Consider the following 72,089-nt stretch of genomic DNA (forward strand, 5'->3'; position numbering starts at 1 on the left):
GGGTAATAATAATGCTAAAGGATCTGACACGGATACGTGTTGAACCTTTGCTTAGGTTCAAGTGTCCTTCGAATGCATATCTATATGCATATATTCTTCGTATGTATCGTGTGATTGGTTCATTCTCTCGATTGTTCCTTAGTTGAGATGTTTTCAAGAATTTTGAAGGGTTTAGACGCAGGTTGTCATCGTCAATATCCGTATAATGAAATCGTCATGAATCTTAAATGATACGAATATCTTTATGAGTTCTGTGAATGAAAGTGATGTTCTAGTATAGTTTGAATTTAAAGTATGATTTTGAAGGATGTAGGAATTTAAGATTGATGGCACTTCTTAAATCTTGACTTGAATTTTGATCTCACAAAATCAGAATATGTAATTGAATTGGTATGGAAAATGGTTGTCTTGAATTTTGTGAAATGATGTATATTGCTATGAAAGGAGAGAGTATAATTAACGATTGTCAAAACATCATTGAAAATGTACAGTGTAACATATTAATGTGAACTTAAGTATTTCTCGGGTATTACCTACCCGTTAAAATAAAATTTCACAAGTAATATTTTGTACAAAAGAATTTTTATTACAGTCTTTATGAAAATATATGTATGTATATTTTCTTCAGATGTAATATGGATTTAATGAGTTAATATTATATTAATCTCATTTGGTTTACAGTTGGAACTAGAATTGAATAATCCCTAAAACTTTAGCGATTACATAATCTCCGCGGAATATTTCTTCAACGTAAATGAAATAATGAATTAATACTTCATCACTAATTATTGTTGGTATCCCTCAGTACATGTGGTGCGTATGATGTTGATGCTCATAATGCGGCTTGCGATGTTGAGGCTTGTGATGTTGTTGGTACAGCTGCTGCTGGTGCTGGTAGTGGTTTGATGTGAGTATAGATGATGAGAATTTGTTTTGTTTTGTATTGTGAAAGAAGATGTTTAAAGTTTCTTGAATAAAAAGAGAGGTCAAGAGCTTTATAAAGGGAATGAAATGATGTAGGATGCACTTGCTAATGAAGTTTTGCTTTTCATGACAGTAAATTTTTTTTTTTTTATAAATAATTCACCAAGCAAGATACGGAGTAAATGTTGGATAGCCTCAATAATATTAGTAATATTATACTCGTTGTGGCATATCCTGGAAAGGAGAGAGAAAATGGTGTTACGAACGGGTTCGCCGGTAAGTGCCTCATGTTCTTCACCAAGAGGGCAATGTGGTGGATGGAAGGGATCACCTTCTTCTTGTCTCCAATGATCAAGTAGTGTGATGCCCTGTACAAAATTAACATGTACGGATCATCAACAACAGGATCATTACAAGCTCAAACACTATATGCTGTTTTAAAATAAGTTTGGATTCATAAAACGGAGTGACGTCTTAAACAACATTAAAAGTTTTACAACCGATAGTGTGCTTCTACGAATAGAAGGCAATAATAATAGTACGTGACCCATAGGTCGTTACAAATTCATTGTTTCAAAAGTAACATAGTTTGAATGCAAGATAAATGTTTCATACGAAGACATCTCTAATAAACGCAGCGGGAGTCTACACAGCATGACAACTACAGCGGAAGCAACCAAACCTCTAAGCACCTGAGAAAACATGCTTAAAAACGTCAACACGAATGTTGGTGAGCTATAGTTTAAATATAACAGTAATGTAAGGTAGGCCACGAGATTTCAATGTTTCAAAATAGTATGAAAAGTATATGTTCAACCGTGGGCACTTGGTAACTAACTTAACGTAATATCACCCCCTGGAAGTACACTTGGTGAGTGCGTAAGTTTACGAAGTATTAAACACCCGTTAAATGCTAGTGCTACTAGCCCGAGTGGGGATGTCAAACCCTATGGATCCATATCTAAGATTCGCGTTCACCGGTTCAAAGACCAATGACTAAATGTTACCGAGCTAAGGGGAAAGTTTATGCCATTGTATAACCCACACATATATAAAGTTTAAGTACTCGTGCCTAGTATGTAGTGACCCGAACTTTTCCATGTTTATATATATTAATTGAGATTGATATTTACATGATTAAATGTTTCCAACATGTTAAGCAATCAAACTTGTTAAGACTTGATTAATTGAAATATGTTTCATATAGACAATTGACCACCCAAGTTGACCGGTGATTCACGAACGTTAAAACTTGTAAAAACTATATGATGACATATATATGGATATATATATATAGTTAACATGATACTATGATAAGTAAACATATCATTAAGTATATTAACAATGAACTACATATGTAAAAACAAGACTACTAACTTAATGATTTTTAAACGAGACATATATGTAACGATTATCGTTGTAAAGACATTTAATGTATATATATCATATTAAGAGATATTCATACATGATAATATCATGATAATATAATAATTTAAAATCTCATTTGATATTATAAACATTGGGTTAACAACATTTAACAAGATCGTTAACCTAAAGGTTTCATAACAACACTTACATGTAACGACTAACGATGACTTAACGACTCAGTTAAAATGTATATACATGTAGTGTTTTAATATGTATTTATACACTTTTGAAAGACTTCAATACACTTATCAAAATACTTCTACTTAACAAAAATGCTTACAATTACATCCTCGTTCAGTTTCATCAACAATTCTACTCGTATGCACCCGTATTCGTACTCGTACAATACACAGCTTTTAGATGTATGTACTATTGGTATATACACTCCAATGATCAGCTCTTAGCAGCCCATGTGAGTCACCTAACACATGTGGGAACCATCATTTGGCAACTAGCATGAAATATCTCATAAAATTACAAAAATATGAGTAATCATTCATGACTTATTTACATGAAAACAAAATTACATATCCTTTATATCTAATCCATACACCAACGACCAAAAACACCTAAAAACACTTTCATTCTTCAATTTTATTCATCTAATTGATCTCTCTCAAGTTCTATCTTCAAGTTCTAAGTGTTCTTCATAAATTCCAAAAGTTCTAGTTTCATAAAATCAAGAATACTTTCAAGTTTGCTAGCTCACTTCCAATCTTGTAAGGTGATCATCCAACCTCAAGAAATCTTTGTTTCTTACAGTAGGTTATCATTCTAATACAAGGTAATAATCATATTCAAACTTTGGTTCAATTTCTATAACTATAACAATCTTATTTCAAGTGATGATCTTACTTGAACTTGTTTTCGTGTCATGATTCTGCTTCAAGAACTTCGAGCCATCCAAGGATCCATTGAAGCTAGATCCATTTTTCTCTTTTCCAGTAGGTTTATCCAAGGAACTTAAGGTAGTAATGATGTTCATAACATCATTCGATTCATACATATAAAGCTATCTTATTCGAAGATTTAAACTTGTAATCACTAGAACATAGTTTAGTTAATTCTAAACTTGTTCGCAAACAAAAGTTAATCCTTCTAACTTGACTTTTAAAATCAACTAAACACATGTTCTATATCTATATGATATGCTAACTTAATGATTTAAAACCTGGAAACACGAAAAACACCGTAAAACCGGATTTACGCCGTCGTAGTAACACCGCGGGCTGTTTTGGGTTAGTTAATTAAAAACTATGATAAACTTTGATTTTAAAGTTGTTATTCTGAGAAAATGATTTTTATTATGAACATGAAACTATATCCAAAAATTATGGTTAAACTCAAAGTGGAAGTATGTTTTCTAAAATGGTCATCTAGACGTCGTTCTTTCGACTGAAATGACTACCTTTACAAAAACGACTTGTAACTTATTTTTCCGACTATAAACCTATACTTTTCTGTTTAGATTCATAAAATAGAGTTCAATATGAAACCATAGCAATTTGATTCACTCAAAATGGATTTAAAATGAAGAAGTTATGGGTAAAACAAGATTGGATAATTTTTCTCATTTTAGCTACGTGAAAATTGGTAACAAATCTATTCCAACCATAACTTAATCAACTTGTATTGTATATTATGTAATCTTGAGATACCATAGACACGTATACAATGTTTCGACCTATCATGTCGACACATCTATATATATTTCGGAACAACCATAGACACTCTATATGTGAATGTTGGAGTTAGCTATACAGGGTTGAGGTTGATTCCAAAATATATATAGTTTGAGTTGTGATCAATACTGAGATACGTATACACTGGGTCGTGGATTGATTAAAGATAATATTTATCGATTTATTTCTGTACATCTAACTGTGGACAACTAGTTGTAGGTTACTAACGAGGACAGCTGACTTAATAAACTTAAAACATCAAAATATATTAAAAGTGTTGTAAATATATTTTGAACATACTTTGATATATATGTATATATTGTTATAGGTTCGTGAATCAACCAGTGGCCAAGTCTTACTTCCCGACGAAGTAAAAATCTGTGAAAGTGAGTTATAGTCCCACTTTTAAAATCTAATATTTTTGGGATGAGAATACATGCAGGTTTTATAAATGATTTACAAAATAGACACAAGTACGTGAAACTACATTCTATGGTTGAATTATCGAAATCGAATATGCCCCTTTTTATTAAGTCTGGTAATCTAAGAATTAGGGAACAGACACCCTAATTGACGCGAATCCTAAAGATAGATCTATTGGGCTTAACAAACCCCATCCAAAGTACCGGATGCTTTAGTACTTCGAAATTTATATCATATCCGAAGGGTGTCCCGGAATGATGGGGATATTCTTATATATGCATCTTGTTAATGTCGGTTACCAGGTGTTCACCATATGAATGATTTTTATCTCTATGTATGGGATGTGTATTGAAATATGAAATCTTGTGGTCTATTATTATGATTTGATATATATAGGTTAAACCTATAACTCACCAACATTTTTGTTGACGTTTTAAGCATGTTTATTCTCAGGTGATTATTAAGAGCTTCCGCTATCGCATACTTAAATAAGGACGAGATTTAGAGTCCATGCTTGTATGATATTGTGTAAAAACTGCATTCAAGAAACTTATTTTGTTGTAACATATTTGTATTGTAAACCATTATGTAATGGTCGTGTGTAAACAGGATATTTTAGATTATCATTATTTGATAATCTACGTAAAGCTTTTTAAACCTTTATTGATGAAATAAAGGTTATGGTTTGTTTTAAAATGAATGCAGTCTTTGAAAAACGTCTCATATAGAGGTCAAAACCTCGCAACGAAATCAATTAATATGGAACGTTTTTAATCAATAAGAACGGGACATTTCAGTTGGTATCAGAGCGTTGGTCTTAGAGAACCAGAATTTTGCATTAGTGTATCTTATCGAGTTTGTTAGGATGCATTAGTAAGTCTGGACTTCGACCGTGTTTACTTGAAAAATGATTGCTTAACAAATTTTGTTGGAAACTATATATTTTTAACATGTGAATATTATGTGATATATTAATCTCTTAACGTGTTTAATATTATGTGATAGATGTCTACCACTAGAACAAGTGCCATTGACTCATCTAATAATAATGAAGAGTCAAATGTAAATTGGAATGATTCGTGGACTGATTCTCAAGTTCCCGAAGAGGAACCGGAAGAAGAATCGGAACCGGAAGAAGAATCGGAACCGGATGAAGAAATAGAACCGGTGGGGGAAATAATAAAACGGTTAAGTAAAAGAAAATCCTCAACCAACCGACCAAGGTTAATTATGGTCAATGGTGTTTCCGCCAAGGAAGCAAAATATTGGGAGGATTACCAATTCTCCGATGAATCGGATTCCGACGAGAATTCCGATGATGTTATAGAAATTACCCCAACTGAATTTAAAAAGGCAAAAGAAAATAATAAGGGAAAGGGCATAAAAATAGAGAAATCTAATTCCAACCCCGATGAACTTTATATGTATCGTCAACGCCCGAAGTCCTTAAGTTGTAACAATGACCCGGGAACCTCTAAACCACCAGGTTTTTCTAAACCAATGTGGACAACGACGGCTCGTATTAGGGGAACATCATATATCCCTAGAAACTTGGCAAAAAGAACCAAAACCGAAGAAGAAGAAACGAGCGAGTCGGAATAAGATAGTTGTATTCGGGTGGTGTAATATATATAATATAGTGTTCTTATGCTTTATGATATATGTAAAAATTGCTTGTATTAATAAGTATTTTTTTATGAATCTAACTCTTGTCTATTTTACAGTTTAAAAACACAAAATGGATAGACAACCCAATATTTTAAGAGACCTACCCGGAGACATGATTGATGAAATCTTGTCTAGAGTCGGCCAGAATTCCTCGGCACAACTATTTAAGGCGAGATCAGTTTGTAAGACATTCGAAGAACGTTCCAAGAATGTCTTGGTTTATAAGAGACTTTCGTTTGAAAGATGGGGGATATCACATTGGGAAACCCATAAGTTACGATGTGTTTACTTTGACGCATATATTGCGGGGAACCCAAATGCTATTTTACGCAACGGGTTAAGAAATTATTTTGACTCAATATATCCGAATATTGGACTTCGTGATTTAGAAAAAGCGGCTAACATGCAACATAAAGAAGCATGTTATGCTTACGGATTAGTAATGTTCGCTTCTCACCAAAGTGAGAACAAGAATATCGGGCTACAACTATTAAACAAAACGTTTCCACAAGTGACGGAGTCGGTAATTGGGGTAAGAAATGAGGTTTTTAGATTATTACGGGACTGTTGGACATTACGTAACCCTCATCCCTTTGACGACGTTACAACACGCTGTCTTATCAACGGCAATAACGGTTATGTTGCACAAGACCAAGGATGGGAAGTAGTCCTAGTAAAACCAGAATGCATGACTTGTTTCTGGACGTATGAATTACGTGTCTTTATTGCCTTTGCTGAACGACTTGTGTACTAGCTAGAATTATCTTCACAACTATCTTGTATTAAAGTTATTGTGTGCTATATTTCATGCTTTATGTAAAATAAGCGGTATTGTAAGTTTGTAAAATATTGTATAAAAGTTTGAACGCGAAATATTATTATAATCAGTTTTTCATATAGAATTGTAGTAGTTGAATTGTATATTAGCTACTAAGTATGAACTTAACGGGTAGGTACTACCCGAATTTAAACTTATAAAACGCTAATATGAAGAAAAAGCTTTTATAAATGAGTTCATATTATGCTACGAAATACTATTAACTACTCTTAATATTCTGTATGATTAACTTGTTCCATTTAACTATTTTGAAGGAAATGGCACCGACTACTCGACACACCGTGAATATGAATGAAGAGGAATTCCGTACTTTTCTAGCTTCAAACATAGCCGCAGTACAGGCTGCGCTACATACCAACAATAACCTTGGATCTAGCAGTACAGGAAATCGTGTAGGATGCACCTACAAAGAATTCACTGCCTGCAAACCTTTGGAATTTGATGGAACCGAAGGACCGATCGGATTGAAACGGTGGACCGAGAAGGTCGAATCGGTGTTTGCCATAAGTAAGTGTACTGAAGAGGACAAAGTGAAGTACGCTACGCATACCTTCACAGGTTCTGTGTTAACATGGTGGAATACCTATCTAGAGCAAGTGGGACAAGATGATGCGTACGCACTACCGTGGTCAGCATTCAAGCACTTGATGAACGAGAAGTACCGTCCCAGAACCGAGGTCAATAAGCTCAAGACAGAACTTAGAGGGTTACGAACCCAAGGATTTGATATTACCACGTACGAAAGACGATTCACAGAATTGTGCCTATTGTGTCCGGGAGCATTCGAAGATGAGGAAGAGAAGATCGACGCGTTTGTGAAAGGATTACCGGAAAGAATCCAAGAAGATATAAGTTCACACGAGCCCGCCTCCATACAACAGGCATGTAGAATGGCTCACAAACTAGTGAACCAGATTGAAGAAAGAATTAAAGAACAGACTGCTGAAGAGGCCAATGTGAAGCAAGTCAAAAGAAAGTGGGAGGATAACGGTGATAAGAATCACCAATACAACAACAACAGCAATTACAACAATAACCGCAACAATTATCCCAACAATCGCAACATCAATCGCAACTACAACAAACGGCCCAACAACAACAACAACAACAACAGCAACTACAAAAATCATCCCAACAACAATAATAACCACAACAACAACAACAATCAGAAGCAGCTATGCCAAAGGTGTGAAAAGAATCACTCGGGGTTCTGCACCAAATTTTGCAACAAGTGTAAAAGAAATGGTCATAGTGCGGCGAAGTGTGAGGTCAACGGACCAGGGGTTAATAGAACGAAAGGAACAAATGGTGTCGGAACGAGTAATGGCGGAGCAAGTAGTGTCGGAGCAAGTTATGCCAATGTAGTTTGTTATAAATGTGGAAAACCGGGCCACATTATTAGAAATTGCCCGAACCAGGAGAACACGAATGGATAAGGCCGTGGAAGAGTTTTAAATATTAATGCGGCAGAGGCACAGGAAGACCCGGAGCTTGTTACGGGTACGTTTCTTATTGACAATAAATCTGCTTACGTTTTATTTGATTCGGGTGCGGATAGAAGCTATATGAGTAGAGATTTTTGTGCTAAATTAAGTTGTCCATTGACGCCTTTGGATAGTAAATTTTTACTCGAATTAGCAAATGGTAAATTAATTTCAGCAGATAATATATGTCGGAATCGAGAAATTAAACTGGTTAGTGAAACATTTAAGATTGATTTGATACCAGTAGAGTTAGGGAGTTTTGATGTGATAATCGGTATGGACTGGTTGAAAGAAGTGAAAGCGGAGATCGTTTGTTACAAAAATGCAATTCGCATTATACGAGAAAAAGGAAAACCCTTAATGGTGTACGGAGAAAAGGGCAACACGAAGCTACATCTTATTAGTAATTTGAAGGCACAAAAACTAATAAGAAAAGGTTGCTATGCTGTTCTAGCACACGTCGAGAAAGTACAAACTGAAGAAAAGAGCATCAATGATGTTCCCATTGCAAAAGAATTTCCCGATGTATTTCCGAAAGAATTACCGGGATTACCCCCACATCGATCCGTTGAATTTCAAATAGATCTTGTACCAGGAGCTGCACCAATAGCCCGTGCTCCTTACAGACTCGCACCCAGCGAGATGAAAGAACTACAAAGCCAATTACAAGAACTTTTAGAGCGTGGTTTCATTCGACCAAGCACATCACCGTGGGGAGCTCCTGTTTTGTTTGTCAAGAAGAAAGATGGTACATTCAGGTTGTGTATCGACTACCGAGAGTTGAACAAACTTACCATCAAGAACCGCTACCCACTACCGAGAATCGATGACTTATTTGATCAACTACAAGGCTCGTCTATTTATTCAAAGATTAACTTACATTCCGGGTATCATTAAATGCGGGTGAAAGAAGATGATATTCCAAAGACTGCTTTCAGAACATGTTACGGTCATTACGAGTTTATGGTCATGCCGTTTGGTTTAACTAATGCACCAGCTGTGTTCATGGACCTTATGAACCGAGTGTGTGGACCATACCTTGACAAGTTTGTCATTGTTTTCATTGATGACATACTTATTTACTCAAAGAATGACCAAGAACACGGTGAACATTTGAGAAAGGTGTTAGAAGTATTGAGGAAGGAAGAATTGTACGCTAAGTTTTCAAAGTGTGCATTTTGGTTGGAAGAAGTTCAATTCCTCGATCACATAGTGAACAAAGAAGGTATTAAGGTGGATCCGGCAAAGATAGAAACTGTTGAAAAGTGGGAAACCCCGAAAACTCCGAAACACATACGCCAGTTTTTAGGACTAGCTGGTTACTACAGAAGGTTCATCCTAGACTTTTCCAGAATAGCAACACCCTTGACTGCATTAACGCATAAAGGGAAGAAATTTGAATGGAATGATGAACAAGAGAAAGCGTTTCAGTTATTGAAGAAAAAGCTAACTACGGCACCTATATTGTCATTGCCTGAAGGGAATGATGATTTTGTGATTTATTGTGATGCATCAAAGCAAGGTCTCGGTTGTGTATTAATGCAACGAACGAAGGTGATTGCTTATGCGTCTAGACAATTGAAGATTCACGAATAAAATTATACGACGCATGATTTGGAATTAGGCGCGGTTGTTTTTGCATTAAAGACTTGGAGGCACTACTTATATGGGGTCAAAAGTATTATATATACCGACCACAAAAGTCTTCAACACATATTTAATCAGAAACAACTGAATATGAGGCAGCGTAGGTTGATTGAATTATTGAATGATTACGACTTTAAGATTCGTTACCACCCGGGGAAGGCAAATGTGGTAGCCGATGCCTTGAGCAGGAAGGACAGAGAACCCATTCGAGTAAAATCTATGAATATAATGATTCATAATAACATTACTACTCAAATAAAGGAGGCGCAACAAGGAGTTTTAAAAGAGGGAAATTTAAAGGATGAAATACCCAAAGGATCGGAGAAGCATCTTAATATTCGGGAAGACGGAACCCGGTATAGGGCTGAAAGGATTTGGGTACCAAAATTTGGAGATATGAGAAAAATGGTACTTAGAGAAGCTCATAAAACCAGATACTCAATACATCCTGGAACGGGGAAGATGTACAAGGATCTCAAGAAACATTTTTGGTGGCCGGGTATGAAAGCCGATTTTGCTAAATACGTAGGAGAATGTTTGACGTGTTCTAAGGTCAAAGCTGAGCATCAGAAACCATCAGGTCTACTTCAACAACCCGAAATCCCGGAATGGAAATGGGAAAACATTACCATGGATTTCATCACTAAATTGCCAAGGACTACAAGTGGTTTTGATACTATTTGGGTAATAGTTGATCGTCTCACCAAATCAGCACACTTCCTGCCAATAAGAGAAGATGACAAGATGGAGAAGTTAGCACGACTGTATTTGAAGGAAGTCGTCTCCAGACATGGAATACCAATCTCTATTATCTCTGATAGGGATGGCAGATTTATTTCAAGATTCTGGCAGACATTACAGCAAGCATTAGGAACTCGTCTAGACATGAGTACTGCCTATCATCCACAAACTGATGGGCAGAGCGAAAGGACGATACAAACGCTTGAAGACATGCTACGAGCATGTGTTATTGATTTCGGAAACAGTTGGGATCGACATCTACCGTTAGCAGAATTTTCCTACAACAACAGCTACCATTCAAGCATTGAGATGGCGCCGTTTAAAGCACTTTATGGTAGAAAGTGCAGGTCTCCGATTTGTTGGAATGAAGTGGGGGATAGACAGATTACGGGTCCGGAGATTATACAAGAAACTACCGAGAAGATCATCCAAATTCAACAACGGTTGAAAACCGCCCAAAGTCGACAAAAGAGCTACGCTGACATTAAAAGAAAAGATATAGAATTTGAAATTGGAGAGATGGTCATGCTTAAAGTTGCACCTTGGAAAGGCGTTGTTCGATTTGGTAAACGAGGGAAATTAAATCCAAGGTATATTGGACCATTCAAGATTATTGATCGTATCGGACCAGTAGCTTACCGACTAGAGTTACCTCAACAACTCGCGGCTGTACATAACACTTTCCACGTCTCGAATTTAAAGAAATTTTTTGCTAAAGAAGATCTCACTATTCCGTTAGATGAAATCCAAATCAACGAAAAACTTCAATTCATCGAAGAACCCATCGAAATAATGGATCGTGAGGTTAAAAGACTTAAGCAAAAGAAGATACCAATTGTTAAGGTTCGATGGAATGCTCGTAGAGGACCCGAGTTCATCTGGGAGCGTGAAGATTAGATGAAGAAGAAATACCCGCATCTATTTCCAGAAGATTCGTCAACACCTTCAACAGCTTAAAATTTCGGGACGAAATTTATTTAACGGGTAGGTACTGTAGTGACCCGAACTTTTCCATGTTTATATATATTAATTGAGATTGATATTTACATGATTAAATGTTTCCAACATGTTAAGCAATCAAACTTGTTAAGACTTGATTAATTGAAATATGTTTCATATAGACAATTGACCACCCAAGTTGACCGGTGATTCACGAACGTTAAAACTTGTAAAAACTATATGATGACATATATATGGATATATATATATAGTTAACATGATACTATGATAAGTAAACATATCATTAAGTATATTAACAATGAACTACATATGTAAAAACAAGACTACTAACTTAATGATTTTTAAACGAGACATATATGTAACGATTATCGTTGTAAAGACATTTAATGTATATATATCATATTAAGAGATATTCATACATGATAATATCATGATAATATAATAATTTAAAATCTCATTTGATATTATAAACATTGGGTTAACAACATTTAACAAGATCGTTAACCTAAAGGTTTCATAACAACACTTACATGTAACGACTAACGATGACTTAACGACTCAGTTAAAATGTATATACATGTAGTGTTTTAATATGTATTTATACACTTTTGAAAGACTTCAATACACTTATCAAAATACTTCTACTTAACAAAAATGCTTACAATTACATCCTCGTTCAGTTTCATCAACAATTCTACTCGTATGCACCCGTATTCGTACTCGTACAATACACAGCTTTTAGATGTATGTACTATTGGTATATACACTCCAATGATCAGCTCTTAGCAGCCCATGTGAGTCACCTAACACATGTGGGAACCATCATTTGGCAACTAGCATGAAATATCTCATAAAATTACAAAAATATGAGTAATCATTCATGACTTATTTACATGAAAACAAAATTACATATCCTTTATATCTAATCCATACACCAACGACCAAAAACACCTACAAACACTTTCATTCTTCAATTTTCTTCATCTAATTGATCTCTCTCAAGTTCTATCTTCAAGTTCTAAGTGTTCTTCATAAATTCCAAAAGTTCTAGTTTCATAAAATCAAGAATACTTTCAAGTTTGCTAGCTCACTTCCAATCTTGTAAGGTGATCATCCAACCTCAAGAAATCTTTGTTTCTTACAGTAGGTTATCATTCTAATACAAGGTAATAATCATATTCAAACTTTGGTTCAATTTCTATAACTATAACAATCTTATTTCAAGTGATGATCTTACTTGAACTTGTTTTCGTGTCATGATTCTGCTTCAAGAACTTCGAGCCATCCAAGGATCCATTGAAGCTAGATCCATTTTTCTCTTTTCCAGTAGGTTTATCCAAGGAACTTAAGGTAGTAATGATGTTCATAACATCATTCGATTCATACATATAAAGCTATCTTATTCGAAGGTTTAAACTTGTAATCACTAGAACATAGTTTAGTTAATTCTAAACTTGTTCGCAAACAAAAGTTAATCCTTCTAACTTGACTTTTAAAATCAACTAAACACATGTTCTATATCTATATGATATGCTAACTTAATGATTTAAAACCTGGAAACACGAAAAACACCGTAAAACCGGATTTACGCCGTCGTAGTAACACCGCGGGCTGTTTTGGGTTAGTTAATTAAAAACTATGATAAACTTTGATTTTAAAGTTGTTATTCTGAGAAAATGATTTTTATTATGAACATGAAACTATATCCAAAAATTATGGTTAAACTCAAAGTGGAAGTATGTTTTCTAAAATGGTCATCTAGACGTCGTTCTTTCGACTGAAATGACTACCTTTACAAAAACAACTTGTAACTTATTTTTTCGACTATAAACCTATACTTTTCTGTTTAGATTCATAAAATAGAGTTCAATATGAAACCATAGCAATTTGATTCACTCAAAATGGATTTAAAATGAAGAAGTTATGGGTAAAACAAGATTGGATAATTTTTCTCATTTTAGCTACGTGAAAATTGGTAACAAATCTATTCCAACCATAACTTAATCAACTTGTATTGTATATTATGTAATCTTGAGATACCATAGACACGTATACAATGTTTCGACCTATCATGTCGACACATCTATATATATTTCGGAACAACCATAGACACTCTATATGTGAATGTTGGAGTTAGCTATACAGGGTTGAGGTTGATTCCAAAATATATATAGTTTGAGTTGTGATCAATACTGAGATACGTATACACTGGGTCATGGATTGATTCAAGATAATATTTATCGATTTATTTATGTACATCTAACTGTGGACAACTAGTTGTAGGTTAGTAACGAGGATAGCTGACTTAATAAACTTAAAACATCAAAATATATTAAAAGTGTTGTAAATATATTTTGAACATACTTTGATATATATGTATATATTGTTATAGGTTCGTGAATCAACCAGTGGCCAAGTCTTACTTCCCGACGAAGTAAAAATCTGTGAAAGTGAGTTATAGTCCCACTTTTAAAATCTAATATTTTTGGGATGAGAATACATGCAGGTTTTATAAATGATTTACAAAATAGACACAAGTACGTGAAACTACATTCTATGGTTGAATTATCGAAATCGAATATGCCCCTTTTTATTAAGTCTGGTAATCTAAGAATTAGGGAACAGACACCCTAATTGACGCGAATCCTAAAGATAGATCTATTGGGCTTAACAAACCCCATCCAAAGTACCGGATGCTTTAGTACTTCGAAATTTATATCATATCCGAAGGGTGTCCCGGAATGATGGGGATATTCTTATATATGCATCTTGTTAATGTCGGTTACCAGGTGTTCACCATATGAATGATTTTTATCTCTATGTATGGGATGTGTATTGAAATATGAAATCTTGTGGTCTATTATTATGATTTGATATATATAGGTTAAACCTATAACTCACCAACATTTTTGTTGACGTTTTAAGCATGTTTATTCTCAGGTGATTATTAAGAGCTTCCGCTGTCGCATACTTAAATAAGGACGAGATTTGGAGTCCATGCTTGTATGATATTGTGTAAAAACTGCATTCAAGAAACTTATTTTGTTGTAACATATTTGTATTGTAAACCATTATGTAATGGTCGTGTGTAAACAGGATATTTTAGATTATCATTATTTGATAATCTACGTAAAGCTTTTTAAACCTTTATTGATGAAATAAAGGTTATGGTTTGTTTTAAAATGAATGCAGTCTTTGAAAAACGTCTCATATAGAGGTCAAAACCTCGCAACGAAATCAATTAATATGGAACGTTTTTAATCAATAAGAACGGGACATTTCATAGTATGTAAAACGTAAAAAACGCAAGTATTCTCAGTCCCAAAATAGTTAAAGTAAAAAGGGATGTTATAACTCACAGTGAAAAGTAGTAAAGTCGGTACGAGAATAAGTAAGCAAGTAGTTGGTCCGGAAGGTCCTTAACCTAAGTCAAAAGTTACTAAGTCAGTAAATGTTCCCAAAGGTTTAAAAGTATGTAAATTAGGTCTTAAGTATCATCATCATTCATCATTAATCAAAAAGTGTAAAGTAAGTTTCAATCAAGAATAGAGTTTGAAATAAAGGCTGACTTCGTTCAGTCTCCAAGACCTCTATACAAACTGAAATGAGGTGAGACCAGTTGGCATGGCTCCGTATATGAGTCCCCTAGAGTCTGACCAATTTCCTGAACCAAACTCATCTTCGTTTGACCGTGGCAACGGTTTAAGTGCGAGTAGGTCAGAAATTTCAGCACAACGTTAAAAGGGTGTAGTGACTTTCGGAAGGCCATAAATCCTAAACCGTAACTCGGATTAAGACGAGGTCTAAACGGAAAATAATCTACTCGAACCGAAATAACTGAAAATAAACTTTTCTGTAGCCCAGTTGTTATGATAAGACCCGGAAAACAGTAGGTAAGGTGCTCCGGTGGGTTCTTGGTGCTTGATGCTCATCACGGTTCTCATCCTTGATGCTTATAGCTTCAAGTGTACAACTCATTGATGCGTTTGCATCATCTTTACCAAATTTTGACCATCATAACACTAATGTATGTCTAAGATATGTAGCACAACTCATTTAAGGGTTGTAAGTAGTTTGATGAACCAAAGTTACATCAAGATCTTAGACCCGACACATACATGAGTTCTAATAGTAATATTAAGTTAGAAACTTGAAAGTAAACTAAATAAACAAGATATTAAGTTGTAGAACTTAGATCTTAGCTAGATATTAAAGTTCCTAGACTAGAAAGTCTAGATCTAGTATTCTAAAGTTAGATCCTATGTTATAATACTTTGATCTTTACTTTAATGAAACCATAAGTTATGAAACTTAGATTTTTATCTTGTAATACGTATGTAAGCTCATAAGCTCTTGTTTTAAACAAAATTGGAAGACCATAAGCTATAGAAACTTAGATCTAACATAAGTGTATGAAGTTATAACTAGAAAGTTAAACTTCCATGTTCTTGAACTTATAAGTTTAACTTTAGTTTCAAGAATAATGAGATCAAGTTTAACTAGTAATACTTAACCAAAGTAACAACATCACAACTTTAAAGTACTTACAAAAGAAAGAAATAACTAAAGTTACAATTATTATGTTCATGTTTGTTTCATACTTAAGAAGATTCAAATCAAAGTTTAGATCTTAGGAGAGTAACTTTAAGTCTACAAAACATGAACACAAGTAAGATTATAAAGCTTATGAACTTTTAGATCTTTAAAACATTTAAGTGTAGAACCATAAACTAACAAGTTTAGATTCTTGTTCTTGGTTCTTCATCAAACAAAAGATGGAAGTAACCAAGATTACATGAAGATACAAGTTAGAGAACTTGATCTTTAACAACAACAAACAACAAGTAATTTAGTGCACGAAATGGATTTTTCCATCGCTGTCGAACAACCTGAGAATGGTTTAGGTCTACGTTGTTCACCCAGGGATGTATTGAACTAGAAAACTCATGTCGTAGGAGCATATGTGACCAAACGTGTAATATAGACCTGTCATACGACTGACGTCACTCGTACGGTTGAAAACAATCAGACGTATGATTGAGTGATCAACCGTGCGTGTGAGATGACATATGACAGACACTATAAATAGAGTTTTCCTTGTTCATTTGTAGTTGAGGTTTTCCACCAAACACTTGAGAGAGAGTGAGGTGTGTGCTCCTCCTCTTCACCTTCATGGTGAGGAGGATCCATGGTGGATTGATGCTCCAACCACCATGGAAATGGCAAAGTGACTAGTACAATTCATGTAATCTTTATTGTAATTCGTTTATCATTATTATACATGTAATTGTTACTATAATCAGCTGATTATCACTTAGTTTCATGTGTGTTCATCTCATATTCATAATGTTCATCTCATATTTATCACTTTTATGCTCAAATTGCTAATCGAAGCTTGTTCCGTGATCTAACGATCCTAGCAACTGAAGCACGGGATCTAACAAATGGTATCAGAGCATTGGTTGTGATTTCAACATCATCAAGTGATTTTTGGTGATTAATAGGGTTTATTATTTGGGATTTTGAGATAAAAGTGATTTTAATTAAAAAGGAATTATTTTTACGTGTGTAATTGTAATTAGAGAGTGTGTTTATGTTTGTTTAGTGCTAATCCAGCTTTTGGACGAAGAAATTGAGGTTTAACATCAATTTTTATGGTTTTTGGGTGATTTGAGCTGAACAAAAGTTCACACGAGTGGGTCAAAATTTTTGATCACACGCACGGTTGACCACACGATTGATCGTCACTCATGAACTCACACGCATGGATTAGCATAACCGTTTGAGGTTAAGTGACTATAGTCTGATCACACGAGTGATCAAACGGTTGATTGTGACACGTACGAGTAATCACACGGGTGATTGTCACAAGCACGGTTGTTACTTGTGTTCGGTTTTGTTGGTTAAGTAGTAACACGTACGCTTGAGTCTGTGACACGTACGGTTGATACTTTCATACGTACGGTTGATACTATCACACGTACGGTTGATAACCTGAAACACAAGGTTTTCCCTTTGGTAAAGTTTTCAAGATGTTTAATTCAAATGATTGCGCGTTGGCCGCACCGTTAGTTCAGAGTATTATGAATATGACTCAACGATTACTCCTTGCTGAGAGTGAATCAAGAAGTGGTATGAAATGTTCGAGGTTACTGAATATGGATAATTATTCTACATGGAAGTCGAGGTTTAAGATTTGGTCTGATGGTCAGGACATGAAGATTTGGAAGTACATTGAAACTGAATTTCAATGGCCACGTTCACCAGTTACGAATGAGTTGTATACATTACACAACATGCCTTCTGAAGAACGTGAGGAGTATAACTTGGAGAAAAAGATGTACTGTAATTTGACTAGTGCTCTTGATTGTCCGATTTTCCATCAATTTCTGTGTCATGATAATTCATTTAAGATATGGGAAGCACTTCGTACTTTCAATGAAGGAAATTCATCTTACATAACTAGAAAAGGTTTAGAGTTGAAAGCTGAGTTTGATCGCTTTCACTGGCAAGTTGGAGAGTCTATTACAGAATTGGTTGAAAGATATCATCATTTGCTAGCTGAAATACATAAGCATGATGTAACTATTGAAGAGAAAGACAAAGTGACATGTCTAGCTGGAGCATTACCGTTAGAATGGAATGGTTTTGTATTAACTATGAAAACTAGTGGAGAATTAGCTACTGCTACAGTGAACTCGTTTATCGCAAGACTTCAGGAAGAAGAACTAGAGTTGTTAAACAAAGTCAAGAGGTCTAAACAAGTTCAAGACACCAAAATATACTGTCCAAATGGTTACACACCGCCTAAGTCGGCTCATCCACCATTTCAAACAGCCTTTGCTACTAATAATCAGAATATGTATGGTTTGAATGTTAGCAGTGCACCTATTCAACATACTTCGTATCCACCACAAGTTTCACCATGTTCACTCAACAATCAATCACAGCCTACTTCGAATACTACTGAGTCATCTACACCGACTGCATCAGATGTCCTATCTGCACTTAAGATTGAAAACATGAGGAAAGCTGGGAAAGAAAAGATTAGTGAAGATATAGCTTTGCTGTCAAGCCTTGTTAATTCTTATGATAGTTATCTTGATGTTCACATAGGAAATATTCATCTAACAACTGAAGATTATCATCAACTTGATAAGAACGAAGCTGAGAAGATAGATATTATGTGGGGTATGGCAAATCTTGTGAGACATGCTAGAGATTATGAAGAGCGAACTGGGAAACTAATCAGTCTGACCAAAGATACAAAACTGGGTTTTGATATGAATAATGTTACTTGCTTCAACTGTGGAGAATTAGGTCATTTTTCAAGGCAGTGTACAAAACAAAAGAAGCAGGGTAATCGTAATCCGTTCAAGAATCAGAATTATACTTCTCAGAGTCATTCAACTAAACATGAGATCTACATTACTGATAAAGTGAATGAAGCTGATGCAGCTGAAAGTACGAATAAAGCTTTAGTTGTTATTCATGGAGACGATGATGATTGGGCTATGAAGTTAAATGTGACTGACCAACAACCTAAAGCCAACAAGGCAAAGATCACCGAAGTAGAAGAAGACTGTGTCACTAGTCAAAACATAATTGAGAAGCTAACTGCTCGTGCTGAAAGAGCTGAAGAATTGTCAAGAACCATTCGAAGAGAGAAGGTTCAGAAGCAAGTTGTGAGCAAATTCAAAAAGGCACGTGATTCAGTTCCTCGTACACCTGAATCTAGAAGTGTTTCACTGACATCATCAGAGGACTACTACTTCAACAGTTGGAAGGATAAGTATGGTGATACCTCAGTGTTTGAAGAAAATCTAGAAGCAGATCATAGTGAAGAAATGTGGGTTGATGCTGATAAGGAATTAGACGAATGGGGTAGAATGGTTGCTATTGAATTGGAGATGTTAGTTCTTTTGGGTGAAGGTTCATATATCGAGAGTGTAAGTTCAGATGTTGATGATTCGGACAAGACGTCAGAATCAGAGGTTGAAGATAAAACTAATCATACTGGGATAGATCAAACTTATTTTGAAGCATTGAACAAGCAAGCAGTAGACTTATTGAAGATGTGCTTATCAGCTAGTGATCTTGAAAAGGTTTCCGGTTTGACAAGAGCTAAGGATATATGGGATAGACTTGAAGAGATTCATTTGGGTAAAGATGCTGATACATCAGAGTTTCTTACAGACTCGTCAGAATCAGAAGATGAGCTCGATGATGGGAAGAAGACAGATTTCTTTGCATTTATGGCTGAGACTTCCTCATCAAATAATGCTCAACAGGTATCTTCTGATCCATCTACTGTTATTGAATGTGTTAAATGTGCTGAATCTAAGGTAACAATAGATAATTTAACTAAGGCATATGCAGAGATGAAAGAAAAATGGCATGCTGACCATGTGACCACTAAGGTTGAAAATGAGTTGAAAGAGCAAATTAAAGTTTATAAAAAACAACTTCACAATCTTAAATGTTATAAATTTGATATAAATCAAGCATTAGTTAAACGTGTTGACACAATAAACGAATTGAAGAAAGAAAATGAATGTGTTAAAGTTGATTTAGAAGCTATGTCAATTAAGATGAAATGTTGGGCAAGTGCGTCTCAATGGAATGCATTGATGGTGAAATTAAATGACACCAAGGGAAAGGGTATTGGATTAAAGGCTGTAGCTCCACCGTTTCAGAACAAATTTGTTAATGTAAATGTTGTTAATGGACGACCAGAAGACTGTATTCCACCTAGTTATGAGGACTATGTTGAGAAGAACAAAAAGTGTAGCTCAACTGAGAATGCACCTTCTGATGATACCACTGAAGGATCTTTAGATCATGAGGAAGATAAGAAAACTGGTCTAGGAGATAAGTCGGAGAAAAGGAAGGTGATAACACCTGATGAGCCAATTCGGATTATGAAAAATCCAAAGTTTGCTAATAGAGTAGTTCCACCGATTACACCTAAACCTGTATCTAAACCTGTTCCTAGAAAGAGTTCAAACGATTCTCCTGTGTTTGCAAAAACATAAGATCCCTCTTCCTCTAACTCTAATAATCATTATCAATCTAAAGGATATAGAGAATTTCGACAATGTTTTAGTTGTGGTGTTTTTGGACACATTGCTGCTAACTGTCCTACAAGGTATAGAACACCAAGACGTAAGATTGACCTAACATATGATGATCACTAATCACCTCATGCTCACAGAACAGGTTCACCTGTTTGTGATGAAGTTCGTACTAGAAGATATACGACAAATGTTGTCTATGGAGACTATAAGAGAAAGAACTTCAAAAGGTCAATTTCCCCTGTGAAGATTAAGGTTCCTAAGAAGGATACCAAGGCAGGAGTTTCCAAATCAAGTGATCGAGGTAAAACCTATGAATTTAAGGCACGATCACCTTCGCAAAAAGCTAGTCGTAGGAAATACTTTTCCCGTACCAGACCACGAGTGAATCGCTCTGAAGATGAGCAAAATGTGAAAAACCAAAAGAGCAATGTTGCTTCTTCTAAACTGTCTAAGTTTATGGTTTCAGACGATGAGGTTCCACCTGACTCAAATGGGAAATGGATGGAAGTTCAAGCTATGGGTGTTAATGGACAACCTACTGCCGTCCGGGCGTGGGTTCTCATTATCAATTAATTCTTTTAAGGTGATATGCAGGGAACCAGGCTACCTGCAAACAACACCTGGATAGTAGATAGCGGCGCTTCGAGACATATGACTGGACAGCTATCTCTTCTCTCGGATGTACACCCAATTAAGGGAGGTTATGTTGCATTTGCTGGAGATAAAGGAGGTCACATTTCAGCTCAAGGTTTATTGAAGAATGATAAAGTTAGTTTCAATAAAGTAAAGTACTGTCAAGAGCTTACAAACAATTTGTTGTCGGTTTCACAAATCTGTGAAAAATCCTTCAAAGTAGCATTTGATGACAAATTCAGCTACATTTTGAAACCAGATTTTGTGATTCCTCCAGAAATGATTTTGATGTAGGCTCTTAGACAAGCTAATTTATACATGCTAGATATAAATGTTGCTACTTCAACTGCTGAACATCATCAAGCTTTTGTTTCTAAAGCGACTGAACAAAATTCTATTTCATGGCACAAACGCATGGGTCATTTAAGTTTTCGGAAGATGAACCATCTGGTTCACAACAATCTTGTAGAAGGTGTTGATCTTCGATCTTTTCAGATTCCAGGAACATGTGTTCCGTGTAAGAAGGGTAAGCAGAGCAAGAAAGCTCATAAGTTGGTGAAGTACAATCCTATCTCTGCTCCACTTGAATTGTTACATATGGATCTTTTCGGTCCAATCCGTTTTGAAAGCATTGATGGAAGTAAGTATTGTCTGGTGGTCACTGATGATTATTCAAGATTCTCTTAGGTAATGTTCTTGAAAGAGAAGTCTAATACATTTGAGAACTTGAAAATGCTAATCAATCGATTAGAGACAGGTTTTAATTTGAAAGTCAGAAAGATTCGTTGCGACAATGGTACAGAATTCAAGAATCAGTTTCTTGCAGGTTTTTGTATTGAAAAAGGTATCAATATGCAGTTCAGTTCTGCATACGCTCCACAGATGAATGGTGTTGCTGAAAGAGAGAATAGGGTTCTGATTGAGACTGCTAGAACTATTCTAGCTGATTCATCTTTACCTGTTCATTTTTGGGGTGAAGCTGTTGCAAATGCTTGTTACACTATGAATCGAGTTTTAACCGTTAAACGACTAGGTAAAACATGCTATGAGTTATTGCATGGGAGAAAACCTTCATTGAAGCATCTAGAACCATTTGGTTCCCCGTGTACCATTTTGAAGAGAAAACCAGGAAGTAAGTTTGATTCAAAAGTGGTTACTGGAGTATTTCTCGGTTACATTTCTCCTAACAAGCGAGTTTTTAACAATGAGATGAGATGTGTTGAAGAATGGTCTGAAGTTGATGTCCAGAGGAATCATACGAAAAGTGTTTTGAAAAGTCATCCTTGGATCTACAACTATGATGAGCTGATTGATTCATTTAATCTTGCTCCAGATCAGACGGAGAATGAAGTAGAGTTACAAATGCTGTTTGATTTACAGAACGATCCAGAAGTGTCTGCACCTACTCTAACTCCATTACCTATTGTCGTTGAACCAGCACAAGATTCAGATCAAGATGTTGATTCAGTGTACGATACCTGCGGATCTGATATTTCGAGTGAAAATTCTGATAATCCTGAAGATGGAGATACCACGAATCTACATCAAGAAATACTTGTTCCCGCACACCCAGTTCCCAGAACTACAGCTGCTCATCCTAGAGATAACATTATTGGAGATCCGAATGCATGCGTTAGGACAAGAAGATAAGTTCAGTTTGATGGTCAAGTTGATTCTCATATGACAGCCGCTACTGCATATTACTAGTACTCATGTCATATTTCTAGAATAGAGCCAAAAACAACAAAAGAAGCTTTGAAGCATGTTGATTGGGTAATGGCTATGCAAGAAGAAATTCAGCAATTCCATCGTCTAGATATTTGGAAGTTAGTTACTAAGCTGCATGGTGCGAAAGTAATCGACCTCAAATGGGTTTGGAAGTGCAAATTCGACGAAGATGGCAATGTTACCTGTAACAAAGCAAGATTAGTTGCTAAAGGTTATCAGCAAGTCCTGAATTTGATTACGATGAAGTTTTCGCTCCTGTTGCCAGATTGGAAGCGATTCGCATTTTCTTGACTTTCGCGTCTTTTATGAAGTTTAAAGTTTATCAAATGGATGTTAAGAGTGCTTTTCTTTATGGCAAGCTAAATGAAAGAGTATATGTCAGTCAACCTCCGGGTTTTGAAGATCATCTTCATCCTGACAAAGTTTACCGATTACGTCAGGCCCTTTATGGTTTACATCAAGCTCCTAGAGCTTGGTACGGATGGTTATCGAGTTATCTGATTGAAAAAGGATATCAAATGGGCACGGTAGACTGTACTCTGTTCATAAAAGTTGAAGATGACGACATTATTTTAGTCCAGATTTATGTTGACGATATTATCTTCGGTGCTACTAAGCAGGAACTCGTTGATGAGTTCGAACAAGTGATGAAGGACGAGTTCGAAATGAGTAAATTGGGTCTCTTACACTACTTTCTTGGTTTACAAGTTGAACAGACTAGTAATGATATTTTTCTTCATCAAGCAAAGTATGTGAATGATATACTGGAACGTTTCGGTATGACTCAAGAACGTCCTGTGTCAACTCCGCTAGCTGTTAATCATGGTATTTCACTTGAGTGCAAAATAGAAACTATTGATCCTACATACTATCGAGCAATCATCGGATCACTCATGCATCTCACTGCGTCTAGGCCAGATATTATGTTCGCAACATGTCTGTGTGCTCGTTATCAAGTTAATCCGAATACAGTTCATCTTACAGCTGCAAAAGAATTCTACGTTATCTATTGCATTCGTCAAATCTCGGCATCTGGTATTCGAACGATGAGAAGTTTGATCTTGTAGCTTATAGCGATTCAGATTATGCTGGTTGCAAAATCAACAACAAGTCTACATCAGGAGGATGTCAATTTCTAGGTGAAAGGCTGGTGACCTGGCAATGCAAGAAACAAACTGCAGTTGCTCTTTCCACTTGTGAAGCTGAATATATAGCTGCTGCTAGTTGTTGTTCGCAAGTTGTTTGGATCCAACAACAACTTCGCGATTACGGGCTAAGAATCTCTTTCTCTCCTCTTTTTATTGATAATTCTGCTGCTATAGCGATCACTAAGAATCCTGTTCAACATTCTAAGACTAAACATATAGGTGTTAAGTATCATTTTCTTAGGGATTGCCATGAGAAAAAGATTATTGAGGTTAAGAGAATAGGTACTAAGGACCAAAGGGCTGACCTATTCAATAAGGCTTTTGATAAACCTAGTTTCTTACTCCTACTAGAGATGAATGGCATTGTTGATCGAGACAAAGTAATTACGGATGTTGTGTGTGAGGGTTAGTCAAGCTTTAAGACTTTCCATGTAGGATGCATGACATATAGATTTTTGGTTGTTAATTATCTGTATTGCATATTTTTGCTTTCTGTCTGTATTCCTTTGCATGATTTATCTCATGATTGCATGCTAGTCTGTAGTTATTTTCTGTTTGGTTAAAATGCTAAAACATAAAAAGATTTTATTTTTCAGCATTTTAGGGGGAGTATATGTTATCAGCAGAAAATACCTAAAAAGTGAAAAATTGCCTCACCAGAAAATCTTAAAAAGTTGAAAAATCCGAAAATGAGCTTGTTTTGATTAATATGATGGAGATGAAGAAATTACTGTACTGAGAATTGATATATTTGATTAGTAAGGACTGAATTGAACGTTTATGTCTATATGTTGTGTGATGTACTGATAGATGTGACTTATGAATTCTTGGCATTAGACAATCATAATAAGAATAATGATCATCTAAGATTCAGAAGTCATGGACGATCTGTAGCGTTTCAAGGTAATCACCTAATTATCTCCGAAACTGTATGAAATGATAGTTGTTGAGGAAATCAACAGTCAGTTTAGGGTATCCTCTATCATAATTGATAATCGTTAGAGAAAGTTGGTGTTGGATGTCCCCAAGCAATATTCAACGTTGCTCTACCAATTCAGCTTCACAGCTATGAATGGGACATTCAATAGATCATTTAAGGGGTTGAGGATTATCTGTTTGGCTGGTGCATACCACGTTGTCACGGGCCTGAGACTTAATAATCGAAACTAAACCCTGAAAATACAGAGAAAATTAGTTTATGTCGAAAGTAAGTGTCCCTTCTCGCTTAAGGTCGAAAAGTATAATTCCTTATTGCGGACCGTTCAAGCATTTAAGGGAGAACACCTTCGAGTGATCTGAGCACACAACAAAGAAACATGAGTTCATGCATAAGAATGGAAAATCCATTCTTGATTGCGTTCAAAATCAATATATCAAAACACAGTGATATGCTGAAAAATAAAATATCAAAATAAAATCAATGTCAATAAAATTGGCGTATCAATATGGTAAAGTCCTGAAAGTATGAAGAATGCTGATTTATGATGTGCTCATAAAGAACTCAGATCATTCTTAGTGTGATGCCCCCGCGCAGCTTGAATTGTTTAATCACGACGTTCACACTGAACTATCAAGATTCTTGTCGTCTGCAATATAGAGTTATATCCATTAAGACTGTAAGTTGGAAAGATATTTACCTAGATATACTCTAATACTTATTTATGAAAGGTTAACTTTCGATTCTGTTTTCCATGACAACTTGAACATAAAGAAGTTAAGGGCCTCGAGATTTATTTTGTGTGATGACTGGTCATTAGGCAAGTCTGCTTTAACTGTAGACCAATCCCCGTGGTAAATAGTGCGCCTATTCGGATAATCCAATATATTCTGAGATTAGCCGAGCCAACTAGATTGAAGATTGTCAACACATTGGTAGAAGCTAAAGGCTGATAGGGTTATTCAAAATGCCGGAGAACCATCCTGTTCAATTTGAATGAAGTACATGGAAATAGATAAAGGAAAGTTACGTGTAATGAATTGACAACCTAATAAAAATGCACAATCATAAGTGATGGAAGAATCAAGGATTAATGAACTTAGCATGATCTCAAAAATCATTGCTTTATAGTGTTCAAGTAATTTATGCCAACATGATTGTCGAAGTGTCCGGAATGAATATGTTCATGTTTAATGAGGATTGATATCAGTAATTGCATGATAATAGACATAGACTGGATAATTAGGAATGAACAACAGAAATTGATTCAATATGTCAGTTCAGATCCATTTTTAAAATAGTTAATCATCTTGCTCACTAAAAGAATGTGGATTTGTATGTCTTATATATCTGTACTGTTAATTTGTTTACATTGAAAACTATAAAACAACAAAAAGATTTTGGTTTGCATGTTATTGCATTTCATGATAGAATGTCTTTCATTTGTATAATTTTAGTTGCATGATTTTTTACATCAGAAAATTCATAAAGATTCTATCATTTTCTTGTTTTTCTGATTATCCTCAGAGTGCATAACGACATCTGAAAGAACTTTGTTGAGATCAAGATATTGAGCCACCAAATCCATGAGATAGAGGTTTGTAGAGCTTGTGACTGTTTGAAGGACATTGATGATTTAGATTGCTAATGAACTTAAGATGACATTACACTGTAGGATTTACTCTTGGAACACAGAATGATTAGAGTAATAACCTTGTTTAGGTTAGGATTTTGTCTACCTAAGTGTTAATAGTCATTTCTTGAAGGTTTAGTGATTTTCGACTCAAGTAGAAAGTGCTTGTTAGATCTAAGATTGCCGAACGATTCGAAATCCTAAGGTTGTAAAATTTTGAAGTTTTGAAATTGCCTAAGTGCTCACACGCACGCTTGATGTGTGAACCGTACGATTGACCACTTGTTTGAGGTTAACCGTACGGATGACCCTGATCAAACTTGTCCTAAGACAATTAGGTCACACACACGTGTCATTTAGGTGAGACGCACGTATGATGGTGGATCGTGTGATCAACCGCACGGTTGATAACGAGAGTATAAATAGGGGTGATGAGCTCAGCAGCTCACACTTGTGCACTCAACTCGTTTTCTCTCTCTAAATTCGATCATCACCGATCAAGCATTCCTTTGGAACGAACGTTAAGCATACTTAGACGAATCTAGCTGTCACGACCCTACTTTTTCCGTTATCTTTTACCGTTAATTATTTAACGATCGTTAACTGTTAATTGTGCTACGTCATGTCTATGGCCTATATTGTTAAATTAATAATAATATATTAATTATTATATGTTATGTGAATATTTATATTCATATTTTGAATTATACGTTTCTACGTGTCGCGGATTTCTATCCGGCGAATCTTTTCGGTTTTTAAATCAACGGTCGCGTTTTTGGGATATTTAAATCCTATTTATTTTAAATATGATATTTTAAGATCATATAATTATATAGGGTATTTATATTTATTTTTCGTCGCGCGTTTGTAATCTCTCCGAATTTTTAATCGCGTAAGCGTGTTTTCGCGTTTCGGGATTCGTTCGGGCTTTCGGGCCATAAGGATTTGATCATTTAGAAAAAGTGGGCCATGGGACCCACCCCATGACCCCACCTTCAGCCGAAGCAAGCAAGGGGGTAATACTCCCCATTTTCCTATTTTTTTCTCATTTTATTTTCTCACATTCTAATTTTGATCAAAACCTAATTTATTTTGTGCTCTCCTCTTTTTCTCCTCCCTTTGGCTGTTGCCTATCACCTCCCTAACATCATCATCTTCATCAATTTTTATTACTTGGATCAAGGATTAATCAACATCAACGCATTCCTCATTCCGTTCTCTACGCGATTATACTTCTCGTTTCTCGATTAGGGTATAAACCCTAACCCTAGAACTTTTGATTTTTCATTATATTTCTGTATTTTGATTATATATTAAAAGTATGATGATTACTTGTTGTTGTAATGGTGTTTGTATGCATAGAACTACTCATAAACACATGTTTTTGGTTTGATAAAATTGGGACAGCAGCTATTTCGTGTATTTGTGATATTGTGCCTGTTATAAAAGTTAAAATAAAGTATCTAGATGAGTCCCACTCATCAATACATTAATTTTAGACTCCGGATTCATGTCGTTTCGATTCCCGGAGCCCTAGATATGATCAAAGTGGTATTTTGTTAAGATTGAAATGTGATTTTGGTATGAACCAGGTTTGGTCCGACTTTGTGACCATATTTGGTGACTTTAGGGTGTGTTAGTGTATTAGGACTTATGGTGGGGTGAACTTTCATGTTCGGGTCATCTAAATCCGAGCCACGAAATCACCCGTTACGTCTAAAACACGATTTTGAGTGGATTGAAGTTCAAAGTAGTGTAATGGCTGTACATCATGACTTGTGGACTGTTATTAGGGTGTTCTTGAATGTACCAAATTGTCGGGTGGTTTGCTTAGGCGGAGATATATGTAAGGCTCGCCAAAAACCGACACCCGGGGCTCAAGATACGACCCGATGAACTTTTGATTTAAAACTTGTGACTAATTATTAAACGTATCATATAAATAATGGATTTCATTATCATTTAATTACTTATGATAAAAAGGTAATTATTATTTTTTAAGACTTATTATATATATTTATTATATCATTTAATTAATACTTATGATTTAATTAACATTTTAATTAAACATATGATTAATAATACTTTTATTATTAATGGAAAATACTTATGATAAGTAATAAACTTATATTATGATATCACTATTATAAGACTTATAATAAGGATTAATTAATTATTTAATTATTATAAGGCTTATTTATTATTTAATTATAATTTAATTATTAAATACTTATGATTTAATAATTATAATTAGAAAATTATGATATGATTAATAATTCATTATTAATTAATAATACTTATGAAATGATTTAAAATTTATTATTAATTAATAATACTTATATTATGACTAATATTTAATTAATTAATTAAATACTTATGTTATATTAAATATATCATTTAAACTTATATTAACTTTAATAATTCATTTTAATTTAATTAAACTTATGTTATGACATAATTAGACATATTTAACTTTAACAAACGTTATAACTTACATTATTATTATAACTTACACTTTTAAAATTTACGTTGACCATGTTTGACCAAGATTGACTTTTGAGTTGACTTTCGGTTGACTTTGACTTTCAGTTGACTTTTGTTGACTTTCTAATTAAGGAAACTTTTCTAACTTATAAACTTTCCTAAAATAGCAACTTTCTAAATTTGGAAACTTTCCAACAATAGAAACTTTCTAAAAATAGAAACTTTCCAAAAATGAAAACCTGCTAAAAATAGAAACTTTCTAAAAATAGAAAGTGTGTGTCCGTAAGCTGTTCCAATCAAACCGATGCATATCGAGTATTGTTCTATGACTACTTGCAACATGTACAATAGCTATCATACTAAGACTTGACCTAAGTTAGTTATTTATATCGACCTGCTTTATTTATAGGTCGGTGTTGTGATCATTCCTGATCACTGTACTATATTTGCTGTTCACTTAATTGTGTTGGTTACTTCGTTACTATTAAGGTGAGTTATAGTCCCGTTTTTACATACTTTTCAAAGTATATTTTTAGGATGTGATTACATGCATTTTATTTCACGTTTAGACACAAGTGACAATTAAATTTAAATTATTCATTGTGAGTTGGACAAAAATATTCCCTAGTCTGGTAACTGTAATCATTGGTTTCTACCGGTTAACGCGAATTCTACGGATAGATCTATCGGGTTTGACAACCCCATTTCGAGCTAGTCGCGCTAGCAATTTATAATCGGAATGTTTAGTACTTCATAATTTGTTGTAGATACACTCTCCAGTGTATATTATTATTTTGTTTGGCAAGGGTAAATAAAGGGTTAAGTGGTTACCAAGTGGCTCATTGATAATGGAATAATGTTTAATGTTTTCTAACATTTTTAAATCTTGTGGTCTAAAGTTTATTCAATTATTTAAACCTATAATTCACTCAACCTTTGTGTTGACAGTTTACTCGCATGTTTTCACAGGTACTTGAGTTTATGTGATGCTTTCACTGTGCTTAGAAGAGTCTGCATGCATTTGGGCAGATTTTTATGAAATAATTTATGAAACTTTGGCTTGCATTCGGTTTTTGAATAATTAATACTTGTGGGTTGTTGACAATGTTTTGTATCAACTTTGGATTATTAATATATTGGGTTACTTTTAAACTACATATTTTGGTATGCTTTCCTTTTTGGGAAACTTTTGAAATAAAAGAATGCAATGTCGTTTGTTTAATTCATTTAAGTTCGATCAAGCTGTGGGACCAAGTGACGGAGCCGTTAAGTGTTTTGACGGGGCCATCATAGTTGGTATCAGAGCTCTGGTTGTAGGGAACTAGGCGGTCTTAATGTGGTCAACCCGTGGTTCTTAGGGTGCATTAGAGTCTAGTCTACAGCCCGACCCTTTTGCTATAGCATTATTATGCATTTCATTTCATATGAGTTATATCATTAGCATTTATTCCTATTTGGTATATGGTTTGTGGTTTTATTATTTGTAGATGTCGACTTCGAGCGATAACTCAGTTGCTACTCCTGCTCCTCCAGCTGCTGCCAGACGTCGTGCTGGTCAACCTATGATCGATAATCCTGTTCACTACTACTTTTCCACCCTTACTCATATGAACAGGGCATACAATGAAGTGATGCGTATTAATGCTCTTAGTGATTGTATGCGTACTTTGCCACATAACGAGATGATGGACCAGATTTGAGCTAGTATGGATTCGTTTGTTTGCTTCAAGAACAATGTGGGGTTCGAGAATCGTAAGCGTATCCGTGAAGTTGACGCTAGGTTCGAGGCACTAGAGAGCACGATTCGTGGTTTGAAGGCAGAGTTGGAAGAAGTGAAAGGAAAGTTTCGGAAGTATGAGCCACCTGCTGAGACTCATGCTGGCCCAGCTTATCACACCCGCTCTAAGCAGATGTGATATAATGATTCATGATTGATAATTTATTTCATAAGACTTAATGTCCTTTCATACATACATTTTTGAGTTATGTTCGGCGTTTTGCCGAGGATTTTATTAAGATTTTGTTATGGGATGTTTTTCATTATGTATGGATGGTTATTTTTATGACATCTATTATCATTATCACATTTTATTTCTAATGTTGTGACTCTTGGCATGTTATATTATGCGTAATGTAGATCATGTATGTTAGGTGCTATGTATGTTGTATGATGTTATCATAAAATATGTATGCATGTGGTGGTTATTTCTATAACAATCATAACTGTCATGTTATTACTCATAGTGTTTACTGACTATTATTTTAATGGTTAATCTTTTCATGTTCGATCTATTCCTTTATAACACGAGTATTATTCTTAGTACTAATGGTTGTGTTATTCTGTTTTGAAGATCATGCCTCCTAGAGAGTCCAACGAAGCCCGTATGCAACGTCTTATTAACGAAGGGATAGCTGCTGCTATGGCAGCGAATGCTAATGCTAATGTGAACAACAATCAGGTGGGATGCTCTCACAAAACGTTCATGGCAAGTCGCCCACAGGAATTCAGTGGTACAGAAGGACCCATAGGACTTACCCGCTGGTTCGAGAAAATCGAGTCTATTTTCAGGGTTAGTCGAGTCCGAGAGGAGGACAAGGTTAGTTTTGCTAGCTGCACTTTGAAGGATAGTGCATTGACCTGGTGGAACAACTTGGTTAACAGTTTGAGAAATGATGTGGCTTATGGTTTAACTTGGAATAATTTCAAGGAAAGAATGATCACCCGCTACCGTCCCAGGGGTGAGCTTAAGAAGTTAGAGGTTGAACTTAAAAACTTGAAAATGAAGGGCACTGAATTAGATGCCTACGAGCAGAGGTTCTTCGAGTTGACTTTGTTGTGCCCTAATGTTTATGCCGATGAGAATCTTAAAATTGAAGCTTACATTGATGGGCTATCTGAGAAAATTGAGCATGGGATTGAATCTAGTGAGCCCCAGACTATTGAGGCCACGATGTCTATGGCTCATAAGTTGAATGATAAGATCTTGAGAAGAAGCAAGGCTGCTGTAACCGAACCTAGTGAAGAGGCTGTTAAGAAAGCTGATAATGGGAAGAGAAAGTGGGATAATAACCGCAATCAAAGCCAAGGTAAGCAGAAAAAGCAGGATACTTCTGGTTCAAATAACCGCAGTCAGCGTGTGTGTCCACGTTGTTACAAGGCTCATGATGGTTTCTGTACCGTGACTTGCAAGAGGTGTTCCAAACAGGGACACATTGCTAAGGATTGTACGGTGCTTCTGCCAGGTTCTGCTACTCCTACCGCAGGTGGTAATAATGGTAATAATGCTGGTAATAGAGGTGGGAATGGTACTGGTAATGGTAATGGAAAGTCGAATAATGGTGGTAATCTGAGAGTTTGTTACGAGTGTGGGAAGCCGAGGCATTTCCGTGATGCCTGTCCCAACAAGAAGACTATAGAGACTGCACGTGGTAGAGCGTTCAACATTAACGCCAGGGATGCTGAGGAAGATCCTAAACTTGTTACTGGTACGTTCTCAGTCAAAGATTTATCAGTTTATGTACTATTTGATTCAGGGGCTGATTTGAGTTTTGTGTCGAGTAAATTAAGTCCAAAAATCAAAACACCGTTAACTCCTTTAGACAATACTTATGTTGTTGAAATAGCTAATGGTAAGGTACTCACTGCTAAGACTGTGTATCATAAATGTAACATTAGTTTAGCTGGTAGAGATTTTGAGATAGATTTGGTACCGATTGAACTTGGTAGTTTTGATGTTGTCATTGGGATGGATTGGTTATCTGCGAATCGTGCTGAGATTGTGTGTTACGATAAAGCTATTCGTATTACTAATGTGGTTGGAGAGCCGCTGATGGTTCTTGGAGATAAGAAATGCCGACAGTTAAATCTTATTAGCTGTTTTAAAGTTCTTAAACATCTTCGCAAAGGCTGTCATGCTATTCTAGCCCATGTTGTTGATTCTGATAAAGAAACGAAGAGCGTTGGTGATGTTCATATTGTTAGAGATTTTCCTGAGGTATTTCCCGAAGATTTACCTGGCCTTCCGCCGCAACGCGCGGTAGAATTTCAAATTGATCTTGTTCCCGGTGCTGCTCCCGTAGCACGTGCTCCTTATCATCTTGCACCTTCTGAACTTCAAGAATTGTCAAGTCAACTTCGCGAGCTGTTAGACAAGGGTTTTATTCGTCCTAGTTCGTTCCCTTGGTGAGCTCCTGTTCTGTTTGTTAAGAAGAAGGATGGTTCTTTCCGTTTGTGCATTGATTATCGTGAATTGAACAAGCTTACTATTAAAAACCGTTATCCCCTTTTGAGAATTGATGACCTGTTCGATCAGCTCCAGGGTTCATCTGTTTATTCAAAAATCAATCTTCGTTCTGGCTATCATCAGTTACGTGTTAAAGAATCTGATGTTTCGAAAACTGCTTTTCGCACCCGTTACAGTCACTTTGAGTTTCTTGTTATGCCGTTTGGATTGACGAATGCACCTGCTGTGTTCATGGACCTCATGAACCGTGTGTGTAGACCCTATCTGGACAAGTTCGTTATTGTGTTCATCGACGACATCCTTATTTATTCGAAGAATGATGAAGAGCACGAAGCACATTTGAAGTTAGTGCTTGATCTGTTGAGAAAAGAAGAGTTGTACGCTAAGTTCTCTAAGTGTGCATTCTGATTACAAGAAGTTCAATTCCTTGGACATATTGTTAGTAAGCAAGGGATTCAAGTTGACCCTGCTAAGATTAAGGCGATTGAAAAGTGGGAAACTCCGAAAACTCCTACTCAGATTCGTCAGTTCCTAGGATTAGCAGGTTACTATAGAAGGTTCATTCAAGATTTCTCTCGTATAGCGAAACCTTTGACTGCTTTAATGCACAAGGGGAAGAAATATGAGTGGAAGGATGAGCAAAAGACTGCTTTTTAGATTTTAAAGAAGAAGTTAACTACCGCTCCGATATTGTCACTACCTGAGGGTAATGATGATTTTGTGGTTTATTGTGATGCTTTGCGTCAAGGCTTTGGTTGTGTTTTGATGAAACGAAAGAAAGTTATTGCGTACGCATCACGTCAGTTGAAGATTCACGAGCAGAACTATACAACTCATGATTTAGAGTTGGGGGCCGTTGTTTTTGCGCTTAAGATTTGGAGACATTATTTGTATGGGGTCAAGAGTACTGTGTACACAGATCACAAAAGTCTTCAACATATCCTTGATCAGAAACAGTTGAACATGAGACAACGAAGATGGATTGAGACGTTGAACGATTACAATTGTGAACTTTTGTATCATCCGGTAAGGCCAATGTTGTGGCGGATGCGTTGAGTCGTAAAGAAAGGGCTGAACCTCGCAGGTTTAGGGCCTTGAATATGACAATTAGAGCAAACCTCGCATGGCAGATTCTTGAGGTACAACAAGAAGCCTTAAAGGAAGAGAATTTTGTGAATGAGAACGTAAGAGGTATGGCTAAGAAGTTTGAGGTATGAGCAGATGGTACTAGATACTTTGCAGGACGTCTTTGGGTTCCGAAGTTTGGTGAACTGCGACAACTTGTTTTAGATGAGGCTCATAAGTCTAGGTACTCTATTCATCCTGGTTCAGGAAAGATGTATCATGATCTTAAGGAGCTGTATTGGTGGCCTAATTTGAAAGGTGATGTGGCTACGTATGTGGCTAAGTGTTTGACATGTGCTAAGGTTAAAGCTGAACATCAAAAACCGTCTGGACTGTTGGTGCAACTTGAGATTCCCGAGTGGAAGTGGGAAGGAATTACAATGGATTTTATTACTAAGTTACCGAGAGTTGTGGGTGGCTATGACACTATTTGGGTGATTGTAGATCGACTCACTAAGTCGGCTCACTTTTTGCCGATTAGGGAAACATATTCAATGGAGAAGCTTACACGTTTGTACTTGAAGGAGATTGTTTCTAGGCATGGTGTTCCTGTATCCATTATTTCGGACTGAGACAGTCGATTTGTATCGAGGTTTTGGCGATCTTTACAAGAAGCCTTGGGAACCAGGTTAGATATCAGCACCGCTTATCATCCTCAAACAGATGGTCAGAGTGGGAGGACCATTCAGACATTAGAACATATGTTACGAGCGTGTTGTAGTGACCCGAACTTTTCCATGTTTATATATATTAATTGAGATTGATATTTACATGATTAAATGTTTCCAACATGTTAAGCAATCAAACTTGTTAAGACTTGATTAATTGAAATATGTTTCATATAGACAATTGACCACCCAAGTTGACCGGTGATTCACGAATGTTAAAACTTGTAAAAACTATATGATGACATATATATATGGATATATATATATAGTTAACATGATACTATGATAAGTAAACATATCATTAAGTATATTAACAATAAACTACATGTGTAAAAACAAGACTACTAACTTAATGATTTTTAAACGAGACATATATGTAACGATTATCGTTGTAAAGACATTTAATGTATATATATCATATTAAGAGATATTCATACATGATAATATCATGATAATATAATAATTTAAAATCTCATTTGATATTATAAACATTGGGTTAACAACATTTAACAAGATCGTTAACCTAAAGGTTTCAAAACAACACTTACATGTAACGACTAACGATGACTTAACAACTCAGTTAAAATGTATATACATGTAGTGTTTTAATATGTATTTATACACTTTTGAAAGACTTCAATACACTTATCAAAATACTTCTACTTAACAAAAATTCTTACAATTACATCCTCGTTCAGTTTCATCAACAATTCTACTCGTATGCACCCGTATTCGTACTCGTATAATACACAGCTTTTAGATGTATGTACTATTGGTATATACAATCCAATGATCAGCTCTTAGAAGCCCATGTGAGTAACCTAACACATGTGGGAACCATCATTTGGCAACTAGCATGAAATATCTCAAAAAATTACAAAAATATGAGTAATCATTCATGACTTATTTACATGAAAACAAAATTACATATCCTTTATATCTAATCCATACACCAACGACCAAAAATACCTACAAACACTTTAATTCTTCAATTTTCTTCATCTAATTGATCTCTCTCAAGTTCTATCTTCAAGTTCTAAGTGTTCTTCATATATTCTACAAGTTCTAGTAACATAAAATCAAGAATACTTTCAAGTTTGCTAGCTCACTTCCAATCTTGTAAGGTGATCATCCAACCTCAAGAAATCTTTGTTTCCTACAGTAGATTATCATTCTAATACAAGGTAATAATCATATTCAAACTTTGTTTCAACTTCTATAACTATAACAATCTTATTTCAAGTGATGATCTTACTTGAACTTGTTTTCGTGTCATGATTCTGCTTCAAGAACTTCGAGCCATCCAAGGATCCGTTGAAGCTAGATCCATTTTTCTCTTTTCCAGTAGGTTTATCCAAGGAACTTAAGGTATTAATGATGTTCATAAAATCATTCGATTCATACATATAAAGCTATCTTATTCGAAGGTTTAAACTTGTAATCACTAGAACATAGTTTAGTTAATTCTAAACTTGTTCGCAAATAAAAGTTAATCCTTCTAAATTGACTTTTAAAATCAACTAAACACATGTTCTATATCTATATGATATGCTAACTTAATGATTTAAAACCTGGAAACACGAAAAACACCGTAAAACCGGATTTACGCCGTCGTAGTAACACCGCGGGCTGTTTTGGGTTAGTTAATTAAAAACTATAATAAACTTTGATTTAAAAGTTGTTATTCTGAGAAAATGATTTTTATTATGAACATGAAACTATATCCAAAAATTATGGTTAAACTCAAAGTGGAAGTATGTTTTCTAAAATGGTCATCTAGACGTCGTTCTTTCGACTGAAATGACTACCTTTACAAAAACGACTTGTAACTTATTTTTCTGACTATAAACCTATACTTTTTTTGTTTAGATTCATAAAATAGAGTTCAATATGAAACCATAGCAATTTGATTCACTCAAAACGGATTTAAAATGAAGAAGTTATGGGTAAAACAAGATTGGATAATTTTTCTCATTTTAGCTACGTGAAAATTGGTAACAAATCTATTCCAACCATAACTTAATCAATTTGTATTTTATATTATGTAATCTTGAGATACCATAGACACGTATACAATGTTTCGACCTATCATGTCGACACATCTATATATATTTCAGAACAACCATAGACACTCTATATTTGAATGTTGGAGTTAGCTATACATGGTTGATGTTGATTCCAAAATATATATAGTTTGAGTTGTGATCAATACTGAGATACGTATACACTGGGTTGTGGATTGATTCAAGATAATATTTATCGATTTATTTCTGTACATCTAACTGTAGACAACTAGTTATAGGTTACTAACGAGGACAGCTGACTTAATAAACTTAAAACATCAAAATATATTAAAAGTGTTGTAAATATATTTTGAACATACTTTGATATATATGTATATATTGTTATAGGTTCGTGAATCAACCAGTGGCCAAGTCTTACTTCCCGACGAAGTAAAAATCTGTGAAAGTGAGTTATAGTCCCACTTTTAAAATCTAATATTTTTGGGATGAGAATACATGCAGGTTTTATAAATGATTTACAAAATAGACACAAGTACGTGAAACTACATTCTATGGTTGAATTATCGAAATCGAATATGCCCCTTTTTATTAAGTCTGGTAATCTAAGAATTAGGGAACTGACACCCTAATTGACACGAATCCTAAAGATAGATCTATTGGGCCTAACAAACCCCATCCAAAGTACCGGATGCTTTAGTACTTCGAAATTTATATCATATCCGAAGGGTGTCCCGGAATGATGGGGATATTCTTATATATGCATCTTGTTAATGTCGGTTACCAGGTGTTCACCATATGAATGATTTTTATCTCTATGTATGGGATGTGTATTGAAATATGAAATCTTGTGGTCTATTATTATGATTTGATATATATAGGTTAAACCTATAACTCACCAACATTTTTGTTGACGTTTTAAGCATGTTTATTCTCAGGTGATTATTAAGAGCTTCCGCTGTCGCATACTTAAATAAGGACTAGATTTGGAGTCCATGCTTGTATGATATTGTGTAAAAACTGCATTCAAGAAACTTATTTTGTTGTAACATATTTGTATTGTAAACCATTATGTAATGGTCGTGTGTAAACAGGATATTTTAGATTATCATTATTTGATAATCTACGTAAAGCTTTTTAAACCTTTATTGATGAAATAAAGGTTATGGTTTATTTTAAAATGAATGCAGTCTTTGAAAAACGTCTCATATAGAGGTCAAAACCTCGCAACGAAATCAATTAATATGGAACGTTTTTAATCAATAAGAACGGGACATTTCAGTTGGTATCCGAGCGTCGGTCTTAGAGAACCAGAATTTTGCATTAGTGTGTCTTGTCGAGTTTGTTAGGATGCATTAGTGAGTCTGGACTTCGACCGTGTTTACTTGAAAAATGATTGCTTAACAAATTTTGTTGGAAACTATATATTTTTAACATGTGAATATTATGTGATATATTAACCTCTTAACGCGTTTGATATTATGTGATAGATGTCTACCTCTAGAACAAGTCCCATTGACTCACCTAATAATAATGAAGAGTCAAATGTAAATTGGAATGATTCGTGGACTGATTCACAAGTTCCCGAAGAGGAACCGGAAGAAGAGTCGGAACCGGAAGAAGAGTCGGAACCGGAAGAAGAATCGGAACCGAATGAAGAAATAGAACCGGTGGGGGAAATAATAAAACAGTTAAGTAAAAGAAAATCCTCAACCAACCGACCAAGGTTAATTATGGTCAATGGTGTTTCCGCCAAGGAAGCAAAAATATTGGGAGGATTACCAATTCTCCGATGAATCGGATTTCGACGAGAATTCCGATGATGTTATAGAAATTACCCCAACTGAATTTAAAAAGGCAAAAGAAAATAATAAGGGAAAGGGCATAAAAATAGAGAAATCTAATTCCAACCCCGATGAACTTTATATGTATCGTCAACCCCCGAAGTCCTTAAGTTGTAACAATGACCCGGGAACCTCTAAACCACCAGGTTTTTCTAAACCAATGTGGAAAACGACGGCTCGTATTAGGGGAACATCATATATCCCTAGAAACTTGGCAAAACGAACCAAAACCGAAGAAGAAGAAACAAGCGAGTCGGAATAAGATAGTTGTATTCGTGTGGTGTAATATATGTAATATAGTGTGCTTATGCTTTATGATATATGTAAAAATTGCTTGTATTAATAAGTATTTTTTTTTTATGAATCTAACTCTTGTCTATTTTATAGTATAAAACACAAAATGGATAGACAACCCAATATTTTAAGAGACCTACCCGGAGACATGATTGATGAAATCTTGTCTAGAGTCTGTCAGAATTCTTCGGCACAACTATTTAAGGCGAGATCAGTTTGTAAGACATTCGAAGAACGTTCCAAGAATGCCTTGGTTTATAAAAGGCTTTCGTTCGAAAGATGGGGGATATCACATTGGGAAATCCATAAGTTACGATGTGTTTACTTTGACGCATATATTGCGGGGAACCCAAATGCTATTTTACGCAATGGGTTAAGAAATTATTTTGACTCAATATATCCGAATATTGGACTTCGTGATTTAGAAAAAGCGGCTAACATGCAACATAAAGAAGCATGTTATGCTTACGGATTAGTAATGTTCGCTTCTCACCAAAGTGAGAACAAGAACATCGGGCTACAACTATTAATCAAAACGTTCCCACAAGTGACGGAGTCTGTAATTGGGGTAAGAAATGAGGTTTTTAGATTGTTACGGGACTGTTGGACATTACGTAACCCTCGTCCCTTTGACGACGTTACAACATGCTGTCTTATCAACGGCCATAATGGTTATGTTCCACAAGACCAAGGATGGGAAGTAATCCTAGTAAAACCAGAATGCATGACTTGTTTCTGGACGTATGAATTACGTGTCTTTATTGCCTTTGCTGAACGACTTGTGTACTAGCTAGAATTATCTTCACAACCATCTTGTATCAAATTTATTGTGTGCTATATTTCATGCTATATGTAAAATAAGCGGTACTGTAAGTTTGTAAAATATTGTGTAAAAGTTTGAACGCGAAATATTATTATAATCAGTTTTTCATATAAAATTGTAGTAGTTGAATTGTATATTAGCTACTAAGTATGAACTTAACGGGTAGGTACTACCCGAATTTAAACTTATAAAACGCTAATATGAAGAAAAAGCTTTTATAAATGAGTTCATATTATGCTACGAAATACTATTAACTACTCTTAATATTCTGTATGATTAACTTGTTCCATTTGACTATTTTGAAGGAAATGGCACCGACTACTCGACACACCGTGAATATGAATGAAGAGGAATTCCGTACTTTTCTAGCTTCAAACATAGTCGCAGTACAGGCTGCGCTACATACCAACAATAACCTTGGATCTAGCAGTACAGGAAATCGTGTAGGATGCACCTACAAAGAATTCACTGCCTGCAAACCTTTGGAATTTGATGGAATCGAAGGACCGATCAGATTGAAACGGTGGACCGAGAAGGTCGAATCGGTGTTTGCCATAAGTAAGTGTACTGAAGAGGACAAAGTGAAGTACGCTATGCATACCTTCACAGGTTCTGCGTTAACATGGTGGAATACCTATCGAGAAGTACCGTCCCAGAACTGAGGTCAATAAGCTCAAGACAGAACTTAGAGGGTTACGAACCCAAGGATTTGATATTACCACGTAAGAAAGACGATTCACAGAATTGTGCCTATTGTGTCCGGGAGCATTCGAAGATAAGGAAGAGAAGATCGACGCGTTTGTGAAAGGATTACCGGAAAGAATCCAAGAAGATATAAGTTCACACGAGCCCGCCTCCATACAACAGGCATGTAGAATGGCTCACAAACTGGTGAACCAGATTGAAGAAAGAATTAAAGAACAGACTGTTGAAGAGGCCAATGTAAAGCAAGTCAAAAGAAAGTGGGAGGAAAACGATGATAAGAATCACCAATACAACAACAACAGCAATTACAACAATAATCGCAACAATTATCCCAACAATCGCAACATCAATCGCAACTAAAACAAACGGCCCAACAACAACAACAACAACAACAACAACAACAACAACAACAACAACAACAACAACAACAACAACAACAACAACAACAACAACAACAACAACTACTACAACAATCATCCCAACAACAATAATAACCGCAACAACAACAACAACAATCAGAAGCAGCTATGCCAAAGGTGTGAAAAGTATCACTCGGGGTTCTGCACCAAATTTTGCAACAAGTGTAAAAGAAATGGTCATAGCGCGGCGAAGTGTGAGGTCTACGGACCAGGGGTTAATAGAACGAAAGGAACAAATGGTGTCGGAACGAGTAATGGCGGAGCAAGTAGTGTCGGAGCAAGTTATGCCAATGTAGTTTGTTATAAATGTGGAAAACCAGGCCACATTATTAGAAATTTCCCGAACCAGGAGAACACGAATGGACAAGCCCGCGGAAGAGTTTTCAATATTAATGCAGCAGAGGCACAGGAAGACCCGGAGCTTGTTACGGGTACGTTTCTTATTAATAATAAATCTGCTTACGTTTTATTTGATTCGGGTGCGGATAGAAGCTATATGAGTAGAGATTTTTATGCTAAATTAAGTTGTCCATTGACGCCTTTGGATAGTAAATTTTTACTCGAATTAGCAAATGGTAAATTAATTTCAGCAGATAATATATGTCGGAATCGAGAAATTAAACTGGTTAGCGAAACATTTAAGATTGATTTGATACCAGTAGAGTTAGGGAGTTTTGATGTGATAATCGGTATGGACTGGTTGAAAGAAGTGAAAGCAGAGATCGTTTGTTACAAAAATGCAATTCGCATTATACGAGAAAAAGGAAAACCCTTAATGGTGTACGGAGAAAAGGGCAACACGAAGCTACATCTTATTAGTAATTTGAAGGCACAAAAACTAATAAGAAAAGGTTGCTATGTTGTTCTAGCACACGTCGAGAAAGTACAAACTGAAGAAAAGAGCATCAATGATGTTCCCATTGCAAAAGAATTTCCCGATGTATTTCCGAAAGAATTACTGGGATTACCCCCACATCGATCCGTTGAATTTCAAATAGATCTTGTACCAGGAGCTGCACCAATAGCTCGTGCTCCTTACAGACTCGCACCCAGCGAGATGAAAGAACTGCAAAGCCAATTACAAGAACTTTTAGAGCGTGGTTTCATTCGACCAAGCACATCACCGTGGGGAGCTCCTGTTTTGTTTGTCAAGAAGAAAGATGGTACATTCAGGTTGTGTATCGACTACCGAGAGTTGAACAAACTTACCATCAAGAACCGCTACCCACTACCGAGAATCGAAGACTTATTTGATCAACTACAAGGCTCGTCTGTTTATTCAAAGATTGACTTACGTTCCGGGTATCATCAAATGCGGGTGAAAGAAGATGATATTCCAAAGACTGCTTTCAGAACATGTTACGGTCATTACGAGTTTATGGTCATGCCATTTGGTTTAACTAATGCACCAGCTATGTTCATGGACCTTATGAACCGAGTGTGTGGACCATACCTTGACAAGTTTGTCATTGTTTTCATTGATGACATACTTATTTACTCAAAGAATGACCAAGAACACGGTGAACATTTGAGAAAGGTGTTAGAAGTATTGAGGAAGGAAGAATTGTACGCTAAGTTTTCAAAGTGTGCATTTTGGTTGGAAGAAGTTCAATTCCTCGGTCACATAGTGAACAAAGAAGGTATTAAGGTGGATCCGGCAAAGATAGAAACTGTTGAAAAGTGGGAAACCCCGAAAACTCCGAAACACATACGCCAGTTTTTAGGACTAGCTGGTTACTACAGAAGGTTCATCCAAGACTTTTCCAGAATAGCAAAACCCTTGACTGCATTAACGCATAAAGGGAAGAAATTTGAATGGAATGATGAACAAGAGAAAGCGTTTCAGTTATTGAAGAAAAAGCTAACTACGGCACCTATATTGTCATTGCCTGAAGGGAATGATGATTTTGTGACTTATTGTGACGCATCAAAGCAAGGTCTCGGTTGTGTATTAATGCAACGAACGAAGGTGATTGCTTATGCGTCTAGACAATTGAAGATTCACGAATAAAATTATACGACGCATGATTTGGAATTAGGCGCGGTTGTTTTTGCATTAAAGACTTGGAGGCACTACTTATATGGGGTCAAAAGTATTATATATAACGACCACAAAAGTCTTCAACACATATTTAATCAGAAACAACTGAATATGAGGCAGCGTAGGTGGATTGAATTATTGAATGATTACGACTTTGAGATTCGTTACCACCCGGGGAAGGCAAATGTGGTAGCCGATGCCTTGAGCAGGAAGGACATCGAACCCATTCGAGTAAAATCTATGAATATAATGATTCATAATAACCTTACTACTCAAATAAAGGAGGCGCAACAAGGAGTTTTAAAAGAGGGAAATTTAAAGGATGAAATACCCAAAGGGTCGGAGAAGCATCTTAATATTCGGGAAGACGGAACCCGGTATAGGGCTGAAAGGATTTGGGTACCAAAATTTGGAGATATGAGAGAAATGGTACTTAGAGAAGCTCATAAAACCAGATACTCAATACATCCTGGAACGGGGAAGATGTACAAGGATCTCAAGAAACATTTTTGGTGGCCGGGTATGAAAGCCAATGTTGCTAAATACATAGGAGAATGTTTGACGTGTTCTAAGGTCAAAGCTGAGCATCAGAAACCATCAGGTCTACTTCAACAACCCGAAATCCCGAAATGGAAATGGGAAAACATTACCATGGATTTCATCACTAAATTGCCAAGGACTGCAAGTGGTTTTGATACTATTTGGGTAATAGTTGATCGTCTCACTAAATCAGCACACTTCCTGCCAATAAGAGAAGATGACAAGATGGAGAAGTTAGCACGACTGTATTTGAAGGAAGTCGTTGTAGTGACCCGAACTTTTCCATGTTTATATATATTAATTGAGATTGATATTTACATGATAAAATGTTTCCAACATTTTAAGCAATCAAACTTGGTAAGGCTTGATTAATTGAAATATGTTTCATATAGACAATTGACCACCCAAGTTGACCGGCGATTCACGAACGTTAAAACTTGTAAAAACGACATGACGATATATATATATGGATATACATATGGTTAACATGAGATTATGATAAGTAAGTATCTCCATAAGTATATTAACAATGAGTTATATACATATAAACAAGACTACTAACTTAAGGATTTCGAAACGAGACATATATGTAACGATTATCGTTGTAACGACATTTAAATGTATATATATCATATGAAGATATATTAATATATCATAATATCATGATAATATAATAATTTAATATCTCATTAGATATAATAAACAATGGGTTAACAACATTAATTGAGATCGTTAACTTAAATGTTTCAAAACAACACTTACATGTAACGACTAACGATGACTTAACGACTCAGTTAAAATGTATATACATGTAGTGTATTTAGATGTATTAAAATACTTTTGGAAGACTTCAAGACATATATCAAAACACTCATACTTAACGAAAATGGTTACAGTTACTTTCCCATTCTTTTCTTTCATCAAGAATTCTAGTCGTATTCTTACCCGTATTATACACAGCTTCAAAACGTACTTACTATAGGTATATACCAATAGGAACTTGCATGGGATTCCACTCTTGATTATGTCATGTATGACTAATAAATTTTAACTTCTACCATGAGCTAGTCAACTAACTAGAACTCCTTTTAACCCCACTCACCACTCACCAATTACCACTCATCATTCACTCCATTTCACTTCCAATTCTCTTTCTAATTCTCTCTCAACACACACACACACTATTATGAACGTATTTTTCCAGTAGTTAATCATCATCTTCATCAAAAATCACTTCAAGAATCAAGCTATAATCATCATAGGAAGAACACTTCAAGAACACTTCAAAAATCCCTTCAAGTTTACTAATTTACTTCCAAGCTTTCTAATCCATTCCAAGTAATCATCTAAGATCAAGAAACCTTTGTTATATACAGTAGGTTATCTTTCTTATTCAAGGTAATATTCATATTCAAACTTTGATTCAATTTCTATAACTATAAACTATCTTAATTCGAGTAAAAATCTTACTTGAACTTGTTTTGTGTCATGATCCTACTTCAAGAACTTTCAAGCCATCCAAGATCCTTTGAAGCTAGATCATTTCTTGTCACTTCCAGTAGGTTTACCTACTAAACTTGAGGTAGTAATGATGTCCATAACATCATTCGATTCATATATATAAAACTATCTTATTCGAAGGTTTAAACTCGTAATCACTAGAACATAGTTTAGTTAATTCTAAACTTGTTCACAAACAAAAGTTAATCCTTCTAACTTGACTTTTAAAATTAACTAAAAACATGTTCTATATCTATATGATATGCTAACTTAATGATTTTAAAACCTGGAAACACGAAAAACACCGTAAAACCGGATTTACGCCGTCGTAGTAACACCGCGGGCTGTTTTGGGTTAGTTAATTAAAAACTATGATAAACTTTGATTTAAAAGTTGTTATTCTGAGAAAATTATGTTTATTATGAACATGAAACTATATCCAAAAATTATGGTTAAACTCAAAGTGGAAGTATGTTTTCTAAAATGGTCATCTAGACGTCATTCTTTCGACTGAAATGACTACCTTTACAAAAACGACTTGTAACTTATTTTCTCGACTATAAACCTATACTTTTCTGTTTAGATTCATAAAATAGAGTTCAATATGAAACCATAGCAATTTGATTCACTCAAAACGGATTTAAAATGAAGAAGTTATGGGTAAAACAAGATTGGATAATTTTTCTCATTTTAGCTACGTGAAAATTGGTAACAAATCTATTCCAACCATAACTTAATCAACTTGTATTGTATATTATGTAATCTTGAGATACCATAGACACGTATACAATGTTTCGACCTATCATGTCGACACATCTATATATATTTCGGAACAACCATAGACACTCTATATGTGAATGTTGGAGTTAGCTATACAGGGTTGAGGTTGATTCCAAAATATATATAGTTTGAGTTGTGATCAATACTGAGATACGTATACACTGGGTCGTGGATTGATTCAAGATAATATTTATCGATTTATTTCTGTACATCTAACTGTGGACAACTAGTTGTAGGTTACTAACGAGGACAGCTGACTTAATAAACTTAAAACATCAAAATATATTAAAAGTGTTGTAAATATATTTTGAACATACTTTAATATATATGTATATATTGTTATAGGTTCGTGAATCAACAGTGGCCAAGTCTTATTTCTCGACGAAGTAAAAATCTGTGAAAGTGAGTTATAGTCCCACTTTTAAAATCTAATATTTTTGGGATGAGAATACATGCAGGTTTTATAAATGATTTACAAAATAGACACAAGTACGTGAAACTACATTCTATGGTTGAATTATCGAAATCGAATATGCCCCTTTTTATTAAGTCTGGTAATCTAAAAATTAGGGAACAGACACCCTAATTGACGCGAATCCTAAAGATAGATCTATCAGGCCCAACAAGCCCCATCCAAAGTACCGGATGCTTTAGTACTTTGAAATTTATATCATATCCGAAGGGTGTCCCAGAATGATGGGGATATTCTTATATATGCATCTTGTTAATGTCGGTTACCAGGTGTTCACCATATGAATGATTTTTATCTCTATGTATGGGATGTGTATTGAAATATGAAATCTTGTGGTCTATTGTTACGATTTGATACATATAGGTTAAACCTATAACTCACCAACATTTTTGTTGACGTTTAAAGCATGTTTATTCTCAGGTGAATATTAAGAGCTTTCGCTGTTGCATACTAAAATAAGGACAAGATTTGGAGTCCATGTTTGTATGATATTGTGTAAAAACTGCATTCAAGAAACTGATTTCGATGTAACATATTTGTATTGTAAACCATTATGTAATGGTCGTGTGTAAGCAGGATATTTTAGATTATCATTATTTGATAATCTACGTAAAGCTTTTTAAACCTTTATTTATGAAATAAAGGTTATGGTTTGTTTTAAAAATGAATCCAGTCTTTGAAAAACGTCTCATATAGAGGTCAAAACCTCGCAACGAAATCAATTAATATGGAACGTTTTTAATCAATAAGAACGGGACATTTCAGTCGTCTCCAGACATGGAATACCAATCTCTATTATCTCTGATAGGGATGGCAGATTTATTTCAAGATTCTGGCAGACATTACAGCAAGCATTAGAAACTCTTCTAGACATGAGTACTGCCTATCATCCACAAACTGATGGGCAGAGCGAAAGGACAATACAAAATCTTGAAGACATGCTACGAGCATGTGTTATTGATTTCGGAAACAGTTGGGATCGACATCTACCGTTAGCAGAATTTTCCTACAACAACAGCTACCATTCAAGCATTGAGATGGCGCTGTTTGAAGCACTTTATGGTAGAAAGTGCAGGTCTCCAATTTGTTGGAGTGAAGTGGGGGATAGACAGATTACGGGTCCGGAGATTATACAAGAAACTACCGAGAAGATCATCCAAATTCAACAACGGTTGAAAACCGCCCAAAGTCGACAAAAGAGCTACATTGACATTAAAAGAAAAGATATAGAATTTGAAATTAGAGAGATGGTCATGCTTAAAGTTTCACCTTGGAAAGGCGTTGTTCGATTTGGTAAACGAGGGAAATTAAATCCAAGGTATATTGGACCATTCAAGATTATTGATTGTGTCGGACCAGTAGCTTACCGACTTGAGTTACCTCAATAACTCGCGGCTGTACATAACACTTTCCACGTCTCGAATTTAAAGAAATGTTTTGCTAAAGAAGATCTCACTATTCCATTAGATGAAATCCAAATCAACGAAAAACTTCAATTCATCGAAGAATGATAAGGCTAAAAAGGAACATATATTTCATAGCAATATCCCTTCTAAATAATAGGTTTTTATATGTAATTGTATTATATTTTCATTGTAATTGTTTAAATAAATAAGTGCGAAGACAAAAGGCGAAAACGAAGATTTGAAGACACAAACGTCCAAAAAGCTCAAATGTACAAGATACAATTCAAAAGGTTCAATTTATTGATGAGAAACGTCTAAAAATGACAAGAGTACAAGTTACAAAACGCAAAGTACAAGATATTAAATTGTACGCAAGGACGTTCGAAAATTCGGGACCGAGACATGAACCAACTTTCAACGCTCGACGCAACGGAGCTAAAATTAAAAGTTAACTATGCTCAAGAATATAATATAATATTTAAATAATTCATAATAAGAATAATAATAAATAATAAAAAGTTGTTAATTGAGCATAGTTAAGGGGTCATAAGTGAAAATTTCAAATCACCAATTGTCTATAAAATGAAATTCACGGTGTAATGAAAAGAACACCTTTCTTCATATTTCTTTCTCTCTTCTGTAATATGTAATATATATTTATATTATAATTTTAATATAAGTTAATTTTAATAATAAAGTTATGGTTTAGTTGGGTTATTGTAAGAAATATTTTACGGGTTTTAAGTCGAAATTCTGTCTGTGCAACGCTACACGATTAATCACCACTGTAAGCTATGTTCTTCCTTTTTAATTTAATGTCTCGTAACTAAGTTATTATTATGGTTATTTGAGCCGAAGTAATCGTGATGTTGGGCTAAAATATTAAGACGGGGTTATTGAACTTTGTACCATAATTAAGGTTTGGGCAAAAGACCGACACTTGTGGAAATTGGACTATTGACTATTAATAGATGGGGGGTATTGTCTAATTGAGTGACAGCTCATTGGAGTCTGTCGAACCTATCTTCAAATTAATTAACCTAATAATTAATAATGATTATGGTTGTCCTATTTAGTGACGTTCATATGGAATCTATTATAATCATTTAATTAATTATTCGGGTTGGGTAATTGATTATTCAAACTGATCAAGTGGGTAAATTAATATTCATATCTAATCAAAACAGGGGTGGATTACATACAGTGATAACTGGTGTAATTGTTGACAGAAGTGATAACTGCATCACAGTTTAAATCCTTAATTAGTTGGAATATTTGACTTCAGGTATAAGGGTAATTTGACGAGGACACTCGCACTTTATATTTATGACCGATGGACTATTATGGACAAAAACCAGATAGGTATCAAATAAACCAGGACAAAGGACAATTAACCCGAGTAACAATTAATTAAAATCAAAACGTCAAACATCATGATTACGGAAGTTTAAATAAGCATAATCCTTTTATTTCATATTCTATCGCAATTTTATTTATTGTTATTTTATTTATCGTCATTTATATATTTTACACACTTTAATTATTGTCATTTATCTTTACGCTTAAAAATATAAAATCGACAAACCGGTCATTAAACGGTAAAAAACCCCCTTTTATAATAATATTACTACTTATATATATATATATATATATATATATATATATATATATATATATATATATATATATATATATATATATATATATATATATATATATATTATATAAATATAGTTTTATAAAAATATAGTACTTAATCACTAGCTCCCTGTGGAACGAACCGGACTTACTAAAAACTACACTACTCTACAATTAGGTACACTGCCTATAGTGTTGTAGCAAAGTTTAGGTATATCCCATCCGTAAATTAATAAAACTTGTGTCATATTTTGTAGTATTTTGTATTAAAAATAATACTATTTCTATACCCCCGCTACATCATCAAGTTTTTGGCGCCGCTGCCGGGGAGCTCTAAAACGCTATATTTTTAATTTATATCTGTAAAAATATAGTTATAAAAAAAAGTAATTTCGGGGACACTTTTTGTGTTTTCACGGGGTATTTAAGTTTTTTTTTTTTAGTTTTTGATTGATTAAAGATATATTAATTTAAATATAATAATTTAATAAATATAATAATATAATAATATTGAAATAAAATATAATAATATAATAATATTTTAGAATCAAATTTGATACGTAAAAGTTTTAAAAGGTCGTATTTATTAAATATTTCAGGGGTATATTATGTAACTTATAATTAATAATTTTTATAATGTCGCTTTCATGTAAATAGTAAATTAATTAATTTCTTTCCTTTACTATTTTGAATCGTAAAAGTTTTAAAAGTTTTAAAAAGTCGTATTTATTAAATATTTCAGGGGTATATTATGTAACTTGCAATTAATAATTTCTATCATGTCGCTTTCATGTGAAAAGTAAATTAATTAATTTCTTTTCATTTACTATTCATGAATAGTAAATGAGTTAAAAAAAATTTTGAAAAAAAATAATAATAATAAAAAAATTATTAATTCCTTTTAAAAAAAATTGTGTAAAAAAATCATTTTTTTTAAAGAAAAAAAAATTCGTTTTAAAAAAAATTGTAAAAAAAATCGTTTTTTTTAAGAAAAATTTTATTTTTTTAAAAAAAAAAGTTTTAAAAAAAAATTATATAAACAAAATTTTAAAAAAAATTTTTAAAATCCTTAAAAAACGAAATATAAAAAAAATTTAAAAAAAAAGTTTTTTTTATTACCTTTAGATTTTTAGTCTCTAGTTACAATTTTTAGTATTAAGTTTAGTTTTGCCATAGTTATTTTTATTTCTAGAATTTTTAGGTTTGCCGTAAAATCCCTTAAGTGCTTATTCCTTAGACTAAGATTTATGTGCTTTAGAATTTTGCGACGCCGTTTTTCGCGCTACTTTCTTATTTTTATTTTTCGACGCCTATTTTTCGACCTTTTATTTTTCGACCTTTTTCGACGCGTTTTTTTTTCTTTCTTATTTCTCGCTATTCTAGTTTTAGGATAAGATTTTTATTCTACTTCTTATCTAAATTTCTTAAAATTACGAAAATTTATTTTAAGTGGTTAAATTGATAGACATCAAAATTTTCTGGTTCGTAGTAATAGTTGGATTTGTACGTGGACCGGGTTATTGGAGCCAAGAAGTACTCAATTATATTGAGACCAAACGAATCCTGCCCCTCTGCTGCATCTTTTGGCTATTCGAAACGTGGGCAAAATCAGAAAAGTCTATTAATTGGATAACTTATATAATTTTTTTTTCCTTTTAAAAACTAATAGGATATTCAGTGAATGCACCGAGTAAAACGTTCACCACCTTTCATACGTTCACCACCTATAACTCGATCAAGACATCTAGCCAATATTGTCGCCGTTGATTTTTCTTTAGAATCATCATCTAGTCGACCAAGAACTCCAACTCAAATTTCCGATAATCCATCTTTTGAACCCGACCTCACAATTGAGAATTCGGAGAATATTCAGGGACAATTCCAAGATCCAGAACCACTAATCATTCCTCCTGAACCACAAACCATTAAATCAGAATCTTCTAGTGATTCGTATTCAACAAATTCAATTATGGAAAATCTGGAACCTCTAAGTATGGAAGACCGAATGAGAGCCACACGCACGGGCCAAGGTCACACCATTATTAAGCCTGACATTAATGCGCCAGATTATGAAATCAAAGGACAAATCCTACACATGGTAACTAATCAGTGCCAATATAGTGGTGCGCCGAACGAAGATCCAAACGAACATCTTCGTACGTTTAATAGGATCTGTACACTATTCAAAATCTGAGAAGTTGAGGATGAACAGATCTATCTCATGTTGTTTCCCTGGACTTTAAAGGGAAAAGCCAAAGATTGGTTAGAATCGTTACCTGAAGGGGCGATTGACACATGGGATGTTTTAGTTGAGAAATTTCTTAAAAGATTCTTTCCGGCATCTAAAGCCGTGAGACTTCAAGGAGAAATTGTTACGTTCACACAAAAGTCAAATGAAACTCTATATGAGGCGTGGACAAGATTTGGAAAGTTGTTGAGAGGATGTCCTCAACACGGTTTAGACACTTATCAAATAGTACAAATATTCTACCAAGGTGTCAACGTTGCTACACGAAAAGACATCGACATAACAGCTGGTGGTTCCATTATGAAGAAAACCGCAACTGAAGCTTACAAAATTATTGATAACACAGCCTCCCACTCTCATGAGTGGCACCAAGAGAAAGATATATATCGTTCATCTAAAGCGGCTAGAGCCGATTCTAGCCATAACTTTGATTCCGTTTCCGCAAAAATAGATGCTTTCGAGAGACGAATGGAAAAGATGAATAAAGATATTCACGCAATACGAATCAGTTGTGAGAAATGCGGTGGACCACACTTAATGAAAGACTGTCACATTGAACAAACGATGGAACAACGTGAGAATGTTGTCTACAGGAACCAAAGGCTGGAAAATAGTTATCAGAATAATTATCAACCGCCAAGGCCAAACTTCAATCGAAATCAAAACATTCTTTACAATCCAAAAGGACCCGACAATAACTCGTATAACCAACAAGGTCCGAATAACCAACCAACTCAAAACAACACTTTCAATCAACAAAGACCTGGCTTGTATAAACCACCACAACAAACCGAAGAGAAAAAGTCAAATCTGGAAGAAGTGGTATTTAAGCTAGTTGAATCTCAAACACAATTTATTGAAACTCAAACTCAAACGAATGAGAGGTTTGATCAGTCATTTAGAACTCAACAAGCTTCTATTTTGAATCTAGAAAAACAAGTAGGTTCTCTTGTTAGATTGATAAGTGAAAGGAAACAAGGAAAGCTACCGAGTAATACTGAAGTAAATCCTCGAAATGAAAATGTTAATATGGTTTCAACAAATTCTGAAAAACCAGCATCAGAAGATGGGGAGGTTTTAGATGTAAGTAACAATGAAGAAGTTACACCACCACCACCACCCGAGTATGTAAAGCCAGTGGTGGAACCATACAGACCACCCATCCCGTTTCCAAGAAAAGGAGTTGAGTATGAGCAAGTAATAGGTAATAAAGTTTGTGATACCTCTGAAAAGAAGAAGAAGAAGAATAAAAAAGTGCAAGAAACAAAAACAGTAGAAGTAAACCCGGTGAAGATAGTTCCACCAAAACCTCTACCTAGGATAGGTGATCCAGGTGAATTTATTGTTCCTTGTCAACTTAGTGATTGTGTCATGTATGATGCACTAGCAGATTTAGGTGCGAGTGTAAGTATTATGCCTCTTTCATTATATAAGAGATTAGGTGTAGGTGAGTTAAGTCCAACGGATATGAGTGTTCGACTCCTTGATCAAACCATTAAGCACCCAGTTGGAATTGCTGACAACCTACCCATTCAAGTAGGTAATTTAACCTTTCTAGTCGAATTCATTGTCATTGACATAGAAGAGGACTCAAACGTTCCTCTAATTTTAGGTCGACCATTCTTAGCGTCCACCGGGGCGTTATTTGATGTAAGAAACGGTAGAATGACACTTAGTAATGATGAGAAATCGATCACCTTTATGATTCGAAAGTCTAAATCTCCACCAACCAAAACCGTTGAACCAGCGAAAACGATTGGTAAGAACCATGTTGTTTTACCAACTCCAACGGTAGTGCTTAACAATAATAAAACGCCTAAGTGTGGGGAAAATGAAGTAACACCTAATGATGACTTGATAATAAAGAACCCCATAGTTGATACGAAATTAAATGACCCCGTTATTAACAGTTCAATGAAGAAACTTTTTATACGGGTTATTGATGCTAAAAGTAAGGGGAACTTTAAGTTATATAACCGGTTAGTATCCAATCTGTCGCCTAAAGAAAAGGCGAAGCTAGTTGAATTTGTGGATATTACGGAAAAAGCTGGTCACTGGCTTAAAGCAAAAGTCACAGATATGCAAGTTGATTATGTTCCAAGAGAAATTGACGATGAAGTTAATCACAATTTCGACACCACATCTACCTAAGTGTGAGGAGATTCAAATATTCTAAAAAGAAAATGCTGTTTGGAGTTAGTTGTTCTGTTCTCGTGTAGTTCCGAGAATGGAATCCGATTGGTCTTTTCCACTAGCAGACACTAAAGAACTAGTTTTCTCCCCCCATTCTGAATTTTTTTGTTTTTTAGGTTTTATATGAAATTAATATGTTTTCTTTTTAAGTTTTGTGTGAATTTAAAAACAAAAATTTACTTTATTTCATTAAGTTGAAAAAAAATGATTTCTAAAATTCGTCGTGAGTTGAAGACTAGGTCGTTGAGCCGAAATTACTTTACCCGAGGGCGGGGCGAAAAATTTTGTCATCATTATTTTTAATTTTATTGATTTAAAGTATGCAAAAAAAATATATATAAAATAAAATATTTGATTTTATAAATTTTTGAACGTGGGGTAATAAACCCAACTTTAAAAATATGTATATATGTTTGTATTTTATCATGTAAACAACAGGGTAAAACAACGCACTTTTAAAGACTAACATTAAGTTCAGCAAAAGCTACTGATTTTGACGACAAGATGCAAAACAAAAAATGTGATATAATAAATGAAGGAATGAACGATGAGGCATGCCATCTATCATTCGACGAGCTTTGTAATTACAAACTGGGTATTTTTTCACTTTCCTACACTAATCACCCTCATGAATTTATAATTATAGTCTGATTTCATGCAAATGAGGGCCTTGCATGATCTCAAGTGTGGGGAAGGGTTATAAATTCTCTCGGGTTTAAACTTAGCTCATTTTCTAAATATTATGAAAATTTTAAAATTTTTTAACTAAATGAATTCAAAATCATGTTTATACATATTTATGAACGATAAAACTAGGTGTTAATGCCGAAATTATTGTTACCTCGAAAAGGAAATAAATTGAGAAACAACCCAAAACGCTTGAATTCATTTAAAATGGGATAGAAGAGAATAAAAAGGCAAAGAAAAGAATAATTAAAAGCTAAGTGTGGGGAGAATGTACCAAGTTATTCAATTAAAAACTATCTATCACATTTTTGTATAAGAATTATTGCAGGTACTTTTACTTTGGACTAAATTAACTGGTTTACCCGATTTACTGTAAGAAAGATGGATCTACACGATGAATCAATTCCATCATTAAAAGGAAGTAAAGTCTTCCGAAAAAGAAACGCGCTTCTTGATTTAGGTCATGAAGTTGTCGTCCAGACCAGCTGTAGGTTGACAAAAAATCTAGAAAAATCATCTCTAAAATCAGCAGGAAATCCATGGACCTCAGCATCAAACAGGGTCGCCATGTGGTCAGATTTATCCTAACCATGAGAAGGATTTATCTCGCACAATGGGGGGGCACCGTGCAAATTAGCTTGATAAGACTAATGAATCAAATCCCCAGAAAGGATAATCTCCTTAAAGATCAAAAATCAGCTTTTAAGACTGATATTACTCAATCCTAGAGATTGACCTTAAAGATTGAGAATTACAAACTCATGGAATTCAATGATATCTAAACTCGAGCTTGAACGAGAAAATATTTTGATCAAAAATAAAACCGATTTGTTTTCTGAAAACCTATTTTCAATGCGTTCATTACCATTGAACGTAAAATCCTGAAAATTCATCAGAATTCATTAGGTCACCTGAACCAAATCAGGTGTCAACCGTAAGAAACGGTGGTTGCATAGCATGGTCGAAGACAGGACCTTGTGCCAGACCGAAAAATCATAGGATGATCTTTACTATTGCTCCTACAAAGGATAGTAAAAGCATCCGACACATTTTTGGACCATAATTAAAAGCATGTCACGGAACATTGCCTTAACAGTTTATTGTTCATCGCTTTCCTTTACAACCGGACGGTAGTTTGCCGAAAGGTAATATACGGGACAAGTAAACTGGACGTGTTGCTTTCCTAATACAAGGTTAGCAAGTGGGTAACACAAAACCACAAGTGTTGAGCTAAAATTTTCAAATCTGAAACCCACACAACCCACAAAAAATATTTTGCAAACACCGGTGAAGGGTTATTCCGGAAAACTTGTCTAGGGTAAAAGCTAGATTAAATTTTCAAAAGATCAAATGTTTTCATAAAGATCCAATTTCCTAACGGATCTAAATTTTCATAGTCATGTGGAACTGTAAACCGCCTTTCAAATGTGCACTTTGCTTTGAAAACCGAAAGTAAATTGGCTATTTGATTGCAAGTGTCGTTGACCTAAACCCGAGGCAACTGTGGATGACACACCCACCTTTAACCATGGTTCTATCGTTACTATCATTGTTTATACCACCATATCAAAATCACTAATGTACAAAGTGTGATGAATAAAAAAGTGATTCATGTATGTTTTTATTTCAAGTTCTGTATTGCTTGAGGACAAGCAACGCTCAAGTGTGGGGATATTTGATAAGGCTAAAAAGGAACATATATTTCATAGCAATATCCCTTCTAAATAATAGGTTTTCATATGTAATTGTATTATATTTTCATTGTAATTGTTTAAATAAATAAGTGCGAAGACAAAAGGCGAAAACGAAGATTTGAAGACACAAACGTCCAAAAAGCTCAAATGTACAAGATACAATTCAAAAGGTTCAATTTATTGATGAGAAATGTCTAAAAATGACAAGAATACAAGTTACAAAACGCAAAGTACAAGATATTAAATTGTACGCAAGGACGTTCGAAAATTCGGGACCGAGACATGAACCAACTTTCAACGCTCGACGCAACGGAGCTAAAATTAAAAGTTAACTATGCTCAAGAATATAATATAATATTTAAATAATTCATAATAAGAATAATAATAAATAATAAAAAGTTGTTAATTGAGCATAGTTAAGGGGTCATAAGTGAAAATTTCAAATCACCAATTGTCTATAAAATGAAATTCACGGTGTAATGAAAAGAACACCTTTATTCATATTTCTTTCTCTCTTCTGTAATATGTAATATATATTTATATTATAATTTTAATATAAGTTAATTTTAATAATAAAGTTATGGTTTAGTTGGGTTATTGTAAGAAATATTTTACGGGTTTTAAGTCGAAATTCTATCCGTGCAACGCTACACGATTAATCACCACTGTAAGCTATGTTCTTCCTTTTTAATTTAATGTCTCGTAACTAAGTTATTATTATGCTTATTTGAGCCGAAGTAATCGTGATGTTGGGCTAAAATATTAAGACGGGGTTATTGAACTTTGTACCATAATTAAGGTTTGGGCAAAAGACCGACACTTGTGGAAATTGGACTATTGACTATTAATAGATGGGGGGTATTGTCTAATTGAGTGACAACTCATTGGAGTCTGTCGAACCTATCTTCAAATTAATTAACCTAATAATTAATAATGATTATGATTGTCCTATTTAGTGACGTTCATATGGAATCTATTATAATCATTTAATTAATTATTCGGGTTGGGTAATTGATTATTCAAACTGATCAAGTGGGTAAATTAATATTCATATCTAATTAAAACAGGGGTGGATTACATACAGTGATAACTGGTGTAATTGTTGACAGAAGTGATAACTGCATCACAGTTTAAATCCTTAATTAGTTGGAATATTTGACTTCGGGTATAAGGGTAATTTGAAGAGGACACTCGCACTTTATATTTATGACCGATGGACTATTATGGACAAAAACCAGATAGGTATCAAATAAACCAGGACAAAGGACAATTAACCCGAGTAACAATTAATTAAAATCAAAACGTCAAACATCATGATTACGGAAGTTTAAATAAGCATAATCCTTTTATTTCATATTTTATCGCAATTTTATTTATTGTTATTTTATTTATCGTCATTTATATATTTTACGCACTTTAATTATTGTCATTTATCTTTACGCTTAAAAATATAAAATCGACAAACCGGTCATTAAACGGTAAAAAACCCCCTTTTATAATAATATTACTACTTATATATATATATATATATATATATATATATATATATATATATATATATATATATATATATATATATATATATATATATATATATATATAAATATAGTTTTATAAAAATATAGTACGTAATCACTAGCTCCCTGTGGAACGAACCGGACTTACTAAAAACTACACTACTCTACGATTAGGTACACTGCCTATAGTGTTGTAGCAAGGTTTAGGTATATCCCATCCGTAAATTAATAAAACTTGTGTCATATTTTGTAGTATTTTGTATTAAAAATAATACTATTTCTATACCCCCGCTACATCATCAAAGAACCCGTCGAAATAATGGATCGAGAGGTTAAAAGACTTAAGCAAAACAAGATACCAATTGTTAAGGTTCGATGGAATGCTCGTAGAGGACCCGAGTTCACCTGGGAGCATGAAGATCAGATGAAGAAGAAATACCCGCATCTATTTCCAGAAGATTCGTCAACACCTTCAACAGCTTAAAATTTCGGGACGAAATTTATTTAACGGGTAGGTACTGTAGTGACCCAAACTTTTCCATGTTTATATATATTAATTGAGATTGATATTTACATGATTAAATGTTTCCAACATGTTAAGAAATCAAACTTGTTAAGACTTGATTAATTGAAATATGTTTCATATAGACAATTGACCACCCAAGTTGACCGGTGATTCACGAACGTTAAAACTTGTAAAAACTATATGATGACATATATATGGATATATATATATATATAGTTAACATGATACTATGATAAGTAGACATATCATTAAGTATATTAACAATGAACTACATATGTAAAAACAAGACTACTAACTTAATGATTTTTAAACGAGACATATATGTAACGATTATCGTTGTAAAGACATTTAATGTATATATATATCATATTAAGAGATATTCATACATGATAATATCATGATAATATAATAATTTAAAATCTCATTTGATATTATAAACATTGGGTTAACAACATTTAACAAGATCGTTAACCTAAAGGTTTCAAAACAACACTTACATGTAACGACTAACGATGACTTAACGACTCCGTTAAAATGTATATACATGTAGTGTTTTAATATGTATTTATACACTTTTGAAAGACTTCAATACACTTATCAAAATACTTCTACTTAACAAAAATTCTTACAATTACATCCTCGTTCAGTTTCATCAACAATTCTACTCGTATGCACCCGTATTCGTACTCGTACAATACACAGCTTTTAGATGTATGTACTATTGGTATATACACTCCAATGATCAGCTCTTAGAAGCCCATGTGAGTCACCTAACACATGTGGGAACCATCATTTGGCAACTAGCATGAAATATCTCATAAAATTACAAAAATATGAGTAATCATTCATGACTTATTTACATGAAAACAAAATTACATATCCTTTATATCTAATCCATACACCAACGACCAAAAACACCTACAAACGCTTTCATTCTTCAATTTTCTTTATCTAATTGATCTCTCTCAAGTTCTATCTTCAAGTTCTAAGTGTTCTTCATATATTCTACAAGTTCTAGTTACATAAAATCAAGAATACTTTCAAGTTTGCTAGCTCACTTCCAATCTTGTAAGGTGATCATCCAACCTCAAGAAATATTTATTTCTTACAGTAGATTATCATTCTAATACAAGGTAATAATCATATTCAAACTTTGGTTCAACTTCTATAACTATGACAATCTTATTTCAAGTGATGATCTTACTTGAACTTGTTTTCGTGTCATGATTCTGCTTCAAGAACTTCGAGCCATCCAAGGATCCATTAAAGCTAGATCCATTTTTCTCTTTTCCAGTAGCTTTATCCAAAGAACTTAAGGTAGTAATGATGTTCATAACATCATTCGATTCATACATATAAAGCTATCTTATTCGAAGGTTTAAACTTGTAATCACTAGAACATAGTTTAGTTAATTCTAAACTTGTTCGCAAACAAAAGTTAATCCTTCTGACTTGACTTTTAAAATCAACTAAACACATGTTCTATATCTATATGATATGCTAACTTAATGATTTAAAACCTGGAAACTCGAAAAACACCGTAAAACCGGATTTACGCCGTCGTAGTAACACCGCGGGCTGTTTTGGGTTAGTTAATTAAAAACTATGATAAACTTTGATTTAAAAGTTGTTATTCTGAGAAAATGATTTTTATTATGAACATGAAACTATATCCAAAAATTATGGTTAAACTCAAAGTGGAAGTATGTTTTCTAAAATGGTCATCTAGACGTCGTTCTTTCGACTGAAATGACTACCTTTACAAAAGCGACTTGTAACTTATTTTTCCGACTATAAACCTATACTTTTTTGTTTAGATTCATAAAATAGAGTTCAATATGAAACCATAGCAATTTTATTCACTCAAAACGGATTTAAAATGAAGAAGTTATGGGTAAAACAAGATTGGATAATTTTTCTCATTTTAGCTACGTGAAAATTGGTAACAAATCTATTCCAACCATAACTTAATCAACTTGTATTTTATATTATGTAATCTTGAGATACCATAGACACGTATACAATGTTTCGACCTATCATGTCGACACATCTATATATATTTCGGAACAACCATAGACACTTTATATGTGAATGTTGGAGTTAGCTATACAGGGTTGAGGTTGATTCCAAAATATATATAGTTTGAGTTGTGATCAATACAGAGATACGTATACACTGGGTTGTGGATTGATTCAAGATAATATTTATCGATTTATTTCTGTACATCTAACTGTGGACAATTAGTTATAGGTTACTAACGAGGACAGCTGACTTAATAAACTTAAAACATCAAAATATATTAAAAGTGTTGTAAATATATTTTGAACATACTTTGATATATATGTATATATTGTTATAGGTTCGTGAATCAACCATTGGCCAAGTCTTACTTCCCAACGAAGTAAAAATCTGTGAAAGTGAGTTATAGTCTCACTTTTAAAATCTAATATTTTTGGGATGAGAATACATGCAGGTTTTATAAATGATTTACAAAGGGTGTCCCGGAATGATGGGGATATTCTTATATATGCATCTTGTTAATGTCGGTTACCAGGTGTTCACCATATGAATGATTTTTATCTCTATGTAAGGGATGTGTATTGAAATATGAAATCTTGTGGTCTATTATTATGATTTGATATATATAGGTTAAACCTATAACTCACCAACATTTTTGTTGACGTTTTAAGCATGTTTATTCTCAGGTGATTATTAAGAGCTTCCGCTGTCGCATACTTAAATAAGGACGAGATTTGGAGTCCATGCTTGTATGATATTGTGTAAAAACTGCATTCAAGAAACTTATTTTGTTGTAACATATTTGTATTGTAAACCATTATGTAATGGTCGTGTGTAAACAGGATATTTTAGATTATCATTATCTGATAATCTACGTAAAGCTTTTTAAACCTTTATTGATGAAATAAAGGTTATGGTTTGTTTTAAAATGAATGCAGTCTTTGAAAAACGTCTCATATAGAGGTCAAAACCTCGCAACAAAATCAATTAATATGGAACGTTTTTAATCAATAAGAACGGGACATTTCACGTGTGTTATCGATTTTGATAATGGGTGGGATAAATACTTGCCGCTAGCTGAGTTTTCTTATAACAACAGTTATCACGCAAGTATTCAAGCCACACCGTTTGAAGCTCTGTACGGTAGGAAGTGTAGGTCTCCTGTCTGTTAGAATGAGGTTGGGGATGCTCAACTCACAGGTCCAGAAATTATTCACGAGACTATCGAGAAGATTGTACAGATTAAGGAAAGGTTGAGAACCGCTAGAAGTCGGCAAAAGATTTATGCCGATGGGGGAACAAAAGATGTGGAATTTCAAGTTGGTGATCGTGTTATGTTAAAGGTTTCACCTTGAAAGGGTGTGATCCGTTTTGGTAAGAGGGGAAAGCTAAGTCCTCGTTTTGTTGGACCGTTTGAGATTGTTGAGAGAGTTGGACCGGCGGCATATCTTTTGAAATTGCCACAAGAACTCAGTGCTGTTTACGATGTTTTTCATGTATCGAATTTAAAGAAGTGTTTGGTCGAGGCCGACAAGACTATTCCTCTGGAAGAACTTCATGTTGATAAGCAACTACACTTTATTGAGGAACCTATTGAAATTATGGATCGAGAAGTTAAGACTCTTAAGCAGAGTCAAATTCCTATTGTTCGGGTTAGATGGAATGCTAGACGCGGTCCCGAGTTTACTTGGGAGTGTGAAGATCAGATGAAGCAGAAGTATCTGCATTTGTTCCCAGATGCTGAGTCAACCCCTGCACCTGCTTAAATTTCGGGACGAAATTTCCGTAACGGGAAGGTACTGTCACGACCCTACTTTTTCCGTTATCTTTTACCGTTAATTATTTAACGACCGTTAACTGTTAATTGTGCTACGTCATTTCTATGGCCTATATTGTTAAATTAATAATAATATATTAATTATTATGTGTTATGTGAATATTTGTATTCATATTTTGAATTATACATTTCTACGTGTCGCGGATTTCTATCAAGCGAATCTTTTCGGTTTTTAAACCAACGGTCGCGTTTTTGGGATATTTAAATCCTATTTATTTTAAATATGATATTTTAAGATCATATAATTATATAGGGTATTTATATTTATTTTTCGTCGCGCGTTTGTTATCTCTCCGAATTTTTAATCGCGTAAGCTTGTTTTCGCGTTTCGGGATTCGTTCGGACTTTCGGGCCATAAGGATTTGATCATTTAGAAAAAGTGGGCCATGGGACCCACCACATGACCCCACCTTCGGCCGAAGCAAGAAAGGGGGTAATACTCCCCATTTTCCTATTTTTTCTCATTTTATTTTCTCACATTCTAATTTTGATCAAAACCTAATTTATTTTGTGCTCTCCTCTTTTTCTCCTCCCTTTGGCCATCGCCTATCACCTCCCCAACATCATCATCTTCATCGATTTTTATTACTTGGATCAAGGATTAATCAACATCAACGAGTTCCTCATTCCGTTCTCTACGCGATTATACTTCTCGTTTCTCGATTAGGGTATAAACCCTAACCCTATAACTTTTGATTTTTCATTATATTTCTGTATTTTGATTATATATTAATAGTATGATGATGACTTGTTGTTGTAATGGTGTTTGTATGCATAGAACTACTCATAAACACATGTTTTCGGTTTGATAAAATTGGGACAGCAGCTATTTCGTGTATTTATGATATTGTGACTGTTATAAAAGTTAAAATAAAGTATCTAGATGAGTCCCTCTCATCAAGACATTAATTTTAGACTCCGGATTCATGTCGTTTCGATTCCCGGAGCCCTAGATATGATCAAAGTGGTATTTTGTTAAGATTGAAATGTGATTTTGGTATGAACCAGGTTTGGTCCGACTTTGTGACCATATTTGGTGACTTTAGGGTGTGTTAGTGTGTTAGTACTGATGGTGGGGTGAACTTTCATGTTCGGGTCATCTAAATCCGAGCCACGAATCACCCGTTACGTCTAAAGCACGATTTTGAGTGGATTGAAGTTCCAAGTAGTGTAATGGCTGTACATCATGACTTGTGGACTGTTCTTGGGGTATTCTTGAGTGTACCAAAGTGTCGGGTGGTTTGCTTAGGCGGAGATATATGTAAGACTCGCCGAAAACCGACACCCGGGGCTCAGGGTACGACCCGATGAACTTTTGATTTAAAACTTGTGACTAATTATTAAACGTATGATATAAATAATGGATTTCATTATCATTTAATTACTTATGATAAAAAGGTAATTATTATTATTTAAGACTTATGATATATATTTATTATATCATTTAATTAATACTTATGATTTAATTAACATTTTAATTAAACATATGATTAATAATACTTTTATTATTAATGGAAAATACTTATGATAAGTAATAAACTTATATTATGAGATCACTATTATAAGACTTATAATAAGGATTAATTAATTATTTAATTATTATAAGGCTTAGTTATTATTTAATTATAATTTAATTATTAAATACTTATGATTTAATAAATATAATTAGAAACTTATGATATGATTAATATTTCATTATTAATTAATAATACTTATATTATGACTAATATTTAATTAATTAATTAAATACTTATGTTATATTAAATATATCATTTAAACTTATATTAACTTTAATAATTCATTTTAATTTAGTTAAACTTATGTTATGACATAATTAGACATATTTAACTTTAACAAACGTTATAACTTACATTATTATTATAACTTACACTTTTAAAATTTACGTTGACCATGTTTGACCAAGGTTGACTTTTGAGTTGACTTTCGGTTGACTTTGACTTTTAGTTGACTTTTGTTGACTTTCTAATTAAGGAAACTTTCCTAACTTATAAACTTTCCTAAAATAGCAACTTTCTAAATTTGGAAACTTTCCAAAAATAGAAACTTTCTAAAAATAGAAACTTTCCAAAAATGGAAACCTGCTAAAAATAGAAACTTTCTAAAAATAGAAAGTGTGTGTCCGTAAGTTGTTCCAATCAAACCGATGCATATTGAGTATTGTTCTATGACTAATTGCAACATGTACAATAGCTATCATACTAAGACTTGGCCTAAGTTAGTTATTTATATTGACCTTCTTTATTTATAGGTCGGCGTTGTGATCATTCCTGATCACTGTACTACATTTGCTGTTCGCTTAATTGTGTTGGTTACTTCGTTACTATTAAGGTGAGTTATAGTCCCGTTTTTACATACTTTTCAAAGTATATTTTTGGGATGTGATTACATGCATTTTATTTCACGTTTAGACACAAGTGACAATTAAATTTAAATTATTCATTGTGAGTTGGACAAAAATATTCTCTAGTCTGGTAACTGTAATCATTGGTTTCTACCGGTGAACGCGAATCCTACGGATAGATCTATCGGGTTTGACAACCCCATTTCGAGCTAGTCGCGCTAGCAATTTATAATCGGAATGTTTAGTACTTCGTAATTTGTTGTAGATACACTGTCCAGTGTATATTATTATTGTGTTTGGCAAGGGTAAATAAAGGGTTAAGTGGTTACCAGGTGGCTCATTGATAATGGAATAATGTTTAATGTTTTCTAACATTTTTAAATCTTGTGGTCTAAAGTTTATTCAATTATTTAAACCTATAATTCACTCAACCTTTGTGTTGACAGTTTACTCGCATGTTTTCACAGGTACTTGAGTTTATGTGATGCTTCCGCTGTGTTTAGAAGAGTCTGCATGCATTTGGGCAGATTTTTATGAAACAATTTATGAAACTTTGGCTTGCATTCGGTTTTTGAATAATTAATACTTGTGGGTTGTTGACAATGTTTTGTGTCAACTTTGGATTATTAATATGTTGGGTTACTTTTAAACTACATATTTTGGTATGCTTTCCTTTTTGGGAAACTTTTGAAATAAAAGAATGCAATGTCGTTTGTTAAATTCATTTAAGTTCGATCAAGCTGTGGGACCAAGTGACGGAGCCGTTAAGTGTTTTGACGGGGCCATCACACTAGCACCACCTGTTAGGTATGATTTCATCGAGTTTAATTACCTTAATTTGTTGTTTTAATGAGTCAAAACCCTAAGGGTTCTTAATTCGAATTTTGTGAAATTGAAGGTTGTTTTGATGTGTATCTGTAATTGTTTTGTGTTTAACTAAACCTTATAATACTATCGTGATGTAAATCGGTCCATAAAATGCACAATTATGTGATTTTGATGATTTGAAAAAGGCATTTAATACGGGTTTCATCAGACATGCACGAGTGACGTCACTCGCACGCGTGAGACATGACTCGCACGAGTCAGTGCACAATTGATGATCAACCGTGTGGACCTTTGAGCTCACTTGTTTGTCTTGAATTTATTGATCACTCGTTTGCAAGAGCTAACACGTGTGATTACACGCACGAGTCACCACACGGTTGATTCACTCGCTTATGTTTTAATGCATCAGCCGTGTACCCTGTCTGAAACCATATTATTGCTCAAACGTGTCAACAGTGATACGAGTGACTATATCACTCGCACGGTTGATCTCTCAGCCACAAGTGTGACACTGTCACTCGCACGTTTCATCCTGTTTAACATGTTTATGATACTTTGATGCAAATGCTTTAATGCTTTATGTTGATTGATTTATATATCTAACATCTCTGTTAACGTTTCAGTTTCTGTTTAGATATCATCAGATGGCAGAACAACAAGAAAACGTTCCGGTTATTAACGTTGAAGGACAGGGGGAGCAACAAGTTAATCCACAAGCTAATCCTCAAGCTAATCCTATCAATCCACCTGCTCAACAAGAGATTCTGTTAGAAATGGGCAAACTGAATAATCAAGTCGCTCTTTATGATACTACTCTTGAAAGAGGTTCTCACTTTAAGGAGATTATCGAGTTTCTTAAGAGATCAAGGATACACACTACTATTTCTACTGAATGCACTGCATAGTACATTCATCAGAGAGAGTTCTGTAGAAATGCTGTGTTAGATGTTGATGAAGATAAGCTTGTTAGTAAGATTCAAGGTCATGATATTACTGTTTCTAAGGATGTGATTAGAAGAATTTTAGGTTTCAATGCCAAGAACTGCTCCCATATGACTATCAGTAGAGAACGAATCCATGGTTGTTTCAGAAGATGTGCTTATTCTGGTTACCTTGTTGGCAAATCTGAGCTGGTGAAGACATGTCTGCCACCACAATTTAGATATCTTGCTCATGTGATCATGCATTGCTTGAGTGGACGCATATCGGGCTTTGATAAGTTGAACGAGAAAGTGCAGAGTATGTTTGTGGCACTTGTTCTCAAGGCTCCATACGATTTTTTGGGTTTTGTTTTCTACTATTTCAAGGCAAATCACTTCAGCTCTTCCCAGAGATATCTGATATACGCCCGTTTTCTACAATTGATCATTAATGATGTTGCACCTGATTTACCTAAGCTTGAAGAGGATATTATCCACCTGAAGCCGACGAATCCGATTACTTTCTGCAGAATGGAAGAGACAAGGATTGCGAATTTAAAGCCTGACTTTAATAGACAGCTCATTTGTCATCTTATCAAGGAGAACTATCGATGCCCAGCTAGTGATGCGTGGAGAAATGAGGATTCAGACTCTGACTACGAAGTTTCTGATAAAGAAGGTGAGGGTGATAATCAACGAGCTACTGGTGAAGCTCAAGGAGGAGGTAATGTTGATGATGAGATTATTGAGGGTGATGATAAAGCAACTGAGGAGGATACCAGTTTGATTCAAAGGAAGAGAAAAGGAAAGGATCCTATGACCGCGGAGCAACTGAAAAAGAAGGAGAAAAGAACGAAGTATTCTTATGATTCACCTCAGAGATCATCACAAGGAGGTTCAAAACAACAGGCTCAGAGGAAACCATCCGGGTTTATGAAGGATGCAAGAGCTGCTGTTACCTCATCGAAATCTGCCACAACAACACCTCAGGTCACGTCAGATGAATACAAGACACAGCATAATCTACTGTTGTCGTTGATCACAAAAATAACCAATCTGGAGAATCAAGCTACTGAGGAGAAGAAGATTAGTAATGCTATGATCGACTCATTGGTGGAAGAGAACAAGAGGTTATCTTATAGACTGGACCGTCAGAAGGAAAGAACAGATAAGTTGAGAAAGAAAGTTTTGGCGATTAAGAGTGAGAACAAGGAGAAGATGAAGAAGTTGAATGAAAGAATCGAACAGCTTACCTCGGGTAAAACCAAGTTGATAACGGAGAAAGGAGAAGAGTATTCTTCTGATTTGGGAGAAGGTGATGAAAGAGACGATGAAGAAGATGCTGGAACTGGAGGACCCTCTTTTGATATACCGTTAGTGATACCTATTCGAAATTTTAATGAATATGGTGAGGTCTTTACTGCTGAATATTATATGAATTATTCAAATGTTTTTAATGATGCAGAAAAGGGGGACATTCCACCAAGTGATTTTCCATTGGAACAGCTTGCTGCTCTAGCATATGATAGCGAAAACGATACGGAGAATGCAGAGACAGCTGAAGCTGAAAACAAGATTCCACAAGAAGAATCATTGTCAAGTATCCCTCCCGAATCAATCCAAAATATCAACTTAAGTGATTTTGATAATTTGTTTGCTGATGTGAAGAGTGAAGATTCTGTTGGTAAAGATAGTTTGAAAGAGGATGTGATTATCGAGTCCGAGGACGAATTTGTGACAGAATCTGATGATGAAGAAGACCAAGAAGAAGAAGTTGAGATTGTTATGCCTTCGCTTGAGCCATACTCGCATCCGTCACTCAACACCTTAAGTGACTTCTTCAATCTGAGTTGTGAGGAGAAAAGAATGAACTTAATTGAATTAGAAAAGGCAAGGAAGGTATACAAAGAACAAGTGAAAGAAGTGGATGTTATGTTAGAAAGGAACAAGAAGATCCGACATGAGAAACTGCTTGTTGAGAAAGAAAGAAAAGAAACTGAATTGAAAGATAAGAAACTCCGAGCCGAACAAGCTAAAGCCGAGACATGGAATGAGATTAATGAATGGTTCAAACGTGATAAGGTTAAAGTGAATAGAAACGTTAAGGAAGACGAAGATCGTCAAAGTTGGTGGAGACAGAACGTTGTTAACCCTGATCAAGTAGATAAGCCAGTGCTCGAGCCGCAGTTTGTCAGTTTCTATGAGAAAGGTAAAAGAACCAAGAAGTACTCCAAGGGTAAAATTTTGAGTTGGGGCTATTTCATGGAGATCAATTGTTTTGCGATCAAGAGGGAAGGAGGAGTTGATTATATGGCACGTCCCAGTCACTTAAAAACTCTACCGTACTTCGAGATCATGCAACTTGCTAAGCTGAAGATGTTGAACGCTGAAGATTGTGACCTTTCCAGGTTATTTCAGAGAAAACTCAGATATGAGTATAAGACAGGGAAATGGGACATCTTTAAGTCAATGGCCGCTAGGTTTTCCATACACCCGACAAAGAAAAATTCTAAGGGAGGACCTATCCATGTTGTTAAGTTCCGCCAGCTAAGTATATGAAACAATCTCCTTTGATGCCATTACCCAAGGATATCTGTAAAAACTTCAGATGGTGGTTCTATGATGCATTGTCAGAAGAAGCAGTGATCTTGACTGCGATTGAGAAGGATGATGGAAGCATACAGTTCGACAATGTAAGGATTTTAGATCCTATGTGGCTGAGGAACTTATCGAGATTTGATGTGGAGACTCTTCACCACCATCACATTACATTCAGAGACGATCGAAAGAAGGAAGCTATGAGATATCAACGTGTGATCGATGTCCTCTGTGCATACCTCAACAGAGAAAGTGATGCTCAAAGCTCAAACCAAGTTCAAGCCAGCTGATGTGTGTCGAATACTGTGATGCTAGTTAGTAATTTTGTTTGTTTTTGTTTTTGATGATGATGTATTTTGGAGAGAGAGAGAATCTGGATATGTAATTGATATTAGACTGATGCTACTTTTGGACTTATGTGTATTTCACGAACGTTTACTTTATTGTAATCGATGTTCTAGGTCCTAGGGGGAGTTGTTGATGCATGTTCTGTAAGGCCCTAGACATCTTGCCTACATTTGTGATTAGTACTTCAGTTTATGGGATACCATGATCGCTCGTTATTATCCTATCTGTGTTTGTATGTGGTTACAGGTACTGCAGGAACGTGATACGGATGTTTGACTATGTTAGACTTAGTCAGATGTACGAGTGAAGCATCACTCGTACGACTGACGGGCTCATACATACGGTTGATGCTGAGCTAAGTCATAATTATAGCCTGAATGAGAAGACACGAGTTAGTGATCACCCGTACGGCTGATGAAGCCAACTCGTACGTGTGATGGATGACTCATATGGGTGAGTCCACAGCAGGGGTATATAAAGTCTTATGTTCTTCATTTTAGGTTAAGCCTCTCTCACACATAATCACTCAGATCTGGTTCACCTGATCCGACTCTCTCTCAACTTAAATCACTCCTGGTAGTGAATATTAGCTCTAGGCATTAATCTAATCACAATCCTTGTTATGGTTTGACTAATTTAATCCCAAAAAGCTACCCATATTCACTTTGATTGGTTTGATTCACTAATTCCGCCTTTGTGTGAATTAAACCTGTTGATCTCGAAGTTCCTAGTCATGTTTCATCAAAACTCCATATCGGAATTCGAGGTACTTGAACTAGTGGAGAGTTCCATTTCGTACGATTGAATAAAGAATTTTTCGATATGAAATGATTTTCGGCTATCGGATGGTATTCTAATTACATAGAATATCTATATATATAGAGCAAAAGATTTCATAGGTTACGGAGGAATTTACGGAATATGTTAGGCAAAGTTTACAGGTTCAGATACACTAAGATATGAATTAGCATATACGCTAAAATATGAACTTTGTCTATACACTATTTATGCAATCAATGTAGTAAGATGTGTCTAGACTAAGAATGAAAAGCATGTAATTTTCTAAGGGTGATAAGCAGATGATTTCCGACTAGAAATGATAAGCAAAACTTTTGACATGCAGTTAAGGTCGAAGTCCAGACTCACTAATGCATCTTAATAACTATCCGTTAGACACACTAATGCAAGACATGGTTCGCTAAGACCACCACTCTGATACCAACTGAAACGACCCGTCCATATTACTATAAACGCAGTACATTTTCATTGGTCCCATAGAGAGGTATTAGCCCTCTATATGATACGTTTTAGAAAATATTGCATTCGTTTCATAAAAAGCACATCATTATTATACATAATGCATGTTTTAAACAAGTGGGCGATTATTTAAGAAATAATCTCCAAAATACATCGGTTTCCAAATACTACACACGTGACATAACAGTCGAATATAATACATGACAAAGATTTTATTGAATGCAACACTTTATTTAAATAAAAGTATGAGACTCCATGCACAGCTTGCTCAGATAATGCAACAGCGGAAGACTTTCTTAAGGACCTGAGAATAAACATGCGTAAACAGTCAACACAAAGGTTAATGAGATATATAGGTTTATCATCGATATAAATATAGACCACAAGATTTCATAGTTATAAATATATGTACACTCACAAGTGTATAAAATTATTCTATAAGTTGTTGAGCGCTTCGGTAACCATACTTAACCATTAATGTGGCATATTCCCTTTATTATGAAATCTCCCTACACTGTACCAAGTGTAGTAAAAATGAAGTACTCTGCAACCGTTTACGATACTAGATCGACTAGCCCGATTGGGGTTGTCAAACCCAATAGATCTATCAATAGGATTCGCGCTTACATGTTCTTACAACATGTAAATATTAGTTACCAAGCTATTAGGGAAGATATGCAAAGTGGTACAACTCAACATAGAATATATTTTAAGTACTTGTGTCTAAGGCGTGAAACATAAAATGCATGTATTCTCATCCCAAAATATTTGTAAAGTTTAAAAATGGGACTATATACTCACAGTAGTAAAAGTATATTAATAATAAGTTTTCAACTTATTAAAAATATGACCGTCGTCCTTGGATTCACGAACCTATAACAATAATAACGATTCAGATAATAATACGACATATGAATAAAATAAAGCAAGTTCATAGAATACTTATATAATAATTTTTAACATTTTATGTTAGTAATCCATTGTTAGTAGTCCTTTGTTAGTAGTCCAAAATAGTCCGAAAAGTCCAACAGTCCAATAATCGGTATATATATATAATCTTAGAATTAACCCACGATGTATTGTATGTCATACCCTGTCCT

The sequence above is a fragment of the Rutidosis leptorrhynchoides genome, chromosome 2, assembly GCF_046630445.1.
Source record: "Rutidosis leptorrhynchoides isolate AG116_Rl617_1_P2 chromosome 2, CSIRO_AGI_Rlap_v1, whole genome shotgun sequence".
NCBI classification, from domain to species: domain Eukaryota; kingdom Viridiplantae; phylum Streptophyta; class Magnoliopsida; order Asterales; family Asteraceae; genus Rutidosis; species Rutidosis leptorrhynchoides.